A 70,754-nucleotide genomic window follows, 5' to 3' on the forward strand; every position below is an offset into this window, starting at 1 on the left:
TTTCTATAACTAATCTAATGATACTCATTCTATATCACGAATGTTAATATCTTTCATATAAATTTAGTCAAAGTTTAAACCGTTTAACTTCTCGTAAAACGAGAACTGCATTTATTTTAGGACGAAGGGATTTTAGGATGGAGGGAGTAGACTGCAAAGTCTACGGCCCGTGGCCAAATGAACGGCGTCCCGACGAAAATTCTGATCGGAAAGGCATCAACGGCGTCGACAAGCAAGGTGAGATCAACAGTCCGATCCCTGTCGACGACGACGATGGCAGGGCAAATCAGGCACCGCACCGTATCATGATCGTGATGGTATCAAGATGCAGACAACGCGCACGCGCGTGAACAAGTTCCACGGAAGGATCTGTGCGCGTGCTTCTTGCAGATCAGGCACCCATGTGGCTAGTGAATAATACAAGTTCATGCGATCTTGATGTGATCAGTGGTACATATAGCAACTTATAAGGATGACTTGTTTTATCTTCTAAGTAGTAAAGTATTTTGGTAACCACTATTATGTCGAGAAATTAGACAAATTTAAGATTATTAAATTCAAAACATAAATCACGACGTACTGGCCTATGTATTGTAACACATTCACCAATGTGTTCCCAAGAAATTTTATAGTAACATAAAACTATGTGTTGCAGGGTGCGTTATAACACAAAAAACTTGTTTTACAAAAATATGTTACTAAAAACAATTATAGTAACACAAAATTAATGTTACAAGAAAAATGTTACAAATGTGGTACTATGTTGTAACACATTAATGGAATATATTGAAGGACCAAAAACGGCGACAAGAGGAGGTGAATGAGAACCGTAAAATTTCTCTCGAAATATTTGGTCGCTGTCCCAAAATCACCGCTATGCACAAGCGAGTTCCTGAACTAAAATATCCTAAGCCAACCAGTGACGAGAGTGCCTAGAAAATTTTCTCGGAACGGTAGAAAGGCAACGCAAAAGACTTCGGAACACGATTCGGAGCTCAATCGACTAAACCACAGGCGAAAGAAGAAATCATGGCTAGAAAAGATTAGACAGAAAATCGCCTGAAAATTTGTTCATCAAAGAACTGCAGCCACCGATCTCCTTCGGGATGCACCGGTGAACTGGCGCCTCTCCTCTGCGCCTGCGCCGTACCTAGCTCACTGGAGCCCACGAGCGATGGCCCAAATCCGTGAAACGCACGGCACAGAGAGAAAACACAGGAGCGAGCGCTGGAAGACTCCTGGGCACCGGACACCTCGCCTGGGAACCCGACGCAGAAAGGAAAAAAGGGCGGTGACCGGCCGAGTAAAACGAGAGACCGAGCACGCGGGCGAGGGTCTGCACGCGCCTGGTACTGGGCGAGCGCTGGAGCCGCTCGACCAGGTTCTGCTCTCGGTCATGTTTAGATTGCAAAAAATTTCAAACCGATGAATAGTAGCACTTTCGTCTTATTTGGTAAATATTATCCAATCGTGGACCAATTAAGTTCAAAAGATTCATCTCGTGAGTTCCAACTAAACTGTGTAATTAGTTATTTTTTTTATCTACATTTAATGCTCCATGCAAGCGGCTAAAAATTGATGTGATGGAGAAAGTGAAAAAACTTGGAATTTAGAGATGATCTAAACAAGGCCCTGTATCGACACGGCAAGGACCGGTGGGGGTCAGTGCAGGAGACCGACGAAGCCACGACGAGCACAGGCACGCACGAATAGAGAACGGAGCGAATAGAGAACGGAGGGAGGGAAACGAACACCCAGGCGCTGACAGCAGCTGCACCGGTGTCCTAGCGGCTGCTCGACCGGTGATTCAACGGAGGACTCAGTGCCGTGCTGGATGCGGTTGCAGGGGCTGCTGCTCTGCGCTGCATCACGCTGCACCGGAAGCCACGGGTCCCAACAATGATGCACGAACAGAGACAACGAACAGCAAGCACCAGAAAAGGGCGATGAGCGGAGAGCACGAACAGCAGGCTACCTTCAACCAGAAACGACTGGATCTCCACCGAAACAAAAGGAAATGGTCTCAAACTTTGCACAGCTCAAATTCACCTAGCTACGAACTGATTCTCCAAAAATCATTGCCTGAAAAGGTCCCAAACTCCGGGAAATCGAGATCAAAGCCAAGAACAAAAATGAGAAAAACTGCAGTACACTGATCACGAAAATCACAGATAAAAGCGACGAATCCTAGACGGCATGACGAGGATTCGGGCCTCCTTTCCCATTCCAAATATCAGAGAATACACCATAAAAAATTCAGATTTTGACCTCAATCAACAACACTAGGGAAGGGAGATAACCTAGGAAGAAAAGGGGAAATGAGAGTGAGAGAGATGTAATATGATATGGGGAGCCATCTTTTATTTATGAGATATTACATGATCCTCAGAATGCTTCTAGCTATTTTGAACCAAATCACTTAGACATGAGGGCGTAATGGTTCAACACTTTTTCTGTCGATCGGACGACCACACTTCCTGCACAGATTTGCTTCACCTTAAATGCAACCTCTGTGATTCCGCCACATGTCGTCCCGTTCATCCTCGGAACCTTCGTCCGGGTTTTGAGGACAAACCCACGAAACCATCCACCCGGTGGTTTTGAGGCTCAACCCACCAACCTGTCCACGCCTGGTTTTGAGGCCCAAACCAGCAAACCGTCCTCCGTTGATTTTGAAGCCGAAACCACCAAACCCCTCCGATGTCGACGTGTGTACGACCTCCGCCAAGTTTAATGCCTTCACCTTCCTTCTTGACTTGACCGACGCCATCTACATCTTTCCATGTAGATGCATGTCTGGCCTCCGCCCGCCTCCGCCAAGTGCCACGATGCTATCGTCCTCCCCTTGACTTGGTCGATGCCGTCTTCATCACTCATGTACTCTTGCACTTGTCGATGTCCCCAAGTGTCAGCCACCATGGCTGGTCACCCGGCCTCCTGGTCCCTCGGTCCAAGCCTCACGTCCGTTCTTCACCGCTTTCAGTCCATCGGCACGGCACGTCTCTACTTTACCTTCGACCACCGCCTCCGAGCTCCACACCTGCGCACCACAAGCCAAAAGACATGTTGCACAACCTAACTCACGCCATGGTTAGTTCATCGACTCAACCCAAGACACGAATCACGTTGACAATCACTCATCACAAATCCAAACCACAAGGACACATATTAACCTTGTGTTCGCACATATAAAATGTGTGATAAATATATCCCTACAGTAACACAAAATAATGTTACAATTAAAGTGTTACAAAGAAAGACGTACATATAGACTTTCCAACTCAACCCTGAGCAACAAGGACGTCGCACTATATATCATCCTAGCTAATGGGCAATCACATCATGGTCCTCATATGACACTAGAGCAGAAAGATGTAGCCAATTTAAAAAGGCCATTTAGATGTTGGAGCCCATTTTCAAATTGTCGCGCTGAGCTCAAGAAATTGTGGACGGAGCAAGATCGTGAGATAATCAAGTACTATGGGAAAGACAAATCAATAACATAAAACTATGTAAAATTGAACGGGAGAATAGTAGAATTATTTGGATGTTTTTTGACGAACCAACTTTCTCGAACCTACAATTATATAGTGTGATCTAAAATTTCATCTTCTTGGTCGATAATTATGCTTATTTTGGGCTATGCGAAAAGAATAAGCCATCTTGTCTTTTTTCGGTCACAATCCCATATCCAACACTTACCATCGTCTAACAGCAACCCTGCCTTGAATTCAAATGATATATTGTTCAACAACATGCTGTTTTAATCCACCAATCAACCGATCTAACTTGGCAACAATCAACAGATATGGCAGACAAAGAATATAGATAAATCAAATAAGGATCAGGGAAAAAATGTCTCATGATCCATATTTAATTGTAATTGAGCCGAACCCAAAAGAAGCTAGGTAGCTCAGTATGCTTGAGAATAATATTTTTGGACTTTTAAAAATGCTTTTACAAAAGAATGAGGTGATTGGAAATCGCGTCTCCAGTGTGTGTCTTGAGGTCATATCCACAATAGCACGAACCATCCATTACATATAGCATATGAATTAACAGAGACTAAATAAACAGCCATGTATGCTCTCCAACTCCATGACCATGTATCTGTCATACTTTAGCTTTGGAACAAGGTGACTAGGGTTGCCACAAAACATTAACCTGCAATGACAGAAAAAAAAATATTCCAATAATTTGCTATACTATAATTAGAAAAACAATAACAAAGCATCTAAAACTAATTCAATTCAATTTATGTTGTGCCTATTCACCAAAAGTGAACAAGAGTGGACATAAAGCGGACTCAAGTGGATTCTTTTCATCTCTTAGCATGGGGAAAATATATTAGGTAGCTTATAATGTTGAATAATGTTCAAGTAACCAGCCATATTTCCATTATCTTGTTCTAAGTACTTCCGTATGACCATAATTCAATGTTTTTTAGCATGTAAATAAGAATAAAACATATATATTAGGATGATCCACCTTTTTTAACTTGAGTACACAAAAGAATTTTCTATTAGGACCATCTGCTAGACTGCTATATTTCGGACAGCCAAACAATATAACCACTATGATGGTAAAGCAATTAAGCCATTGCCTAAGAGAAGGGGCACTGTAAAAATATTATCAATATTAGCCTATAATATTTATAGAAGAACTAAAAATTTCAAGTCCTACACAACAATGCTCGAGAGAAGAAGTACAAATTAGTCTGAATACTTCCCAGTTTTAGTATTTAGGAAAACAAAAATTAGATTCTGGGACTAAAGAGCACGAGCAAATTTTGTTTTCTGAATTTTAAAGGATATTGAAAATTAATCTCACTAGGATTTACAGAAAGTGGCTTCAGCAAGTAAATAGTTCAGCAACACGAGGAAAATTGCCTAGTCAGAATAAATTAGTTCCCTAGTACAACAATATTGATTATTGGCCACACTAAAGTAATCCCTGTGGTAGGCAGAAAATAGTACTCTATAGCAGTAAGTACTAGATAATGAACAAAGCAAATAGAAGCAATAAAGCCATATATTGATATCATGCAACAGTAAGGTAAAGGAGATGGACTTTTCTGAATTTGCCGCAACACACCTCTATTATCTTACATAATAATGCACGGGAGAGGAACTACAAATTAATCTAAAAAAATATTTGCAGGTTTTAGTATGTAGAAAAAACTTCAGCTCTTGCTAATTGGGCAGTGCTCCTGCAACATGTCCAAAATAGGTTATCTTCGCAAATTTAGGTATGTGCATTTGGATCTCTGAATTTAGTTCACTGAAAATAGACGTATATTGACTTCAACAACTAGACATACTAGAGCTCTCAATTTATTGGTAATGATAAAGTAACCAAGATGGACTAATGGAAATCTAGGATAACCAAATAGTTTGTTTTGATTCATCACAAAAACAAACCTTTGGTTGAACTCCAAGGAAATTGCAGAATACGCCCTAGAAAAACTCCATGTACTCTAGTTGTCCTGTCGCGGGCAGTGAAGAATCTAAACTCTTGAAGCTTGTTAGCGAGCAAATTCAATTCTTTCAGATCCAAGGCAAAATTACTTTTTTCCTTCTCTCTGGATTTCAGGGGCCTGTATATAGTATATTGGATATCATATGACTGATGACTAATAAAAAAACAAATTTCAGAAACAATATGTCAATTATCTTATTGTAAGTATAAGGCAAATACATGTTTTGGTAACAAGGGAAAATAAAATCAATTAGGATGAAAAAATAGAAAGCAATAAATCGTTACACTACCATTGACAGAAATTCTTCATGGATTGTGGTAAAATTACATGGCTCCTGTTGGGAACAAAAAATAGAATATCTAATTTTGGAATAAAGTCGGCAAGCAAGTACTACTAGATTTGGTAGGAGTTGTGTGTATACGTAAACAAACACAAGGCCAACGCTCTTGAATTACGTTAATTAATAGATTAATACTCACTGTGTAGGAGTCGAAGATTTTAAATCAATAACTCTTGTCTAAGCTAACGGGTAAAAGGGCAGTAGCAATAGAGGTAAGCTCCGATCATCACCAAAATAAAAATAAAAAAGGCTATGTATTTTCATGGCATTCAGATCTAAGATAAATATTTTTAGGGTTCGTCGTATGTCTAAAAGAACAAAGCGTTGACATCTTTTTGGCGTGACGTTTGTTTTGGTTCGCCCTGCAAGAACGAAAGATCAATCCCTCTCCTCCGTAGTCCTCACCCTGACCCTCACCGACGCGGCGGTGCGCGCGCTTCGTCGGTCTGCCTGTGCGTGCGATCCCACCCTCACTTCACCCCGTGCCCGGCTCCCGTCGCTCCTCCGCGATAGCGCTTCCTGCTACCCATATCCCCTCGCTCCCCACGCTCGCCCGGTCGCCTGCCGGCGCGCCCTCTCGCTCGCCCGGCACTGCGCTGCCGTGCTCGCGCCGCAACCGCAGCATCCACAGCGGTCGCGCCCATCACACCCATGAAGGCCGTGCCGCTGGGATCCACGACAACCGCGCCGCCACCACAGGGTCGGGCAGCCGCCGGAATCCACAACCGGTGCGACTGCCCGGCCCATCCGCGATCTACGTCGCCGTCGTCCATCACCGACCCGGCCAAGACGCCGCCGCCGCTGGAATCTTCGCTCGCCTCCCCCGCGGTGCCCCCTGTAAACCTTGGTTTGCGTCCCGACAGGTGCATCCCTCGCATAATCAAATCACCACCTGCCATCAAGTCGCCATCTGCCTTGGTTGGTGATTTCAAACTGTTTCAAACTGCTTCTGTTATCTAAAAGGTCTTTGCCTGCTTTTGTTCTGAAATTACTTTTATATTAACAGGTCTTTGCCATGTCTCTGTCATGTCATAGATTTATCAACGGTTTGGTTTAGCTCTCACATGCACATATCAATTATGCGACAGATTGTTTGCATCATTATTATGTAGATATAGTGCCAGCTTGACATGTATGCAGGCAAAGTTAAGATCTACCTTTTATGTTCCATTTTCAAGGATATACTAATTTAGAGCAAGGGTCAGTGGATGGTTCAGATGTCAGTGGATGGTTCAGATCTGAATAAATTATTGCTGAGTTGGCCCTAAGATAGTTGGTTTTTCTTTTTGCCTGAAGTGACAAAATTGTTTACTTTCCCAGGTGATGCTTGGTCTATTAGTCTTCCATGGCACAGATGGATCATCCTGCAGAGTAAGATGAGGTCTGATCTTCAGAAGCCAACTTCATACAAATTGAGACTATTTGTATGCAGCTCTTTCATTAGTTCTTCATTTCTTTGTGATACCACTACCTCTGTTTTGCCAGATGATGACACTGCTACTGCTGCTTTCTGATCAAATTGGGGTTTGACAGTCATTTTTGGAGCTCCTTTTACTTTTTATTTCATCGGCTAGATTTGTATTCTAACCAACTTCGTGAGCTGTGATGATTTAATGTTATTGATTGGAAAAAAAGATTTTTTTTATGGCCTTGGAGCAATCTGGTTGGTCTTTGCATGAATAGGGATAGTATACAAGGTTTTTTTAGCTGTAAATGCTTGATGATTAAGGATATAAGCTGCACTAGATTAGAATGTCAATATGTGGTTCTCTAGAACATCTCATGGAATAAGTGGCTTGGGATATTTGTTTGATTTATTTAGCTTCTCTAGAACTTCTTGTGTAATCTGAAATTGGAATTGATTGTGGCTCGTATGCTGGCAGGAACAACAGAAAGATCATTGTTCTTAGCCTCACCATCTCAAAGGCCCTCATTTGATTTTGTCCTAGCCTGTGTGGTCGACCGAGGCTGGTTGGCTCCTCTCACCCACATCGTCACCATGGGATTTTGGCATGTCCACTATGTGAACTCAATAGATGATCACTAATGGAGTCAGGCTTGTATTGGTAATTCTCATCCTTGTAGCTCTGCTGCTTATGCTCTTGTCCAGGTCGTTTTGGCAGTCTTCAGCAGCGATGGTCACCATGGTCTGCTGCAAATGCATCCTTGTGCAGCTATGTGGTTATGCCCAGCCAACTGTAAGTTTCATTATTTTCTTCTCTGTGCTTTCTGATTCATGCTTTCCTCTATTTCAACAAAGGTTGCATATGGTTTATGATTCAAATTTGAATTGGGGGCAGATACTGAATGGCTCGATTACTATACTGATTTTTCGATTATGGTCCTCTCTGCAATTGGATTAGTGATGATGTAAAAAAGTTAAAAACCAACAATGTCTCTCCGACACGTTTTTTTTGTACAAAACATAGTGCTTTTTTATTATCTGAGAAAACAAAAAAACAGCGGTGCATTGCCTATTTGTTAATTATCTGAGTCACCATCACCTATTGTTAATTACCTATTAAATGATGGTGACTTTGCATTGGCACCTCATGGAACTATCTCAATCTCATGTTTGTTTCGGAGGAGATTTCAACTCTGCGATAGAGGCAACCACATCTTGACAGGAGAAGACTAGAGGAACTCGGCAAGCTCATTGAACTGAAAGGTATAGCCTTCAATTTTAGATAGCAGTTATTGGCGCTTGAATTTCCAACGATATTGTTTTTGATAATGATCCTGCACCCCATACAGGTTAATCACTACCTAACAAGTTGCTAGCTTGGTGTTGGAAACTAGATTAATTTGATGGCCAGAATTATTTTCAACCTTTTGATTTTGGGACATTGCCAAGGGTTGTCAGGCCGTGCAATTTGTTGGGCATGCCAAAATAAAGTTTGATACATTTGATAATAGCTGCTTGAGCTCTGAATTTTATTTTCAACACTGAAATAGGTTCATTCATCAGTCACGTTAACTTAACAGTAGAAGATAATTGTGATGTATGACCTGTCAGTACCATGTTTATTTGACAAACTCTTGCAGCCTTCGAAATCTAAAACTATGGTGCACCTGTTATGATCAACCAGAGGATCACAAATATATGTAAAATGCACAATTTGCATGCAGATACTTTGGGCTGTGTTTTTTTAAACAACTGTGTTTCTCGATGATCCCTCACACCAGCTATAAGCCACGCTGTTGTCCATCAACTATAAATTTAGTGCTCATCTTCAGTCGCAGCTTCTCTCGCGGCCGACAAAAGATTGTGCCCACCATCACTTTCTCTTGTAAGGTGGCGTGCGTATGATTTATTTCGCATGGTCCAAGTGGGTGATGGTGTTGCCTTTCTTGATTTGAAAATTTTGTAACTTCTGTATTACATTTTGCTCAGGTTCAGAGCTATGTAAATGTATGGTTTTGTGTACTGGAAATGACCAGACAGCAGACATACATATAAAGAAATAATTCTTTTTCAAGCTGAGCAATGCCTACCCGACTTCAGAACTACTAATATCATCTTATAAAGCTGAGCAATGCCTACCCAACTTCATTGCCTTTGAGTATAGTTTATATTACTGAATGTGGTAATATGATTATCTTTTACAAGAGACTGCATCACCCATGTCTGGCATCGTGGGCTGGCTGTACAAGCTTGAAGTATCGGATTTGTCACTGCCTTAAAAATCTGCTGGTGCCTTCTGCTGTTCTGCTTTATCAGAGCAAGAGGATGATCCACAGGCTCACTGTATTTTAGGAGGGATTCAGCACTATTACTGTACATTTGGTCGATTACCATACAGCTTGACTCAGATTGGTACGCTCTCCAAGAAAGATGATGTCTTCACTATGCTTTCAAGAATAAAATCAACACTTGAGATTGGTAACTATTGCTGTGTTTGATATTTTCAGACTGCTACTATTGTTAAGAGAGTGCATGAAAAAAACATTGGCTAAACTCGTTGATAAACAAGGTCTTAGAAGAGGTTTCTGCTACTTTTGGCTAGCTATCAGTATAGGGATTAGCACTACTATTAAATCACTCAATTCTGAAGTCGAAGTAGTAGCATGTGATATTTATAACTCTTTTGATTTTTCTTATCAGTGATTGCACATTTCCAGAAGCTTTTTATTTTTGTGTTTTTTTTGGAAGAGTTGTTGCTAAAAAACATAGCAGACAAGGATATACAGGGTGTTCTACGTGAAACTTATTTGTAATTATTGTTGCCTTTGGAAATGAGGGGAGATAGATATTAGTTTGGTTGCATGTTGTTTGTACTTGGCAGAGTAGAATGCTTATGTATTTCTGTGCTCATCTTATTGATTCGAAAAATTCTGGAAACCCGTTGCAATGCAAGGGCCACGAATACTTAATCAAGATTCATCAAACAACATAATATAGTGTTCAACCAAAAAAAACTAATATTGTGCTCTTCCTTTTTCCTTTTCTTTTTTCCTTCAAAGTTTTCCTTTTTTCTAAATTTAACTTCAGTTTTTACTATTAGTTTTTGAGAAGCTCATGACATCAAATGTCCAGGTTTACCAAGCACGACGAAGAGGCCTGTGATCCCTGTCCTCGTGCTTAAATTTGAATTGTGATGGCATTATTTTTTTACCATAAAGATGCGTGCAATTTTTGTCCTTGGGCTGAAGTTTGAATTATCATGATGGCATTATATATTTTTGTGTGTGTTTTAACGATACAACACACGTTCATACTTTTCTGTGTCACTATTTTTCCCGTTGTAACACACGGGCATTTAACGAGATTTAGGGAGGAAGAGACTGGGGTGGCGGCGGGTGGGGTGCTGTTGAAGCAGGGGGAGGGGCGTCGCCGCGACGGATCAGGCGCCAGAGGCGATCCAGCACCGAATGGGCGGCGCGTGAGGTGCTGGGTGGCACCTGAGGTGATCCTCATCGCCACCGCGCCTGCTAAAGCCGGGGGAGGGGCGTCGCCGCGACGGATCGAGCGACGGCGGCGATCCAGCGCTGAATGGGCTGCGGGTGAGGTGCCGGGTAACACCCGAGGTGATCCCTGTCGCCACCGCCCCTGCTAAAGTCGAGGGAGGGGCGTCGCTGCGTCGGACCTAGCGGCGGCGATCCAGCCCCGAATGGCCTCGCCAGGCAAGTGGGCGCAAACTCCGTGGCACTCGTGTCCGCCCGAAAACGCAACATTCTCATATCCTCCTCTCCAGCGTCGTCTCCCTCCCTCCTCTTCCTCCGTCGTCGCCGCCGTCGGGACAAGCAAGGTGCGATCTTGACGCCGGATTCCTCTACTTCCTAAAGGCATCGCCTTTACTCTGATATGTGGTTTTATGCGGTCACGAGTGTAACACCCTCGGTGTTATATTGTAATGTTTTTGCTAAAATACTGCATTAGCATCATACTTGTTGTACATGTGTGTAATTGGGAGTATAAATCAATATACGGCATTGAAACATTTATCCGAAATAAGAAATAAATGTTAAGTTTCATGTCACGTTATATTATTGGTGTCCTAAACGAATTTTTATTAAACAAAAAGGCTAATGAACGCATGCATGCAATTGGCTCTCCTTTTCATGTTGCACACAAAGCACGCAAATTTTGTCATCACGTTGTCTTGGACGGTGGCCGGCCAAACCACTGAGATGACCCACCCTTTGTTATCATGCACGTGTGAAGGACGAGTGCTGTACATGACGGTGCCTAACTCGTCACTATGCTGTAGTACGATGTCGGGGCTTCCATGCAAGTTCTCGTCACCACGGCCGCTTTAAGTTCTGAACGCGGTCGCCTCTGCAAAGTAGTCTAGCAGCACTCCACCACTTTCCAGTTAGCAATACTCACATCGCGCTCTTCTGCATCGAGCTAGTAGCAGCGCCGGCGAACTCCACCGCACTGCGTCCGAGCAAGAAAGCAGTGCAGCCTGAGGTGCGTGGTGCGTACTGTTATTGTTAGCTTGTTGACGTCACCATGACGTCACCCCTACGTCACATATGTTTTGTGGCCGCTTTCAGGTAGGAAAATAAAGCCCGAAATACATTGAAATACATCTTGGTCCGACCTGTCTGTTGCCTCGCTCGGCCCACTGCTGCGCTGCCGCCGCTGGCCTGCTTCCGCAGCCGCTGGGCCTGCTCGCGCCCGCGGCCTGCCTGCGTCCGGCCTGCTGGCCCGCTGCCGCTGCTAGCCCACTGCCGCACGCGCGCACTGCCCGAGCTGGGCCGCGCTGGCCGCTGGGCCACGCCCGCCGCTGCCGCTTGCTGGGCCGCGCTGGCCGCTGGGCCACGCCCGCCGCTGCCGCTTGCTGGACCGCGCTACCGCGCGCCTGCGCCCCGCCGCGCTGGCCACTGCTGGCCCACTGCCGCTGCTGCGCGCCACGCCCGCCCGCCTGCCAGCCCGCCCGCGCGCCGCGCCGCGCTCGGCCTGCCTACCGCTGCCGCGCTAGCTGCCCCCTGCTGGGCCGCGCGCTCGCTGCCGCGCTGGGCCGCGCCCGCGCTGGCACTGCTGGGCCGTGCTGCCGCTGTTGGGCCACAAGTTAAGATTCGGTTTCCTTGATTTCCAGTAAAATAGAAATGCTTATTTAATTTAGTTATGCGCTGAACTTTGATAAATGATAGTAAATTGTGTAGACGTCCTAAAATAGTGAAACCAAGTTTGTTAGGTTCACAAAAATACCATCTACTTATTAGTACAGTTAGATTACAGTTAGTTGTTATGATGATAGGTTCATAAATTTTAATTAGTAAGCTTAGCATTATATAGATTAATAATTGTAGGAATTATTGTGGCAAATCGGTAATAGTTTTAGCTTTGAAAATTTTACAGTAGGTTCACTAGGATATTCATGTACTTGCTGTAAATTTTGTAGCCTTAGAACGAGTTGTTAGATAGAGTAGCTATTACCTTTGCTTTATCGTATATAGCGTAAACTAGCATTAGGGGTAAGAATAGCCTGTAGTTGCTATAACAATAATGATACTTCATAATTGGTTATCGGTGACAATAGGTAGCCTAGTACCGTGGTCGATATCCATAGCTTAGTAGCTAAATCAATGTACTTTTAATTTGAGAGCTGCTGTTGTTATATTCCTAAGCATTGCATCATCATTTCATGCATGTAGATCACGAGCTGGTAGACTTCGTGCCCGTCGTCGAGCCGGAGTACGACGAGGTGATCGAGGAGTACGAGGAGGAGCTCTTCGCGCAGGAGGGAGCCCAGGAGCCTGTTGGTGCTGACTTTGCTGACCCGGCACCTGCTCAAGGCAAGCCCCGGTGCATAACCCCTATTTTTAAATGGTCACTGAATATATTATATGATCTGCATTTACGTTACAGGCATTTTATGGAAACTATATGCATAAATATATCCACCATGAGTCCTACTAGTACAGGTCGAGTAGTTGCTATGCTCAGGATGTCGGTAGCGTGAGTAACCTGCCGTTACTCGCAAATAGGTGATTAAACTATGATATCATGATGAAATAAGGGAAAGGAAAATGGTGGCCGGACAGGGATGTGGATTTGGTACTGGTGGGTGTGAGGGGTTGTGTCCTGCGGCCAACAGGACATGGCCCGGTTACACTTTTTCCCTGTCTGTGTCGATTAAGGACCGGCCGTTGCATATGACTCTAGGCAAGTCACAGACTATTGTCCCGAGCACATACTTGGGTATGGGCGCAGGGAAGACTTGCTGCTCTCTTGTCGCGGATCCGGCTCTTTCCGGACTGACTGATGGGAAGAGGAGGTGGTGGAGGTCCTTGCACCGCACTGAGTCCGGGATTCAGAGGCGGGGGCTTGGAGTCCAAGTTTGGACGGGGACCTGGACACCCGGGACAGGAGAGTGGTGGGTTAGTCCTGCTTGTGCCTGGGGTACAAGCGGGGCGTGTGTCTTCGGGGCACCCAGCTGGGTACATTGATTCGCGAATCGCCGGGTTATCCGGTACGGCTTGTCTGCGGTTTAGCACCGTAGTAAGAACTGTAAGTGGAAAAAGGAGAAGGAACAGTATCGATTGCTCAACTCTTGCTTGAAAGTAGAACAGGAGCTTATATAGATTGCCTAGATAAAAACTTAATACGGCTGATGATAATAATGTATCAATAAGGACTCACTATTAGTATTGCTTTTTGCTAAAAAGAGAACCAGCAAACCATAAAGCCTAGCATATTCCTTGGAGTCAGGAAAGTATTCCCACTGGTCGGATAAGTCTTGCGAGTACATTGTGTACTCAGGGTTTATTTACCCCTGTTGCAGGTGATGCTTGAGGAGTACCTTGTGTGGAGGATTTTTCTGGTGGGCTCAGACGAAATCCTCGTTATCTTATCGCTAGATGTTATCTTTTAATATTCCGCTGTTTATCATTCCGCACTCTGGTATTTGATATTGTAATAATGTACTTTTTAAGAACCTCTGATGTATGAAATGGACAAGTATTGTAACTCGTTTTCATTATTGGATCCTTGGGAAAAATGTGGATCTTTCGGGTTCTCCCTCGGGGTGTGCCCAACGGACACCGCTCGTTGTAGTTGCTTTCGGGGTGCTTAGTGTCTGGTGGAAGATGAGCGCCTCCGAAAGTACGCTATTTCGGGTGGTTCTGCCACAGTTGGTACCAGAGCCAATAATGGTCACGAGTTTCCTCACTCTTTTACAAGACTAAAAGTTTGACCAACAAAAGTTTGCGAAAAATAGGATGCGATTAAGTGAGTTATATAAGTATAATGCCCTAACTATATGGTGTATCTAGGATAGCGGCACTGGTTTTATCTAATCAGTTTTCTGCAGGTACACTGACTTACGTGACGTAAGAAATCGCTTAGTATACGGAAAGTGAGTGTGCGATGTGCCGAAAATGTTACGAACGCCGCTATATTCCGGCTTGAGTGAACGTATAGGTCGAAGCATGCATCATATAATAGCATCTTACTTGAACTAGGAATCCCCCTTCACGTATAATGAAAGTAGTAAATTGGTAGAACTAACTTAATGAATGCTTTAATAAATGTGCTGCCATCTCTTTAAATCCCTGGATCCTGATCAGGAAGGGTGTCCTAATGGATGGTTCGTCTCTCTTACAGATGAATCTAAGGTCCGGACGTGGGAGCACCAGTTCGGGAGCGGCCAACGAGGGCCATGGTGACAGTGCTCGGGCCTTTGAGCGTGACAACGAGGGAGCTCGGGAGGTTCCACCTTTGGTTCCTCATCCTTTCCGCCGCCACCACCGCCTCCGCCGCTGTCCGCCGCGGAGGTCATGGTGGAGTTGTTGGCTGCTCGTCAGGAGTCAGCCGCTGCTCGTCAGGAGACAGCTCGTGCCATGGAGATTATGGCATAGGCCATCGCGGGTCTCGCCCGTGGAGGCCCCGGAGGCAACGGTGGGAATGGGGGTGGTGCTCGCCGTCCTGAGGGACAGTCCTCTTACCAGGACTTCCTCAAGACCCACCCGCCCACGTTCACGCCGTCGGACGATCCGTTGGAGGCGGAGCACTGGCTTCGCACGCTGGAGCAGAAGTTTCGGCTGCTCGGAGTGGCCAACGAGCAGAAGGTGCACTTTGCAGTCCCAGCAGCTTTTGGGGTCCGCAGGTGCCTGGTGGGAGACTTTCCAGGCCGCGGAGCTGCCGGATCACCCGGCAACAGTGGCAGGAGTTCTCCACCGCCTTCCGCGAGTTCTTCATACCTGCTGGTGTTATCCACCAGAAGGTGACCGAGTTCATGGAGCTGCGTCAGGGGAGCAGGACGGTAATGGAGTATGTGACCCAGTTTAACCACTTGGCTCAGTATGCTGGTAGTCAGGTGGACACGGATGACAAGAAGAAGGATCGCTTCTTTCGCGGTCTCACTCCTGCTCTTCAGGAGAAACTGTACCTGGGGAACTATCAGACCTTTGGGGCACTGATGAACGCCGCCATTGCTCTTGAGGGTTTTCAGTGGGCATCTCAGGCGGATTGGAAGCGGAAGCGGGTGGCAGCTGGATCCTCCAGCCATCCTCATACTCAGAAGGTGCAAATTGTTAGGCGGGGGTCCCTATCAACCATCCGGTGGGACCTCCGTTCCGGTCACCCCAGCAGACATCACAGACTTCTGCTACTCAGTACAAGGCACCTCAGCAGCAGGTGCAGCCCCAGCAGACTCAGGGACAGTAGGTCCCACCTCGTCAGGGATTCGGGAACAAGCCTGGTGCTTGTTTCAAGTGTGGCAAGGATGGCCACTATGCCAGGGAGTGTCCTCAGCAGCAGACAGCTCAGTCGTCTCAGCCGTCTGCAAATTCCAGGCTTATTAAGAGGACTTTCATCAAGAGGAAGGTGCCCAGCAGATCTGGTCAGGTGCACTTCACGGATGCTCAGCAAGTTGTGCAGCAGGAGACAGTTATGGCTGGTATGTTTACCATCGAATCCCATCCAGCTTTGGTGTTGTTTGATTCTGGTGCATCGCATTCCTTTATGAGCATGGGGTTTGTAGAGCGGCACAACTTATCACTATTGGCTATACCGTATGCCTATAAGATCCGTACTGCGGGTTCTCAGATGTTCATCAATACCCGCACGGATACTGTAAGTTTGGTATTAGCCACCCACACTTACCGTCTACAGTTCATGATAATGCCTGGGCAAGGCATTGATGTTATTCTTGGAATGAACTGGTTGCGGGTGTATGGGGTAGTATTGGATATGAAGAGAAGAAGTGTAGAGTTACGGCTTCCGTCTTCTAAGGATAGGATGTCTCTCATCATACCCTCAGAACCAGGTCTTACCTGTTGCTGCCCATGCTGAAGCCGTTCCTGATCTTACCTCCATTCCAGTAGTATGTGAGTTCCCAGATGTTTTCCCTGAAGATCTTCCTGGATTGCCACCAGACCGTGAGGTAGAATTCTCCATTGAGCTTGAGCCTGGTACTGCTCCTATCTCCAGGCGTCCGTATCCGCATGGCTCCGAGAGAACTGGCAGAAATGAAGAAGCAACTGGAGGAGTTGATGGACAAGGGTTTCATCCGCCCAAGTTCTTCACCATGGGGTTGCCCAGCGATTTTCGTGAAGAAGAAGGATGGTACTCTGCGGATGTGTGTGGATTACCGCCCCCTCAATGCGGTAACAGTTAAGAACAAGTATCCCTTGCCCCGCATAGATACTTTGTTTGATCAGTTAGCTGGTGCCAAGGTGTTCTCGAAGATAGATCTCCGATCAGGCTACCATCAGATCAAGATCAGGCCACAAGATATACCAAGGACAGCTTTCTCTACTAGGTATGGGTTGTATGAGTACCTAGTGATGTCTTTCGGTCTCACCAATGCCCCGGCTTTCTTCATGTACCTGATGAACTCAGTCTTCATGCCGGAGTTGGATAAGTTTGTGGTAGTATTCATCGATGACATCTTAATCTATTCCAAGAATGATGAAGAGCATGCCTGTCACCTCCGGATAATACTGACTCGGCTAAGGGAGCACCAGTTGTATGCTAAATTCAGCAAGTGTGAGTTTTGGTTAGATCGAGTGCAGTTTTTGGGACATGTGTTGACACCCGAGGGCGTTTCTGTGGATCCCAGCAAGGTGCAAGATGTATTAGATTGGAAGTCTCCTAGGTCTGTACACCAGATCCGTCAGTTCCTTGGGCTAGCTGGATACTATCGGCGTTTCATCCCTGATTTCTCCAAGATAGCCCAGCCCATGACTAAGCTGCTCCAGAAAGAAGCTAAGTTTGTTTGGAGTCCAGCTTGTGAAGAAGCTTTTCAGTCCCTGAAGACTTTTCTGACCACTGCTCCTGTATTGGCTCAACCTGATATTGAGAGGCCCTTTGATGTTTACTGTGATGCCTCGAAGACGGGATTGGGGTGTGTGCTTATGCAAGAGGGGCGTGTGATAGCTTATGCTTCGCGCCAACTGAAGAAGCACGAGGTGAACTACCCTACCCATGATTTAGAGCTAGCTGCTGTAGTTCACTCTCTGAAGATTTGGAGGCATTATTTGTTGGGCAACAAAGTGCACATCTTCACTGACCACAAGAGCCTTAAGTATATTTTCACTCAGTCTGAGTTGAACATGAGGCAAAGGAGATGGATTAGAGTTGATCAAGGATTATAATTTGGAAGTCCACTATCATCCAGGAAAAGCCAATGTGGTAGCTGATGCCTTAAGTCGTAAGTCGCATCAGGTTGAGGAAATACCCTTGTCACTTCACCACACAGAGGTGCTAGCTCAGATTGCATTGACCTCAGAGTTGCTGGAGCAAATTATTCGGGAACAAAAGGAAGACCCCGAAGAGATTCCTCACATCAGGAAGTTGATGGCTGAAGGGCGTGGCCCTCACTTTAGCATTGATGAGCAGGGGGTCATGAGATACAAGGATAGACTGGTGGTTCCATCCAATGAGGAGCTGAAAAGAAAGATTTTGAATGAAGCTCATCATTCAAAGCTTGTCAATCCATCCTGGCAGCAATAAGATGTACCATGATCTGCGTCACTTGTACTGGTGGTCCAACATGAAGCAGGACATCACCCGACATGTTGCCGAGTGCGACACTTGTGGTAGAGTTAAGGCAGACCATATGCGTACTCTAGGATATCTACAGCCCTTGCCCATCCCTGTTTGGAAGTGGGAAGATATTTCTATGGATTTCATTGTGGGTTTACCCCGCACAACCAAAGGCTATAACTCTATCTGGGTTATTGTGGATCGTCTCACCAAGTCAGCTCATTTCCTCCCAGTGAATACTAAATATTCTACTAGACAGTATGCCGAGTTGTACTGGGACCGAATTGTGACTCTACATGGAGTTCCCCTCACTATCATCTCTGATAGGGGATCAGTTTTTGTCTCTCGCTTCTGGGAGCAACTCCAGGAGTGTCTTGGAACTAGTCTTCTCCGTAGTTCAGCCTATCACCCCCAGACTGATGGCCAAACCGAAAGGGTAAATCAAGTGCTCGAAGATATGTTAAGAGCTTGTGCCATTTCCTTCCCTGAGAAGTGGGATGCCTGCTTGAAGCTAGCAGAATTCTCTTACAATAATAGCTACCAAGAAAGCATCCGCATGGCGCCATTTGAAGCTCTGTATGGAAAGAAGTGCCGGACACCACTTAGTTGGGTTGAAGTGGGAGACCGTGGATACTTTGGGCCAAAATTCATCAAGGAGGCTCGTGAGCAAGTCGTTCTTATTCAGAGTCATTTGAAGGCAGCTCAGAGTCGACAGAAAGCCTATGCCGACAAGCGTAGAAGACCTTTGGAGTTTAAAGTTGGGGATCATGTGTACCTCAAGGTATCTCCTATGAGGGGAGTGCATCGGTTTGGTGTCCATGGCAAACTAGCTCCCCGTTATGTGGGCCCTTACAAAATCCTGAAGCAGGTGTAACCCAGTTGCTTACCGTCTACGACTTCCAGATATTCTCTCTGCAGTACATGATGTGTTCCTATGTATCACAACTGAAGAAATGTTTGCGGGTTCCTGATGAAGCTGTGAAAATTGAAGGACTTCCTCTCTAGCCAGATCTGTCTTATGTTGAGCACCCTGTAAAAATCCTGGATGAGAAAGAAAGAGTAACCAGGAACAGTGTGATAAAGTTTTACAAAGTGCAGTGGCAAAACCATTCCGAGGATGAAGCCACCTGGGAGCAAGAGAGTTACTTATTGAAGCATTATCCCCACCTCCTCTCTGGTTTTGATAGTTAGTTGCTGCGTCAAGATGTAATTCCTATTTATATTTTCTCACACTAGGCACATGAAATCTCGGGTCGAGATTTTGTTTTAGGGGGGTAGATTTGTAACACCCTCGGTGTTACATTGTACAGCTTTTTGCTAAGTTCTGCATGAGCATCATACTTGTTTATACATGTGTGTAATTGGAGTATAAATCAATATACGGCATTGAAACATTTATCCGAAACAAGAAATAAATGTTAAGTTTCATGTCACGTTATATTATTGGTGTCCTAAACGAATTTTTATTAAACAAAAATGCTAATGAACGCATGCATGCAATTGGCTCTCCTTTCATATTGCACACAAAGCCACGCAAGTTGTTGTCATGTTGTCTTGGACGGTGGCCGGCCAAACCACTGAGATGACCCACCCTTTGTTATCATGCACGTGTGAAGGACGAATGCAGTACATGGCGGTGCCTAACTCGTCACTATGCTGCAGTACGATGTTGGGGCTTCCATGCAGGTTCTCGTCACCACGGCCGCTTTATATTCCGAACGGCCTCTGCATATTTTTGCCAAGCATCACTCCACCGTTTTCCAATTAGCCATACGCACTGCGAGCGGATAGTTAGTTTTCTTTTGGAAGTCGGTAGTAGCAGCGCCGGCGAACTCCACCGCACTGCGTCCGAGCAAGAAAGCAGTGCAGCCTGAGGTGCGTGGTGCGTACTGTTTTGTTAGCTTGTTGACGTCACCATGACGTCACCCCTACGTCACATATGTTTTGTGGCCGCTTTCAGGTAGGAAAATAAAGCCCGAAATACATTGAAATACATCTTGGTCCGACCTATTTGCTGCCTCGCTCGGCCCACTGCTGCGCTGCCGCCGCTGGCCTGCTTCCGCAGCCGCTGGGCCTGCTCGCGCCCGCGGCCTGCCTGCGTCCGGCCTGCTGGCCCGCTGCCGCTGCTAGCCCGCTGCCGCACGCGCGCACTGCCCGAGCTGGGCCGCGCTGGCTGCTGGGCCACGCCCGCCGCTGCCGCTTGCTGGGCCGCGCTGGCCACTGGGCCGCGCTGGCCGCTGGGCCACGCCCGCGCTGGCACTGCTGGGCCGTGCTGCCGCTGTTGGGCCACAAGTTAAGATTCGGTTTCCTTGATTTCCAGTAAAATAGAAATGCTTATTTAATTTAGTTATGCGCTGAACTTTGATAAATGATAGTAAATTGTGTAGACGTCCTAAAATAGTGAAACTCAAGTTTGTTAGGTTCACAAAAATACCATCTACTTATTAGTACAGTTAGATTGCAAGTTAGCTATTATGATGATAGGTTCATAAATTTTAATTAGTAAGCTTAGCATTATATAGATTAATAATTGTAGGAATTATTGTGGCAAATCGGTAATAGTTTTAGCTTTGAAAATTTTACAGTAGGTTCACTAGGATATTATGTACTTGCTGTAAATTTTGTAGCCTTAGAACGAGTTGTTAGATAGAGTAGCTATTACCTTTGCTTTATCGTATATAGCGTAAACTAGCATTAGGGGTAAGAATAGCCGCAGTTGCTATAACAATAATGATACTTCAAATGGTTATCGGTGACAATAGGTAGCCTAGTACCGTGGTCGATATCCATAGCTTAGTAGCTAAATCAATGTACTTTTTATTTTGAGAGCTGCTGTTGTTATATTCCTAAGCATTGCATCATCATTTCATGCATGTAGATCACGAGCTGGTAGACTTCGTGCCCGTCGTCGAGCCGGAGTACGACGAGGTGATCGAGGAGTACGAGGAGGAGATCTTCGCGCAGGAGGAAGCCCAGGAGCCTGTTGGTGCTGACCTTGCTGACCCGGCACCTGCCCAAGGCAAGCCCCGGTGCATAACCCCTATTTTTAAATGATCACTGAATATATATCTATAATGTACATTTACGTTACAGGCATTTTATGGATACTACATGCATAAATATATCTACCTATGAGTCCTACTAGTACAGGTCGAGTAGCTGCTATGCTCAGGATATCGGTAGCGTGAGTAACCTGCCGTTACTCGCAAATAGGTGATAATATGATCACTCATGATAAAATGATGGAAAGGAAAATGGTGACCGGACAGGGATATGGTTTGGGTACTGGTGGGTGTAAGGGGTTGTGTCCTGCGGCCAACAGGGCATGACTTGGTTACACTTTTCCCTGTCTGTGTTAATTAAGGACCGGTCGTTGCAATGGACGCTAGGCAAGTCACAGATCTATTGTCCCGAGCGCATACTTGGGTATGGGCGTAGGGAAGGCTTGTTGCTCTCTTGTCGCGGATCCGGCTCTTTTCGGACCGACTGATGGGAAGAGGAGGTGGTGGAGGTCCTTGCACCGCACTGAGTCCGGGACTCAGGAGTGGGGGCTTGGAGTCCAAGTTTGGACGGGGACCTGGACACCCGGGACAGGAGAGTGATGGGTTAGGTCCTGCTTGTGCCTGGGGTACAAGCAGGGGCGTGTGTTTCGGGGCACCCAGCTGGGCACATTGGTTCGCGAATCGCCGCCGAGTCAGGTACGGCTTGTCTTAACTCTAGCATCGTAGTAAGAACTAGGAAGTTGAAAGGAGAAGAATGGAACTGATTGCTCAACTCTTGCTTGAAAGTAGAACAGGTGCTTATATAGACTGGCTAGATGATAACTTAATACGGCTTATAATAAGACATGAATAAGGACTCACTGTTAGTGCTATTTTGCTAAAGAAAACCAGCAAACCATAAAGCCTCTCATATTCCTTGGAGTCAGGAAATTATTCCCACTAGTCGGATAAGTCTTGCGAGTACATTGTGTACTCAGGGTTTATTTACCCCTGTTGCAGGTGATGCATGAGAAGTACCTTGTTTGGAGGATTCTTCTGGTGGGCTCAGACGGAATCCTCGTCCCTTATCGCTAGATGTTTAATTAAATTCCGCTGTTTATTATTCCGCACTCTGGTATTTGGTATTGTAATAATGTACTTTTTAAGAAACTCTGATGTATGAAATGGACAAGTATTGTAACTCGTTTTCATTATTGGATCCTTGGGAAAAATGTGGATCTTTCGGGTTCTCCCTCGGGGTGTGCCCGACGGACACCGCTCGCTGTAGCTCGCTTTCGGGGTGCTTAGTGTCTGGTGGAAGACGAGCGCCTCCGTAAGTACGCTATTTCGGGTGGTTCTGCCACAATGAGTTGCTTGTGATCTCTTCTCTGGGGGTGGTTTCCTAGCCAGTTACTGACTTACTGTTGCGGGCTAGAATTGGGTCACTGGGCTGTGGTTTTTGCCACCATGCTCTCTGTGACTGTGTTAATTTCACGAGCTTTGCTTTTTGGATTAAATGTCACTTTAACATCGGTATTTAATTTCACAGTATTGTTATCTTATCGTGCGATCCGTGTATTTTTACTATACAAAAGTTTAACTATGCCGTAGCAACGTACGGGCGCGCTACCATGTAATAGCATATAACAATAAAATAAACTGCTAGCCTCCAGAAACAGATTACCGCTTCGGCTGTTGGCTCAGCTTGCCGGAGTGTGTAGTTGTGTCGTTTGCCGTGGACAGTGGTTCGTTGCGGTGGCCGATGGAGCGGTCTCCCTAAGGGATGGGACGGCGGCTTCCTCCCCGTGGCGTCGACGACGCTGGCCCTGGCCGTATCTCCGCGGCACGTGGGGAAGGGGACCTCCTTTTTTCTGGTCAACTAGAGATCCGTACGTATAGGCAACTCCATATCTAGATCCTGTTTGGCAGGGCTTCTCCACCGGCTTCAGAAGCCATTTGGAGCCGTTTTCTACTAAACGGGGTAAAGTAAAATAGCTTCACTTGTGAAGTCCTAAAAACATACTCTCACAGTGATTTGAGGTGGGATGGAGCCAAAAAAAAGTGGCTTCTCCCGGCTCCTCCTCCAGGCCCCTAAAACATGCTCTCACAAGGAAGCCATTTTACCAAACGGTTTACCAAAACTGCTTCAGCTCCACCAGTGGAACTGTTCGTGGAGCTAAAGCAAAAAAAAATAGCTTCACTAGTGAAGTGAAGCCCTGCCAAACGGGGCCTAGTTTGTGCAGTAGATGGGCGTTTTTGGTGGGAATGTTGACAGGAAAAATCCAACTCAGGCGGGAAACTAACTCCGGTACATCAAAAACAATTCCAAGCTTTGTTTTGCGTGGGATAAGGGAAACATTGTTTCTATTTCTAGGTAATATAATAATTTAATTTATTTTATTAGTGTGAAAGATTTTTTATCATAGTATTTGGAGGAAAAACTGAAACTTAGATAGACTTTGGTGATAAGCTTATTACAACCACAAATGTATTAACCATGTCAAGAAAAATATATGTGTACAAAACCACGTCGAATAATTTTGTTTTATAATATATTAGCCACATCAACTAATTTTGTTCCACCTCCCAGCATCATTATTTGAAGCTCCTCACAAACCGTTCTTTTGTCAATCGCTGCTTGCAGGCCCACTAGGCCACCACCCGCCATCCATCATTGCCGGTGGCACCTCTAGCGACATGGGTTAAGACGGTGCGGGACAGGTAGGCGGCGTAGCAAGGTCCGAATGAAGATGGAGAAGACTACAAAGAGAGGGAGAGAGGCTACGTGAATGGAGAGGCAAGAGGGAGAGAGGGAAGTAAGAGGGACATTTTTGCCCACATGAAAATACATAATAGTTGTCAATATATATTCACATGGGCCCAAAGACACGGTATAAACATATAAGGTGATGTATTTCAAATTTCGTAAAATATTATAATGGCACCAACCCTATTAAGTAAGGATTAGTGGTGTGACTCAGAAACACCACTTTTGTAACGACATCGACATGAACATGATCTAATTGACCCTAGATTATTATGGCTGCTGCAAGGAGTTTGATATATAACGATATGGAGCGGTGGAACAAAATTAGTTGACATGGCTAATAATGTATTATTATAAAAAAAATTATTTGACGTGGCTTTTGTACATATAATTTTTTCTAGTGACGCGGTCAATACGTTTTTGGCTATAAAGCTTATATCACCAAAGTATATCTCAGTATTAGTTTTCCCTCAAAATACTATGATAATAAAATCTTTCCTACCTAAATTTTAGATATTAGGACTCGAAAACCATAACTCCCTTATCTCCCGCACAAAACAAAGGTTGGAACATCTTTTTGATGCACCAGAACAAAGGTTGGAACATCTTTTTGGATGCACCAGAATTAGTTTCCCTCTCGAATTGGATTTTCCCTCCCAAATTCCCACCCAAAAGACCCATCTACCGCACAAACCAGATGGAGTTGCCTACACAAACAGATCTCTGCTAGTTGACCAGAAAAAGTGTGTGTGTGTGTGTGTGGTGGGGGGGGGGGGTTCCTTCCCCACACGCTGTTGAGATACGGCCAGGGCCAGTCGTCGGCGTCGCCGTTGCTTCCTAATGGTACGTTCTTCATTGAGACTCAAGGTAATCAAGTACTAAGATCTCTATCTGTTAAATTCTGATATCATCAACTATGTATATTCCTATCTGGCGCCATTCACCATCGATCCGTCCGCTCATCTTAATCTTCGCTGTTGCCCGTCCAGACCAGAGTGACCGTGGAAAAGTCTTGATGCATGATTGTTGTAACTGGGCGGCTGGTGTTGTTCCATCTCTAGGTCTCGCCGACTCCTCTAATTTGAACATTGAGAGTTGACCCCACCTGTGCCACTGCTACCTCAGCTGCTCGTCGGTGCGGCTATAGGAAGGAGACGAGTCTCCATATAAACTCACGACCAGAGTGTGCTGTATGCAGCGTGACTCCTCGCCTCCTCTCTACCCGAGGGCCGTGAAAAAAAGAAACTAGGAAAGAAATGCCGATATTATCTTTTTGGGCCGCCTGGCCAGTTCTGTCTCTCTTCTCATTAATTTGCTAATGCCTAATGGACTATATGACCTGGGGTTTATATACCTAGGCTTGGCCCCCTTCTCCGCTTGGGCCCTCGGCGGTCGCACCTCGTGCCCTACCCCTAGGGCCGGCACTAGTGGAGCCGAGCACTCCAACAGCGGAGCGGACACCTCCAGCAGCAGAGCCGACCACGGTTAAGGCTTTGAAGGCTGTCAACCTCGACGAACCATGCGCCCAAGTCCACCTCGGACGTGTGGGCGGCGAGCAGGAGCAGCGGTGGTACCTGGACTCCGGCGCCAGCAACTACATGACGGGCTCCAAGGAAGCCTTCTCTGAGCTCGACGGCAACGTGACCGGCACGGTGAAGTTCGGTGACGGCTTAAGGGTGGCGATCCGAGGGTGCGGCACCATCATCTTCAGGTGCCAGAACAGTGAGCACCGCGCGCTGATGGATGTATATTACATCCTGCAGCTGCGTTGAAGCATCATCAGCATTAGCCAGCTGGATGAGCGCGTCAGTGAGGTACTGATCAAGGACGGTGTCCTCAGGATCAGGGACCGGGAGCAGCGACTTCTTGCCAAGGTGAAGAGGTCCCAGAACCGGCTGTACCTGCTCGACTTGAAGGTGGAGCAACCCATCTGCTTGGATGCACGGCACACGGAGGAGCCGTGGCTGTGGCATGCCCGGTTCGGCCATCTTAGCTTCGACGCGCTCGGTCGGCTGGAGAAGATGGTCCGAGGGCTGCCCCACATCAAGCACGCAGGCGAGCTGTGTGACAGCTGCCTGGCCAGGAAGCAGAGGAGGCTGTCGTTCCCAACGGCGGCCAAGTATCGCGCGGCGGACGCTCTCGAGCTCGTCCACGGCGATATCTGCGGGCCATTCACGCCAGCCACAAATGGTGGTCGATGGTACTTCCTCCTGCTCGTGGATGATTGCAGTCGCTATATGTGGCTGCAACTCCTGACGAGCAAGGACGAGACAGCGGAGGCGATCAAGAAGTTCAAGGCGCGCGTGGAGGCGGAGAGCAGCAAGAAGCTGCGCGTGCTGCGGACTGATCGCGGCGACGAATTCACTTTGGTGGAGTTCGCTGCGTACTACGCGGATCAGGGTGTGGTGCGACACCACACCGCGCCGTACTCGCCACAGCAGAATGGCATGGTGGAGCGGCGGAACCAGACGGTAGTTGGCATGGCTCGATCCATGATGAAGGCCAAAAGCATGCCGGCAAAGTTCTGGGGAGAGGCGGTGACCACGGCGGTGTTCATCTTCAGCCGCGCGCCCACAAAGGCCCTGAAGGGCGTGATGCCATTCGAAGCTTGGTATGGGCGCAAGCTAAGCGTGTCTTTCCTTCGGACATTCAGCTGCATCGGCCACGTCAGGAAGACGAAGCCGGTCCTCACCAAAATAGAGGACAGAAGCACACCGATGGTGCTCCTAGGTTACGTGGAAGCTACCAAGGCGTACCGGCTCTACGACCCACGCAGAGGCAAGGTGGTTATCTCGCGTGACGTCGTGTTCGACGAGAAGGCGGCCTGGGACTAGGACAGTCCGGGCACGGGGGAAGCTGGCGGCTTCACCAACACCTTCGTCGTCGAGCACTTGGTCATCCACGGTGGTGGAGACGCTGGAGAGGAGGTGCCGACCACTCCAGCAACAGAGCCGAGCACTCCGAGAGGGGTGCCGAGCACTCCAGGAGTGGTGCCGAGCGGTCCTGCAGTGGTGCCGACCCACGTAGAGTTTGTGAGCCTGCGACGCCGCGCACTCCGTGACTGTATTAAATTCATAAACTTTGCTATTTGATTAAATATCACTTTAACGTTGGTATTTAATTTTTACAGTATTGTTATCTTATCGTGCGATCCGTGTGCTTTTAGTATAAATTGTTAGTTATCCCGTAGCAACGCACGGACACGCTACCTAGTAATAATCTAAAAGAGAGTGTAGTACCAACGTGATCTCCATACTTGGGAGTAAGCCTTCTTTCTGTCGTTCTGTCTTTCGTTTATTATTCCTGTCTGGTGTACTAGTCGGCCACTATGTATACGTGGACTGTTCACCATTTATATATTCCATGGGTGTACAGGGGAAACAGTAAAAGGCAGGGAATCGGTCATCAATGGACTGTGGAAGAAAAGCCTTTATCGGTGTTAAATAATCTTCTGATAAAAGAAGTGGTATAGTTCCGGCTCATTCCTTCTCTACCAAATATCAGTTAGAAGACCCTGTGTTAAGTTCAATGTAAGTAAAAGTACCTTGGGCAAGTCTTTTACTACAAGAAGACTCAATGCGTAAAGTTCAGGGCTCGAAAGTCAAGTTGGGCCCTACCTTGCCCAGTTCCAATCGTGGTTGAGTGTGGTTAGGTGTCGCTTATGCTGAACAATAAACTAAAACTCGGGTCAAAATCTTATAATCGGGAAAAGGAGTAGTGTTCCTTCCTGTCAATCTCATGTGAGACCAACCCTGTTAGATTGCCATAGGTCTTATTTCTTCCAGGTTGTGGGCTAGGGTAGTTCAAGCCTTTCAATCTTAAACAATTTTGGAAATTCTTTAGTCAATCTAAAAAGAAAAGCAGGGAGTGCCCCATACAGAAATTGATTTCTTGCCTTACACCCGCGACTAAAAGGATTGTGTATCGCATACTTTAAATGAGTACCGATACAGGTAGGATTTGCGCCGCCCTAGCTATTTCTCCCAAGTAAACAAGTCAATCACTTATATGAATCTCCTTGACCCGACTAGACATCTTAACAAAAGTGAAAAAGCCCTCTGACCCACTCTTCCTTCCCGCAGCCTAGGGAGGCAGCGGCCTCGCTTCTTTCTGCACAAGAAATGAAGCTACCAACGTTGCGCTGTATTAGAAAGCAAATTCATACACATCCCTTATTTTTTATTCAGCTCCGTCGTCTCCGGCTTCATCTAGCCCTCGCGGAGGGCTTTTATTGAGATCCAGCTCTAGCCGAGGACTTTTATTGAGATCCAGCTCTAGCCGAGGGCTTTTATTGAGATCCAGCTCTAGCCGAGGACTTTTATTGAGATCCCAATCTCTTGCCAGCTCCGGCTCCTCATTGTGAACAGGATAGCCGCAGTCCGCGTTGTACGGCGGCGCGGCGGAGTTGAAGTAGCTGGAGTAATCCAGCAAGGAGTCAACGAGGAACTCGTCGCCGCCTTCACCGGCCTCGACGGAGCTGACGTTGGGCGTTCCGGTTGCGGAGGAGTAGTGCTCCTCGCCGGCGGCGGCCTTCTTGCTGCTGGCCTCTTCGCCCCCTTTGTGGTGCACCTTGCACACGACCCATTCATCCTGAACATAGAGCAAGTTAATTAAGGAGAAAAAATAAAGGAAAAATGAGTTGCTAGCGCTTGACAAAACTGCAAGAGGCACGATTTTTCAACACGACCGAGAAGAAGTTGTGTTGTTGAGGTAGCAACAGAACTGAACCACACGTTACTACCATGGATTTAAATAGCGGGCTATAGCAACGCTATAGCGCCGCTATAGCCTCTGGAGAGAGCTCCCGCTACGTTATTTCTATTTTTCCGCTACGTCATTTATAACCACTATATTATGCTTTAACGTCGCTAAATTGATTAGCTGTGACTTTAAAATAGCGCTGCTATTTCAACTTTAGCTTTTAGAGTGATAATCTACTTATTATATATTTATCTTTTGCTGTTAAGTTGATCTTTTAGAAAATTGAACACTTGAGTCTCATAAATTATGCTATAATGCCATATTAAATAATATTCCCTAGACTCCTAAAGCCTTGAAAACATATTTGTGTTCAGTAATTTTCATGATTCTTGTGTTTTTATGAAATAATTACTTGATTTTTTTAGTTTTCTTAAAAACCACTATCTGTCGTAGCTTCGCTATTTACAATAGCCCGCTATTTTAAACCTTGGTTACTACCTTGGGATTGAAGCGTAGGTTGGAGTCGTTGGTGTGCCTGGACTTGCCCTCGAGGCGGAACTCGTGCATCACCCAGTTGGTCTTGGTGCCCCGCGGAGCCCTGCCCATGTAGAACACCAGCGTCTTCTTCATCCCCACCAGCTCACGCCCAGGCTGCTTGAAGATCTCCCTGTCCTTGCCCGTGGCCTTCCAGTAGCCCTCCTTGGTGGCGCGGTTCGTGCGCGTGCCCGTCAGGTATTTCATGTCCTTGTGGCAGAAGAAGTACCACTCCTTCTCCCCCATCTTCGCCTTGCCTAATAAGTGTCAACAATTCAATATAAATGGGGAAAAACATAGAAACATTACATATTGCTCAAATCATCTATCTACATCTACATCTAAAGAGAAATAACAAATGAAATCAGTAATACATGTATGAAGCTTACTTGGGAGATCCCATGGCTCGCACTTGTTGAGGTCCACTTCGCCGATCACGTGCGGCGCGAAGCTAGGGTTCAAGAACTTCTGCAGGAGATAGCTGGTGATGACCTCTTCGTCTGTGGGATGAAACCTGAAGCCAGGAGGCAGGAACAGGTCGACTCCATGCTCTGATTTCACACTACGCTCCACCATGGCCGATCTATTGCTTGAAGAACTACGGACCACTGCTGCTTGACTAGGAACAGCAGAGGAAAAATGCAGCAGCAGCTGCAGCAGAGAGAGAGCTAAGCTTTCTAGAGGAGGAGGAAGCTTGTGGGCACAAAAAGGTGGGGAGGGAATCAATAGAAAGGGAGAAATAGAGAGGAGGAAGCCAGGTTTTATAGTGCTGTGGTGACTAGGCACGAAGCCAACGGTGGGGCTAGGGGGCTCTAGCCCCCCTACCCATCCTGCGCATGTGGAGCCCCCTTAAGTCCTCTCTTAAAATTTTATGTATATATGTATTAGGTAGGAGGGGCTAAAGTTAAGAGAGATAAAAAAGCCTCCATTCTTTTGTTTCAACCCCTCCTAAATTTTTTTCTGGCTTCGTCACTGGTGGTGACCGAGACCTGATCCTTGCTCTGGAACTGGAAGAGGCCTGCCTAGGATGAGGATGGAAAGTCTTCACACGGTTTTGATTAATTAGGACAAATAAATAAATACACCTAATTAGTCTATGATTTGACAATGTTTTGCTACAATAAACATGTGCTAATGACGGATTAATTAGGCTTAAAAAATTCGTCTCGTCGAGTACTGACGGATTATGTAATTTGTTTTTTTATTAGTATCCGAACATCTCATGCGACATCCTCTCGACACACCTCCTAAATTTTAGTAGCCGGATCAAACACCCCCTTAACCGGGACGTCCAGTGGATGAACATGAACAAGTCCTATCATCTAAGATTTCAATTTCCTTGGAGAGAGAGAGAGAGGCCGATCGAGGGAGAAAAAGGCACTGCACGTAGTACGTACTACGTAGGTACCTCAATAGTCCTCAGTGCTCAATATCTCCGGATCCGCCGAGAGAGATGGCCCAGCAGCTGATAGCGGCGGCTGATGATAAGTCAAGTCAAACGTGATGTGTCGTCCTCAGGAATTGCCTACGTGTGTTCTGTAGAGAATGTGCCTCAATAGTCCTCGGTCTGACACAAGAAGACTAATGGGAAGCCGTAAATGATCGTGGATTATTTACTGCTAGCTAGTTTGGTGTAAGATAAAAATACTGTTCTGACAGAAAATTTACAAGCGAACAGGCTGTAAGACGTTCGCTCGATCGTTTGATTTTTCCACTCCAATCATGCACGTACACCTAGCTATATATCTTGCCGGGTGCTGAAAGCGGCCGACAAGAGGGCCGTGACACAACACGCTCGATCGTTTAATTTTCGACTCCAATCATGCACGTACACCTAGCTATATATCTTGCCGGGTGCTGAAAGCGGCCGGCAAGGCCCTCCTGTTTGGTTCTCAGCTCCTCCTAAAATTCATGTCACATTGAATGTTTAAATACTAATAAGAAGCATTAAATATATATTAATTACAAAACCAATTACATAGATGGAGATTAATTTGCGAGACGAATCTATTAAGCCTAATTAGTCCACGATTTGACAATATGATGCTACAGTGAACATGTGCTAATGATGGATTAATTAGGCTTAATAGATTCGTTTCGTGAATTAGCCTCCATCTATGTAATTAGTTTTATAATTAGTTCATGTTTAGTCCTCCTAATTAGCATCCGAATATTCGATGTGACATGAATTTTAGGAGCGACTAAAGAACCAAACACCCTCTAATCTCCGTTTTTTACCTGTTCTATGTACGTATGTAAGCAGGAGTATGTATACGTAATCTAGCTGCTGAATGAGAAAATGAGACGTTGCAGATCTCGACCTCCCACGGACAGCGACGGTCTGTTCACCGGACCAGACGGTTGCAGAATTTGCGACGAGACTTGCATTGCCATGATCGACTTTGACTCATCTCGCTCTCGCCCTGTGTAGCTGGACCAGCAGTCCAGCATGCATGTACGGCACCACTATATCTATAATACAATAATATATAATATGCTTGTAACATTAAAAATTCCGTGGGACGAAATAAACTCGGCCAAGAGGTACAGAAAGTTTAATATGGATCGAGTATCTTATTTGACTGTGATGTGACTGTAGTACTGTACGTGTCCTCTTGATCACGAACGAAGATCATGGACAATGAAATGGAACACATGTCATACCGTAAAAGAAGCGACGGATAAGCTGCCAAGGCCGGCCGGGACCAATCAAGGGTGAATGTTCACGCTGCTTTATTCAGCGATGCTAACCTGGCTGGCATTGGAACTATATATAGGAGTATATAATAGGGTAAAGTACACTTTTTAACCCTCAACTCGTGTCGAAGTTCGATTTTCAACCTTTAACTATAAAAACCGGTTAAGAAGCATCCTCCAATTATCAAAACCGGACAAATTTGGTCCTCGGCTGCTTTCAAAAAGCGGTTTTCTATTTTCAGGAGGCGCCGAAATTTTATATTATTTTTTTGAGCATCTTAACGTCATCAAATGAAAAAACTCAAAACTACAAAGTTGTAGATCTCATTGAGAGCTACAACTTTGGTATAGAAAGTATTTTCATTTAACTCCATACAAATAATATATTAGTGCTCTAATGCGGCAATTATCTCGCGTGACGTCGTGTTCGACGAGAAGGCGGCCTGGGACTAGGACAGTCCGGGCACGGGGGAAGCTGGCGGCTTCACCAACACCTTCGTCGTCGAGCACTTGGTCATCCACGGTGGTGGAGACGCTGGAGAGGAGGTGCCGACCACTCCAGCAACAGAGCCGAGCACTCCGAGAGGGGTGCCGAGCACTCCAGGAGTGGTGCCGAGCGGTCCTGCAGTGGTGCCGACCCACGTAGAGTTTGTGAGCCTGCGACGCCGCGCACTCCGTGACTGTATTAAATTCATAAACTTTGCTATTTGATTAAATATCACTTTAACGTTGGTATTTAATTTTTACAGTATTGTTATCTTATCGTGCGATCCGTGTGCTTTTAGTATAAATTGTTAGTTATCCCGTAGCAACGCACGGACACGCTACCTAGTAATAATCTAAAAGAGAGTGTAGTACCAACGTGATCTCCATACTTGGGAGTAAGCCTTCTTTCTGTCGTTCTGTCTTTCGTTTATTATTCCTGTCTGGTGTACTAGTCGGCCACTATGTATACGTGGACTGTTCACCATTTATATATTCCATGGGTGTACAGGGGAAACAGTAAAAGGCAGGGAATCGGTCATCAATGGACTGTGGAAGAAAAGCCTTTATCGGTGTTAAATAATCTTCTGATAAAAGAAGTGGTATAGTTCCGGCTCATTCCTTCTCTACCAAATATCAGTTAGAAGACCCTGTGTTAAGTTCAATGTAAGTAAAAGTACCTTGGGCAAGTCTTTTACTACAAGAAGACTCAATGCGTAAAGTTCAGGGCTCGAAAGTCAAGTTGGGCCCTACCTTGCCCAGTTCCAATCGTGGTTGAGTGTGGTTAGGTGTCGCTTATGCTGAACAATAAACTAAAACTCGGGTCAAAATCTTATAATCGGGAAAAGGAGTAGTGTTCCTTCCTGTCAATCTCATGTGAGACCAACCCTGTTAGATTGCCATAGGTCTTATTTCTTCCAGGTTGTGGGCTAGGGTAGTTCAAGCCTTTCAATCTTAAACAATTTTGGAAATTCTTTAGTCAATCTAAAAAGAAAAGCAGGGAGTGCCCCATACAGAAATTGATTTCTTGCCTTACACCCGCGACTAAAAGGATTGTGTATCGCATACTTTAAATGAGTACCGATACAGGTAGGATTTGCGCCGCCCTAGCTATTTCTCCCAAGTAAACAAGTCAATCACTTATATGAATCTCCTTGACCCGACTAGACATCTTAACAAAAGTGAAAAAGCCCTCTGACCCACTCTTCCTTCCCGCAGCCTAGGGAGGCAGCGGCCTCGCTTCTTTCTGCACAAGAAATGAAGCTACCAACGTTGCGCTGTATTAGAAAGCAAATTCATACACATCCCTTATTTTTTATTCAGCTCCGTCGTCTCCGGCTTCATCTAGCCCTCGCGGAGGGCTTTTATTGAGATCCAGCTCTAGCCGAGGACTTTTATTGAGATCCAGCTCTAGCCGAGGGCTTTTATTGAGATCCAGCTCTAGCCGAGGACTTTTATTGAGATCCCAATCTCTTGCCAGCTCCGGCTCCTCATTGTGAACAGGATAGCCGCAGTCCGCGTTGTACGGCGGCGCGGCGGAGTTGAAGTAGCTGGAGTAATCCAGCAAGGAGTCAACGAGGAACTCGTCGCCGCCTTCACCGGCCTCGACGGAGCTGACGTTGGGCGTTCCGGTTGCGGAGGAGTAGTGCTCCTCGCCGGCGGCGGCCTTCTTGCTGCTGGCCTCTTCGCCCCCTTTGTGGTGCACCTTGCACACGACCCATTCATCCTGAACATAGAGCAAGTTAATTAAGGAGAAAAAATAAAGGAAAAATGAGTTGCTAGCGCTTGACAAAACTGCAAGAGGCACGATTTTTCAACACGACCGAGAAGAAGTTGTGTTGTTGAGGTAGCAACAGAACTGAACCACACGTTACTACCATGGATTTAAATAGCGGGCTATAGCAACGCTATAGCGCCGCTATAGCCTCTGGAGAGAGCTCCCGCTACGTTATTTCTATTTTTCCGCTACGTCATTTATAACCACTATATTATGCTTTAACGTCGCTAAATTGATTAGCTGTGACTTTAAAATAGCGCTGCTATTTCAACTTTAGCTTTTAGAGTGATAATCTACTTATTATATATTTATCTTTTGCTGTTAAGTTGATCTTTTAGAAAATTGAACACTTGAGTCTCATAAATTATGCTATAATGCCATATTAAATAATATTCCCTAGACTCCTAAAGCCTTGAAAACATATTTGTGTTCAGTAATTTTCATGATTCTTGTGTTTTTATGAAATAATTACTTGATTTTTTTAGTTTTCTTAAAAACCACTATCTGTCGTAGCTTCGCTATTTACAATAGCCCGCTATTTTAAACCTTGGTTACTACCTTGGGATTGAAGCGTAGGTTGGAGTCGTTGGTGTGCCTGGACTTGCCCTCGAGGCGGAACTCGTGCATCACCCAGTTGGTCTTGGTGCCCCGCGGAGCCCTGCCCATGTAGAACACCAGCGTCTTCTTCATCCCCACCAGCTCACGCCCAGGCTGCTTGAAGATCTCCCTGTCCTTGCCCGTGGCCTTCCAGTAGCCCTCCTTGGTGGCGCGGTTCGTGCGCGTGCCCGTCAGGTATTTCATGTCCTTGTGGCAGAAGAAGTACCACTCCTTCTCCCCCATCTTCGCCTTGCCTAATAAGTGTCAACAATTCAATATAAATGGGGAAAAACATAGAAACATTACATATTGCTCAAATCATCTATCTACATCTACATCTAAAGAGAAATAACAAATGAAATCAGTAATACATGTATGAAGCTTACTTGGGAGATCCCATGGCTCGCACTTGTTGAGGTCCACTTCGCCGATCACGTGCGGCGCGAAGCTAGGGTTCAAGAACTTCTGCAGGAGATAGCTGGTGATGACCTCTTCGTCTGTGGGATGAAACCTGAAGCCAGGAGGCAGGAACAGGTCGACTCCATGCTCTGATTTCACACTACGCTCCACCATGGCCGATCTATTGCTTGAAGAACTACGGACCACTGCTGCTTGACTAGGAACAGCAGAGGAAAAATGCAGCAGCAGCTGCAGCAGAGAGAGAGCTAAGCTTTCTAGAGGAGGAGGAAGCTTGTGGGCACAAAAAGGTGGGGAGGGAATCAATAGAAAGGGAGAAATAGAGAGGAGGAAGCCAGGTTTTATAGTGCTGTGGTGACTAGGCACGAAGCCAACGGTGGGGCTAGGGGGCTCTAGCCCCCCTACCCATCCTGCGCATGTGGAGCCCCCTTAAGTCCTCTCTTAAAATTTTATGTATATATGTATTAGGTAGGAGGGGCTAAAGTTAAGAGAGATAAAAAAGCCTCCATTCTTTTGTTTCAACCCCTCCTAAATTTTTTTCTGGCTTCGTCACTGGTGGTGACCGAGACCTGATCCTTGCTCTGGAACTGGAAGAGGCCTGCCTAGGATGAGGATGGAAAGTCTTCACACGGTTTTGATTAATTAGGACAAATAAATAAATACACCTAATTAGTCTATGATTTGACAATGTTTTGCTACAATAAACATGTGCTAATGACGGATTAATTAGGCTTAAAAAATTCGTCTCGTCGAGTACTGACGGATTATGTAATTTGTTTTTTTATTAGTATCCGAACATCTCATGCGACATCCTCTCGACACACCTCCTAAATTTTAGTAGCCGGATCAAACACCCCCTTAACCGGGACGTCCAGTGGATGAACATGAACAAGTCCTATCATCTAAGATTTCAATTTCCTTGGAGAGAGAGAGAGAGGCCGATCGAGGGAGAAAAAGGCACTGCACGTAGTACGTACTACGTAGGTACCTCAATAGTCCTCAGTGCTCAATATCTCCGGATCCGCCGAGAGAGATGGCCCAGCAGCTGATAGCGGCGGCTGATGATAAGTCAAGTCAAACGTGATGTGTCGTCCTCAGGAATTGCCTACGTGTGTTCTGTAGAGAATGTGCCTCAATAGTCCTCGGTCTGACACAAGAAGACTAATGGGAAGCCGTAAATGATCGTGGATTATTTACTGCTAGCTAGTTTGGTGTAAGATAAAAATACTGTTCTGACAGAAAATTTACAAGCGAACAGGCTGTAAGACGTTCGCTCGATCGTTTGATTTTTCCACTCCAATCATGCACGTACACCTAGCTATATATCTTGCCGGGTGCTGAAAGCGGCCGACAAGAGGGCCGTGACACAACACGCTCGATCGTTTAATTTTCGACTCCAATCATGCACGTACACCTAGCTATATATCTTGCCGGGTGCTGAAAGCGGCCGGCAAGGCCCTCCTGTTTGGTTCTCAGCTCCTCCTAAAATTCATGTCACATTGAATGTTTAAATACTAATAAGAAGCATTAAATATATATTAATTACAAAACCAATTACATAGATGGAGATTAATTTGCGAGACGAATCTATTAAGCCTAATTAGTCCACGATTTGACAATATGATGCTACAGTGAACATGTGCTAATGATGGATTAATTAGGCTTAATAGATTCGTTTCGTGAATTAGCCTCCATCTATGTAATTAGTTTTATAATTAGTTCATGTTTAGTCCTCCTAATTAGCATCCGAATATTCGATGTGACATGAATTTTAGGAGCGACTAAAGAACCAAACACCCTCTAATCTCCGTTTTTTACCTGTTCTATGTACGTATGTAAGCAGGAGTATGTATACGTAATCTAGCTGCTGAATGAGAAAATGAGACGTTGCAGATCTCGACCTCCCACGGACAGCGACGGTCTGTTCACCGGACCAGACGGTTGCAGAATTTGCGACGAGACTTGCATTGCCATGATCGACTTTGACTCATCTCGCTCTCGCCCTGTGTAGCTGGACCAGCAGTCCAGCATGCATGTACGGCACCACTATATCTATAATACAATAATATATAATATGCTTGTAACATTAAAAATTCCGTGGGACGAAATAAACTCGGCCAAGAGGTACAGAAAGTTTAATATGGATCGAGTATCTTATTTGACTGTGATGTGACTGTAGTACTGTACGTGTCCTCTTGATCACGAACGAAGATCATGGACAATGAAATGGAACACATGTCATACCGTAAAAGAAGCGACGGATAAGCTGCCAAGGCCGGCCGGGACCAATCAAGGGTGAATGTTCACGCTGCTTTATTCAGCGATGCTAACCTGGCTGGCATTGGAACTATATATAGGAGTATATAATAGGGTAAAGTACACTTTTTAACCCTCAACTCGTGTCGAAGTTCGATTTTCAACCTTTAACTATAAAAACCGGTTAAGAAGCATCCTCCAATTATCAAAACCGGACAAATTTGGTCCTCGGCTGCTTTCAAAAAGCGGTTTTCTATTTTCAGGAGGCGCCGAAATTTTATATTATTTTTTTGAGCATCTTAACGTCATCAAATGAAAAAACTCAAAACTACAAAGTTGTAGATCTCATTGAGAGCTACAACTTTGGTATAGAAAGTATTTTCATTTAACTCCATACAAATAATATATTAGTGCTCTAATGCGGCAAGCGTCAGTAGACGATTATTATGGTGCTGAAATTTTATATTATTTTTTCGAGCATCTTACTGTCCTCAAATGAAAAAAAATTAAAACTATAAAGTTGTAGATCTCATCGAGGTCTATAATTTACATATAAAAATTATCTTCATCCGATGTCGTATTAAAGGGTTATGATTTTTCGAAATTTAAGTCTCGTCACGTCGCAGTGCGTTACTAGAGATAGTCGAACACATCCGATGGGTGGCGGGCGTGGGCGTTTACGACGATTCGTGCCCACCGGCATCAAGTCGACCGGGAAGAGCGAGGCTCCCGGTCCATGTCCCTCCTGTCACCACTCACCATCTGCTGCCAGCTCACACCCGAGCTGAGCTCCGTCCAAACTGGGACCACGGTACCACAGTCCACAGTAGGAGTACGTCGGTGTTTGGAGGTGGTATATGACCCAATTCCTGTTTGCTTTTTAGTTTTAGTCAGGATTTATCAGTCAGTCAACAGTGTTTTTTTTCACAATAACCCTGCATCAGTCAAGCTTATCAGTGCAGAAACCGATCAGCGAACAGGCTGAATATCCGGACATGCACGGCGACGATGGAAAACTGGCAAGGATTCCTGAGCCCGTGTTTAGTTGGGGGAAAATTGGAAATTTGGCTACTGTAGCACTTTCGTTTTTATTTGACAATTAGTGTTCAATCATGGACTAATTAGGCTCAAAACGTTCGTCTCGCAATTTCCAACCAAACTGTGTAATTAGTTTTTTTTGTCTACATTTAATGCTCCATACACGTATCGTAAGATTCGATGTGATAGTTCTGTAACACTTTTTGGGAAAACTTTTCGCGAACTAAAGAGGCCTAAATCTCGGCTTGCCCACACAACAAGCGAAGTACTAGCAGACAGTCAATTAACTCTGCTGCTGGGTCCAATTTCCCACGGCGATCGTCGTCTGCGCTTTTTCCTCGGTCCTGACCGCTCACTGTCTGCCTGTCGTATCGGATACAGTTCAGTCTCCACCAACGAGTACTATTGAGAAAGAGAGACGCCTGCGACCTAATCCCTCCGTCCGGAAAACATGCCATTATAGCACGCTGTCACGTTCTATATTTTAACTTTAACCAATTATAGATAAAAAAATAATCAATATTTATGGTATTAAATAAATATTATTAATTTAATTACGAAATATATTTTCATAATAAATTGATTTGGAGTCCTAAATATAAATACTATTCACTATAAACTTAGTGATGCGTGAACTGCTTTTTTGGCACGTAGCTCAAAACTTCATGTTTTTTTTTTGGACAGAGGGAGTACTCTGTAGCCGTAGTAGAGTACTGCCTCACTCCACAGAAGAATGTAACCGTGGGAACCGTGCCGATCAAGCAAACTCATCTTTGACCAACTTTATAGTAAATAGTATTAGTATTTATGTCTCTAAGTAATTTTATTATGAAAATATTTTCTATAACTAATCTAATGATACTTATTCTATATCACGAATGTTAGTATCTTTCGTATAAATTTAGTCAAAGTTCAAACTGTTTGACTTCTCGTAAAACGAGAACCGCATTCATTTTAGGACGGAGGGAGTAGACTGCAAAGTCTGCTGCCCGTGGCCAAATGAACGGCGTCCCGACGAAAATTCTGATCGGAAAGGCATCAACGGCGTCGACAAGCCAGGTGAGATCAACAGTCCGATCCCTGTCGACGACGACGATGGCAGGGCAAATCAGGCACCGCACCGTATCGTGATCGTGATGGTATCAAGATGCAGACAACGCGCACGCGCGTGAACAAGTTCCACGGAAGGATCTGTGCGCGTGCTTCTTGCAGATCAGGCACCCATGTGGCTAGTGAATAATACAAGTTCATGCGATCTTGATGTGGTCAGTGGTACAAATAGCAACTTCTAAGCATGACTTGTTTTATCTTCTAATAAGTAGTAAAGTATTTTGGTAACCACTATTATGTTGAGAAATTAGACAAATTTAAGATTATTAAATTCAAAACATAAATCACGACGTACTGGCCTGTATAGCACTGCTACGTAACAAGGATATTGTAACACATTCACCGATGTGTTCCCAAGAAATTTTATAGTAACATAAAACTATGTGTTGCAGGGTGGGTTGTAACACAAAAAACTTGTTTTACAAAAATATGTTACTAAAAACAATTATAGTAACACAAAATTAATGTTACAAGAAAAATGTTACAAATGTGGTACTATGCTGTAACACATTAATGGAACATATTGAAGGACCGAAAACGGCGACCAGAGGGGGTGAATGGAAGCCGTAAAATTTCTCTCGAAATATTTGGCCGCTGTTCCAAAATCACCGCCAAGCACGAGCGAGTTCCCGAACTAAAATATACAAGCCTTTATCGGTGTTAAATAATCTTCTGATAAAAGAAGTGGTATAGTTCCGGCTCATTCCTTCTCTACCAAATATCAGTTAGAAGACCCTGTGTTAAGTTCAATGTAAGTAAAAGTACCTTGGGCAAGTCTTTTACTACAAGAAGACTCAATGCATAAAGTTCAGGGCTCGAAAGTCAAGTTGGGCCCTACCTTGCCCAGTTCCAATCGTGGTTGAGTGTGGTTAGGTGCCGCTTATGCTGAACAATCAACTAAAACTCGGGTCAAAATCTTATAATCGGGAAAAGGAGTAGTGTTCCTTCCGGTCAATCTCATGTGAGACCAACCCTGTTAGATTGCCATAGGTCTTATTTCTTCCGGGTTGTGGGCTAGGGTAGTTCAAGCCTTTCAATCTTAAACAATTTTGGAAATTCTTTAGTCAATCTAAAAAGAAAAGCGGGGAGTGCCCCATACAGAAATTGATTTCTTGCCTTACACCCGCGACTAAAAGGATTGTGTATCGCATACTTTAAATGAGTACCGATACAGGTAGGATTTGCGCCGCCCTAGCTATTTCTCCCAAGTAAACAAGTCAATCACTTATATGAATCTCCTTGACCCGACTAGACATCTTAACAAAAGTGAAAAGCCCTCTGACCCACTCTTCCTTCCCACAGCCTAGGGAGGCAGCGGCCTCGCTTCTTTCTGCACAAGAAATGAAGCTACCAACGTTGCGCTGTATTAGAAAGCAAATTCATACACATCCCTTATTTTTTATTCAGCTCCGTCGTCTCCGGCTTCATCTAGCCCTCGCGGAGGGCTTTTATTGAGACCCAGCTCTAGCCGAGGACTTTTATTGAGATCCAGCTCTAGCCGAGGGCTTTTATTGAGATCTAGCTCTAGCCGAGGACTTTTATTGAGGTCCCAATCTCTCGCCGGCTCCGGACCCTCATTGTGAACAGGATAGCTGCAGTCCGCGTTGTACGGCGGCGCGGCGGAGTTGAAGTAGCTGGAGTAATCCAGCAAGGAGTCAACGAGGAACTCGTCGCTGCCTTCACCGGCCTCGACGGAGCTGACGTTGGGCGTTCCGGCGGCGGAGGAGTAGTGCTCCTCGCCGGCGGCGGCCTTCTTGCTGCTGGCCTCTTCGCCCCCTTTGTGGTGCACCTTGCACACGACCCATTCATCCTGAACATAGAGCAAGTTAATTAAGGAGAAAAAATAAAGGAAAAATGAGTTGCTAGCGCTTGACAAAACTGCAAGAGGCACGATTTTTCAACACGACCGAGAAGAAGTTGTGTTGTTGAGGTAGCAACAGAACTGAACCACACGTTACTACCATGGATTTAAATAGCGGGCTATAGCAACGCTATAGCGCCGCTATAGCCTCTGGAGAGAGCTCCCGCTACGCTATTTCTATTTTTCCGCTACGTCATTTATAACCACTATATTATGCTTTAACGTCGCTAAATTGATTAGCTGTGACTTTAAAATAGCGCTGCTATTTCAACTTTAGCTTTTAGAGTGATAATCTACTTATTATATATTTATCTTTTGCTGTTAAGTTGATCTTTTAGAAAATTGAACACTTGAGTCTCATAAATTGTGCTATAATGCCATATTAAATAATATTCCCTAGACTCCTAAAGCCTTGAAAACATATTTGTGTTCAGTAATTTTCATGATTCTTGTGTTTTTATGAAATAATTACTTGATTTTTTTTGTTTTCTTAAAAACCGCTATCTGTCGTAGCTTCGCTATTTACAATAGCCCGCTATTTTAAACCTCGGTTACTATCGGAGATTCAACGGAGGACTCAGTGCCGTGCTGGATGCGGTTGCAGGGGCTGCTGCTCTGCGCTGCACCGGAAGCCACGGGTCCCAACAATGATGCACGCACAGAGACAACGAACAGCAAGCACCAGAAAAAGGGCGATGAGCAGAGAGCACGAACAGCAGGCTACCTTCAACCAGAAACGACTGGATCTCCACCGAAACAAAAGGAAATGGACTCAAACTTTGCACAGCTCAAATTCACCTAGCTACGAACTGATTCTCCAAAAATCATTACCTGAAAAAGTCCCAAACTCCGGGAAATCGAGATCGAAGCCAAGAACAAAAATGAGAAAAACTGCAGTACACTGATCACGAAAATCACAGATAAAAGTGACGAATCCTAGAGGGCACGACGAGTATTCGGGCCTCCTTTCCCATTCCAAGTCTCAGAGAATACCCCACAAAATATTCAGATTTGGACCTCAATCAACAACACTAGGGTAGGGAGAAAACCTTGGAAGAAAAGGGAAAATGAGAGTGGGAGAGATGTGAGATGGTTTGGGCAGTCATCTCTTATTTATGGGCTATTACACAATTCCCAGAATATTTCTAGCTATTTTGAGCCGAACCATTTGACGCGAGGGCGTAATGGTCCAACTATTTTTCTGTCGATCGGACGGCCACGCTTCCTGCACAGATTTGCTTCACCTTGATGCAACCTCTGTGATTCCGCTACGTGCCGCCCCGTTCATCCTCGGAACCTTCGTCCGGGTTTTGAGGACAAACCCGCGAAACCGTCCACCCGGTGATTTTGAGGCTCAAACCAGCAAACCGTCCTCCATTGGTTTTGAAGTCGAAACCACCAAACCCCTATGATGTCGACGTGTGTACAACCTCCGCCAAGCTTGACGCCTTCGCCTTCCTTCTTGACTTGACCGATGCCATCTACGTCTCCCATGTAGATGCGTGTTCGGCCTCCGCCAAGTGCCACAACGCCATCGTCCTCCCCTTGACTTGGTCGATGTCCCCAAGTGTCGGCCACTGCGACTGGTCACCCGACCTCCTGGTCCCTCAGTCCAAGCCTCACGTCCGTCCTTCACCGCTTTCAGTCCATCGGCATGGTACGTTTCTACTTTACCTTCACCTCGCCGTCGACCACCGCCTCCGAGCTCCACACCTGCGCACCACAAGCCAAGAGACATGTTGCACAACCTAACTCACGCCATGGTTAGTTTACCGACTCAACCCAAGACACGAATCACGTTGTCAATCACTCATCACAAATCTAAACCACAGGGGCACATATCAATCTTGTGTTCGCACATATAAAATATGTGACAAATATATCCCTACAGTAACACAAAATAATATTACAATTAAAGTGTTACCAAGAAAGACGTACATGTAGACCTTCCAACTCGACCCTGAGCAGCAAGGACGTCGCACTATATATATCATCCTAGCTAATGGGCAATCACATCATGGTCCTCATATGACACTAGAGCAGAAAGATGTAGCCAATTTAAAAAGGCCATTTAGATGTTGGAGCCCATTTTCAAATTGTCGGGCTGAGTTCAAGAAATTGTGGACGGAGCAAGATCGTGAGATAATCAAGTACTATGGGAAAGACAAATCAAAAACAGAAAACTTTGTAAAATTGAACGGGAGAATAGTAGAATTATTTGGATGTTGTTGGACGAACCAACTTTCTCGAACCTACAATTATATAGTGTGATCTAAAATTTCATCTTCTTGGTCGATAATTATGCTTATTTTGGGCTATGCGAAAAGAATAAGCCATCTTATCTTTTTTCGGTCACAATCCCATATCCAACACTTACCATTGTCTAACAGCAACTCTGCCTTGAATTCAAATGATATATTGTTCAACAACATGCTGTTTTAATCCACCAATCAACCAATCTAACTTGGCAACAATCAACAGATATGGCAGACAAAGAATATAGATAAATCAAATAAGAATCAGGGAAAAATTGTCTCATGATCCATATTTAATTGTAATTGAGCCGAACCCAAAAGAAGCTAGGTAGCTCAGTATGCTTGAGAATAATATTTTTGGACATTTAAAAATGCTTTTACAAAAGAATGAGGTGATTGGAAATCGCGTCTCCAGTGTGTGTCTTGAGGCATATCCACAATAGCACGAACCATCCATTACATATAGCATATGAATTAACAGAGACTAAAAAAACAGCCATGTATGCTCTCCAACTCCATGACCATGTATCTGTCATACTTTAGCTTTGGAACAAGGTGACTAGGGTTGCCACAAAACATTAACCTGCAATGACAGAAAAAAAATATTCCAATAATTTGCTATACTATAATTAGGAAAAACAATAACAAGGCATCTAAAACTAATTCAATTCAATTTATGTTGTGCCTATTCACCAAAAGTGAACAAGAGTGAACATAAAGTGGACTCAAGTGGATTCTTTTCATCTCTTAGCATGGGGAAAATATATTAGGTAGCTTATAATGTTGAATAATGTTCAAGTAACCAGCCATATTTCCATTATCTTGTTCTAAGTACTTCCTTATGACCATAATTCAATGTTTTTTAGCATGTAAATAAGAATAAAACATATATACTAGGATGATCCGCCTTTTTTAACTTGAGCACACAAAAGAATTTTCTATTAGGACCATCTGCTAGACTGCTATATTTCGGACAGCCAAACAATATAACCACTATGATGGTAAAGCAATTAAGCCATTGTCTAAGAGAAGGGGCACTGTAAAAATATTATCAATATTATTCTATAATATTTATAGAAGAACTAAAAATTTCAAGTCCTACACAACAATGCTCGAGAGAAGAAGTAGAAATTAATCTGAATACTTCCCAGTTTTAATATTTAGGAAAACAAAAATTAGATTTTGGGACTAAAGAGCACGAACAAATTTTGTTTTCTGAATTTTAAAGGATATTGAAAATTAATCTCACTAGGATTTACAGCAAGCTGGCTTCAGCAAGTAAATAGTTCAGCAACACGAGGAAAATTGCCTAGTCAGAATAAATTAGTTCCCTAGTACAACAATATTGATTATTGGCCACACTAAAGTAATCCCTGTGGTAAGCAGAAAATAGTACTCTATAGCAGTAAGTACTAGATAATGAACAAAGCAAATAGAAGCAATAAAGCCATATATTGATATCATGCAACAGTAAGGTAAAGGAGATGGACTTTTCTGAATTTGCCGCAACACACCTCTATTATCTTACACAATAATGCACGGGAGAGGAACTACAAATTAATCTAAAAAATTATTTGCAGGTTTTAGTACGTAGAAAAAACTTCAGCTCTTGCTAATTGGGCAGTGCTCCTGCAACATGTCCAAAATAGGTATGTGCATTTGGATCTGTAAACTTGTGATAGGATTACGGATCTTACTAGGCTTGTTGCGTAGGGTGTAGGGGTGAGAGATCGGTGGATGAAGCTTAGGGAAGCGAGGACGACGAACGGGCGCCGTGATCACGGCGCAGGAAAGACAGGGGTGCGGCTAGGGCTCCCCAGGGAAGCCGGCAACAAATTAGGTTGCCGCTGCTTATTTTTCAATCATCCCAGATTACAAGTATTTATCCTTCTCTATAGATGTTATAATTACGGAACTATATTTATCTCTAAGAAAATACCAAATAAGTAATAAATTGGGCCTCTAAGCCCCATAACAGAGCCGGCCCCCTAGCCACTATTGGGCATGCGCCTGGCATATGGGATGTCGGTCATAACATCTCTCCCCGCCTGTGCAAACAGCTCGTCCTCGAGCTGGAAGTCGGGGTAGACGCCGCGAAGATACTGGAGTGGCTCCCATGTCGCGTCCTCCGCTGGCAGGCCACGCCATTTGACAAGCACGTGCCATATATCTCGCCGAAGTTGTGCACGAAGGGCGCGCTCCAGAGCTGGCAGCAGCCGCCCATCCGATGTCGGCGGCAGAGGAGCAGGCACCGCTGGGGGGTCACCTTTGTGGGGCTTCAGCAGCCCCACATGGAAGACATCATGCAGACGGGCGCCCTCCGGAAGCTGGAGGCGGTACGCCACCTGGCCGATGCGCTCCAGCACTTGGAACGGACCGGCGTACAGAGGGCCAAGCTTCCCTTTGGCGCAGGGCTCGAGGGACTGGGCAGTGCGGTGGAGCAGGCGCAACCATACCCAATTCCGACGGCAAACTCCCGGTTGCGGTGGGATGCGTTGTAGTATTTCTTGGACAGCTGATGTGCTTGGAGAAGCCTTTCCCGAATCTCCATGGGCACCTCATCGTGATCTCGAAGAAGGCCATCCACCGTGTCCGTTCTGACCGACCCGGCCGTGTAGGACAAGATGGCCAGGGGTGGCCGGCTGACACACCGAAGATACATTGCGATGACCTTGTTGACCACCTCAGACTGACCGTCTGTCTGCGGGTGGAAGGTCGTGCTCATGCGGAGCGTGACACCAGCCATCTTTAAGAGGTCACGCCACACATGACCAGTGAAAACCGGGTCCCTGTCGTTGACGATGGAAGAAGGGAACCCATGCAAATGAACAATGCTGTCGAAGAATGCACGTGCAACCGAGGCGGCGGAGTAGGGATGGCCAAGGGCGATGAAGTGCACGTACTTGGAGAATCTATCGACCACCGTGAGAATGACGAATTTGCCACCGACCTTGGGCAGGCCCTCAATAAAATCCATCGAGATGTTCGCCCAAACTTGGGACGGAACATCGAGGGGCTACAGTAATCTGACGGGCTGCAGGGACTCTGTCTTGTTCCGCTGACACACGACGCACGCCCGCACGAAGTCTTTAACAAGAGCGCGGTTGCCCGGGATGTAGAAGTCCGAGCAGGCGATGGAGCGTCTTCTAGACTCCCTCGTGGCCCGATGAGTGAGCCAGGAGGAACACCTGGTGGCGCAGGTCATCATAAGCTGGCACGAATATGCGAGCACCATGGAGCAGGAGACCATCATCGACGCGCTAGGGTACGGCCAGCGCGCCTTCCTGGAGGCGCTGAAGGAGGAGCTGAGCGTCCCCGGCTACTGCTGTAGCCATGGGGATGTTGTCGAGGAAGGGGAATGTCGACGTGAACAGCAAGTGCACAGCCGCCCCTGGAGCAGCGTTGTCCTCGACGTCGTGGTGGAACAGAGCATCCGCCACAGTGTTAAGCCATCCGGGGAAATATTCCATGGCGAAGTCGAACCCAAATAGCTTACTGATCCATTGGTGCTGCGGCACGGTGGAGAGGCGTTGGTCCAGCAAGAACTTGAGGCTGTAATGATCCGTGCGGACCAAAAAGTGACGCCCCCACAGGTATGGCCACCAGTGGCGTACGGCCTAGACGAGCCTGATCAGCTCACGTTCATAAGCCGTGAGCTTGAGATGACGTGTAGCGAACGACTGGCTGAAGAAGGCGAGCGGTCCGGCATCCTAGTGGAGAACCACGCCGAACCCAGCGCTGGACGCATCACAGTCCACCGTGAACTGCTTTGTGAAGTCAGGCATCTGGAGTATGGGGCATGTAGACAGAGCCCGCTTGAGCGCCTGGAACGCCATGTCCGCCTCATCGGACCAAGCGAACGCATCCTTGCGAAGGAGGTGTGTCAGCGGGGCTGCGATGACACTGAAGTCGCGGATGTACTTCCGATAGTAGCCAGCAAGGCCTAGGAAGCCGCACAGGCCACGAGCGGACCGTGGGGTCGGCCACGATGCCACAGCGGCCACCTTGTTGGCGTCCATGGCGACACCGCCTGCTGAAATCACATGGCCAAGGTAGGCCACCGAGGAGGCCCCAAATGAGCATTTGGAGCGCTTGAGGTGGAGCCTGTGCCCCCATAATGCGTCGAGGACGATGTGGATGTGCTGCAAGTGCTCTGCCCACGAAGAGCTAAAAATGAGGATGTCGTCGAAGAACACCAACACGAACCTATGGAGGAAGGGGCGAAGCACTTCGTTCATCAGGGCTTGGAGGTTGCCGGAGCATTGGAGAGGCTGAATGGCATCACTAGAAACGCGAAGTGCCCGTGGTGTGTGCGGAACGCCATTTTGGCGACGTCATTAGGATGCATCCGCACCTGATGGTATCCTGAGCGCAAGTCGAGCTTGGTGAAAAACATGGCGCCATGCAGTTCGTCGAAGATCTCATCAACCATCGGGATCAGGAACTTGTCTTTAGATGCCTTGGCATTGAGAGCGCGGTAGTCGATGTAGAGACGCTAGGAGTTATCTGCCTTGTGCACCAACAGCACAGGGGAAGAGAACAGGGATGTGCTCAGTCTGATGATGCCTTGGGCAAGCATGGATGCACACTGTCATTCTAGCTCGTCCTTCTATAGTTGTGGGTAGCGGTAGGGATGAACCGCGACCGGTGTTGTGCCCAGAAACAGGTGGATGCGGTGATCATATGGCCATGCTGGTGGCAGCCCCTACGGCTCATCGAAGACTGGCCCGAACTAGTGGAGGAGGTGGTCCAGCAGGGGTTGTGATGGGGCAGCTGTGACCACCCACGTGGCTAGCTCCCGAATGTCATCGCGGGGAGAGCCAATGCCCTTCCACAGCATACGCCGGCCACCGTGGGTGAATGCCATGCATAGATCCTTGAAGTCCTAGAGAATAGGACTCAAGGTGCGAAGGTACTCAACGCCGAGGATGAGATCGAACCCCCCAAGGTTGATGCCATGGCAGCAGATGGTAAACTCCTCCCCACCAATGGCGAGAGCAATGTCACGGCGACCCCTTCGTAGGGCACACGGTCCCCATTAGCCACCAGCACCCGCATGGAAGGATGTGGTGAGGTGGAGAGGCATAGGCGGCGCATGAGGTCGGCGTTGATGAAGTTGTGCGTCGAGCCTGAGTCGAGGAGCACCACGACACGATGGCCATAAACATGGACCGGAAGGAGCATGGCATTGTCAGTCCGGATGCCGACGATGGCATGCAGAGAGATGGTGGGCTAGGCTGCGGGGTCCTGGACGGTGGTAGGAACAACCTCCTAAGGTGCAGCATCCTCATGGAAGGCTGCTATCATAGCCACCTCCACGGGAACCTTGTCGTCGAGAAAATCCATGGACTTCAGATAAAAGAGCCATGGACACACATGGCCACGCACATACGGCTCGTCACAGTTATAGCAGAGACCCTGACGGCAACGCTCCAATTACTCGACTGGATACAGGAGGTGGAAAGGCCGAGCAGGGGCTGCCGCCCTGCTGTTGCTAGAACAGCAGCCGTGTGGTTAGCTGCTAGAGGTAGCGCCGGGGGTCGGGGGGCACTAAAAGACCTGGCCACTGGGGTGGCCGAGCGCCACGCTGTCCTATGGCTAGCATGGTGGTGTTAGCCTGACGCTCGAATGCACTGGCCAGATGCATGGCCGTTTGAAGGTCCTGGGGCTACCGAAGCTCAACGTCGACTTTGATATGCTCCGGGAGGCCGCCCACAAACAACTCAGCCTTCTGCGGGGCCGACAGATTGCGGGCATGGTAGAGCATGGTGTTGAAGTGAGCTGAGTAGTCCTGCACCATGGAGGATGAATGGAAGGCGGGCGAGTTCGGACAGTTGGGTGTTACGAACCGCCGCCCGAACTACAGATTGCATAGCTCCTTGAAATGGTCCTAGGTGAGCATGCCCTCGTCCTGCTCTAGGGCGTAATACCATGTCTGGGCCGCACCAGTCAGATGATAGGACATGAGCCAGGTGCGATCTAAGGCGAGGGTACGCTGCCCTCAGAAAAATTTCTCATAGTGATTGAGCCAATTCAGGGGGGTCCTCGAAGCCATCGTAGGTCATAAACTCGAGCTTGTAGAAACGTGGAGGGTGAGCACCCTGAGGGGCACCATGCATGCCCTAGACGAAGGGCTCTAAAACACTGCCTATGGACAGGGAGGCACTCACACCTAGGTGCCCAGGTTCATAGAAGAGGGGGCCATCGGAACCCCCATAGAAAAAGCCATCGGCCTGGGGTCCCCCGTGGAAGACCACAGCGGCGGTAGCGGGAGGTGGCACTACTGATGTCGTAGCCAGAGAGGTCGCCATGGTGTACACCGGGCTAGTCATCAAGGCTAAAGCCCACGACGGAATCGGCGAAGGGGAAGGCGGCATTCGTAGGAGATGGATGGGAACGCCCGTCGTGCTAGAGTGGGGCATCCCATACGGCAGCACCGCTGGCAAGGTGGTCGTAGCCAGTTGCAGCGGCAGTGGTGGCACACCGGCTAGGTAGGACTGGATGGCAGCCACCGAGTGAGCCAGCTCCTCGATGGTGGCAGCCACCTGATCCGACATCAGCTGTGCAGTAGGCGTCATCTAGGCAGCAGGCGCGGAGGCAGGTGGCAGCGGCAAGGTGGTGACCACCGTGGCAGCGGTGGTGATCGGCGATGGAGGTGGTAGGGTGGTGGTGAGATTAGGGCCTGACATCTCTAATACTAGGTTGATAGGATTACGGATCCTACCAGGCTTGTTGCGTAGGGTGTACGGGTGAGTGTAACACCCTCGGTGTTACGTTGTACAATTTTTGCTTAAACGCTGCATGAGCATCAACTTGTGTGTAAATGCGTGTAATATAGAGTATAAATAAATATTCGGAGCTTCAAACGTTCAGTTGAAACATGAAACGAAGGTTATATTTCGGGTCTCGTATTATCACTTAGGATTCTAAATGAATTTTTATCGGACGGAAAAGCTACGAAATGCATCGGCGGAACGTAGTAAAGTGGGTAGCCCGAACTTCGTAGGCGACGATGAAATATGTGCGGTCAAGGACGAGGTTCGCTAGCTAGTATATCAAGTAGGTCAGAATTGGAATTCGACGCGAAATAATTCGAGGTTTAGCCATTCCGCGTAAGTCTGTAAATGGGTCGACGAAGCCATGTTCGACAATTTTTGTAGAGCGATCGGCTTAAGAAGTGGTGAGATGTCGTGGCTTAGGTCAATAGCTCTACGTACCCTCTTGAGTATAGAAGAAGTGGTTTGGCGTTTGGACCATCAGGTAGGATTTTTCAACCGCTTTAAAAAGCGTGCAAGTCACATATTTTTGAACAAAGCCAGCGCTGGCCGCGGCCACTGCCCCTGCGTGGCCTGGCGGCTCTGCTCTGGCCAGCCAGCGTGCACTATCATGCCAGCCGCGTCGCCACCGTCGCTCCGGTGCAGCCATGTCCGTGTGCGTGGCTCCCTACGCTGTTGGCCACGGCTTCCTACCGTCACTGCCACCGGGTCATCATCGTTGTGCGCGCCTGGCTCACAACATGCGCACACATTCACGCACTGGGGCCCGGTGGGCCTAGATGCTCTGCCCTCCATCACATCCGCCTGTGCCACTGCTCGCCATCGAGTCTGCCGTCGTGTTTGGCCGTTCGAACTGGTGCCGCCACTCGCCCGAGCACACTCACGCGCACCGCCTGCATAGCCACTGTTCTCGTTGACATTGCGACTGCGCACGCATGGGTTGGCCCCGCTGGCCCTTGTCTTCATGGTTGCGCGCGTGTACATGCCATGCCTGCCCGTCGCATCGTCTAGAAAGTCACCGGCCGACCACGCCGCGCCAAGGCCTGACTCCAGGAGCCTATCCCCTTTTGCATTACCCACGTTCGGAGGACAAGTGGGAGGATAGCGTTGGGCCTAACTTGCCCGGGGCGGTAGTATGTTGTCGGGCACCGATTTAAGCTTTCGTCGCCACCGTTGTCATCTCTAAGCTGAGTGTTGTCGCCCTCAAATTGGCCATGTACCGTCCATCCCTTTCCAATTCACCGTGCGCTCAAATAGATAGAGTCGCTAGCTTCCGATTGGAGTTAGTTCGACGGCTTCCGTCCTTCGGTGAGGTAATGGGGAGAGTTTTCCCCTTGGCGGTCCGCCATGGCCGGCGAGACGAGTTCTCGGCCTGGGGCACTGCTCCTTGCTCTTTTATTTCAATTGAGCACGGCTGTTGCCTCTCCTTGACTCATCTGTCTCGCCCGTGCAGTGGTCCCGTCGACGGTGCTGTAGGTCGCCGGGAACGTCTTCTCCACGGCCAGTGTGAACCAGAAATACCTCGCGCGCGTGGCCAGACCGTTGTCATTGCTCGCGACTTCGCCTAGCCTATCCGTCACATCGCTGGTGAGGTCCTCTTGCTTCTAGAGTAGCTGGTTGACTCAATTAGGGACGAGGCTCGCCGGAGCACGAGGGTGGCCATCGGTGAATTGGCTTTGATGCCGCTCCTATGGTCAGCTCAGTTGGGCGCAGCAGCTATTCAATTAGGGCTTCATGGTGGTTACTTTTAGGCTACTGATGGTCACCGAGTAGTAGTAGAGGCGTTCGGGTAGATGGTTTTGCCGGCGTCGAGCTACCGCGGCCAGACCCCGCCGCGGCACGTGGCCACGCCTGCGTGGTGCGCTGTTCTGTGCATTTGTTACCTCAATCGGTCGCGCATGGTACGTAGATGCTCATGGGGGTGCTGGTGTGTGCTGGAGAGGTCGGTGCTTGCCGGCGTTTGGCCGGCGAGGCCGCGGCCCTGTTAGTCCAGCCAAGGACTTCGTAAAACATGAATTCGAATAGAAGTAGGGTCCTAGATGCAAACTCTGTGACTCGGTGAAATAGTATTCTAGTGGGTTGTGCGAATAAGGTAGAGAACAGGGGCTTTTTCGCTAATGAGTCAGCCGCGCGTGGCTCCACTGTGGGCCACCTGAGATGGGCCGCGTAGCGCGCCGCTAAGGTGAGCCGCGCCGGTCGCCGCGTCTGCGTGTGGGTGGGACGCCGGGGTGGGCCGAGCCGTCGCTCGCGGGCCACACGGTAGAAATTCATGTTTCCTTTATCCAGTGAATAACAAACTTTATTCAATATAATTTCTAGCTGAACTTTGTTAAATTGTAGTAAATTGTGTAGTTGCCCAAAAATAGGGAGACCAATTTTGTTAGGTTTGCAAAAATACCATCTACTTGTTAGTACAGTTAGATTACAGTTAGCTGGGACAATGGTAGGTTCATAAATTCAACCTAGAAAGCTTAATATTATGTGGATTAATAATTGCACGAATTTTCGTGGTAGATTGGTGATAGATATGGCTATGAAAATTTTACAGTAGGCTTACTAGATTATTATGTACTTGCTATAAATTTTGTAGCTCTAGAGTAGGTTGATAAGTAGAGTATCTATTATCCTTGCTTTATCGTATATAGCGTAACTCAGCATTAGGAGTAAGGATACTATAGTTGCTATAATAAAGAATGCCATACTTCATACTTGTTATTGGTAGCAATAGATAACATAGTACCATGGTCGGTAGCACTAGCGTAGTAGTTAGACAGATGTACTTTTATTTTAAGAGTTGTTGTTGCTATATTACTAAGTATTGCATCATCATTTCATGCATGTAGATCACGAGTTGGTAGAGTTCGTGCCCGTCGACAAATAGGAGTACGGCGAAGTCATTGAGGAGTACGAGGAGGAGATCCTCGTGCAGGAGGGAGCCCCGGAGCCGTTTGGTGCTGACCTTACTGACTCAGTGAAATAGTATTCTAGTGGGTTGTGCGAATAAGGTAGAGAACGGGGGCTTTTTCGCTAATGAGCCAGCCACGCGCGGCTCCACTGTGGGCCGCCTGAGATGGGCCGTGTCGCACACCGCTGAGGTGGGCCACGTCGGTCGCCGCGTCTCGTGCGGGCGGGACGACGGGGTGGGCCGAGCCGTCGCTCGCGGGCCGCTCGGTAGAAATTCATGTTTCCTTTATCCAGTAAATTACAAATGTTATTCAATATAATTTCTAGCTGAACTTTGATAAATTGTAGTAAATTGTGTAGTTGCCCAAAAATAGGGAGACCAATTTTGTTAGGTTCGCAAAAATACCATCTACTTGTTAGTACAGTTAGATTACAGTTAGCTGGGATGATGGTAGGTTCATAAATTCAAACAGAAAGCTTAATATATGTGGATTAATAATTATAGGAATTTTCGTGGTAGATTGGTGATAGATATGGCTATAAAAATTTTACAGTAGGCTCATGTGCTTGCTGTAAATTTTGTAGCTCTAGAGTAGGTTGATAAGTAGAGTATCTATTATCCTTGCTTTATCGTATATAGCGTAACTCAGCATTAGGAGTAAGGATATCTGTAGTTGCTATAATAAAGAATGTCATACTTCATACTTGTTATTGGTAGCAATAGATAACTTAGTATCGTGGTCGATAGCACTAGCGTAGTAGTTAGACAGATGTACTTTTATTTTAAGAGTTGTTGTTGCTATATTACTAAGTATTGCATCATCATTTTATGCATGTAGATCACGAGTTGGTAGAGTTCATGCCCGTCGACGAACAGGAGTACGACGAAGTCATTGAGGAGTACGAGGAGGAGATCCTCGTGCAGGAGGGAGCCCCGGAGCTGTTTGGTGCTGACCTCACTGACCCGTCACCTGCCCAAGGCAAGCCCCGGTGCATAACCCATATTTTAATGATCACTGAATATATATATATATATATATATATATATATATATATATATATATATATATATATATATATATATATGTGTGTGTGTGTGTGTGTGTGTGTGTGTGTGTGTGTGTGTGTGTGTGTGTGATGTGCATTTAAGTTACATGCATTTTATGGAAACTACATGCATAAATATATTCACCCATGAGTTCTACTAGTATAGGTCGAGTAGTGCTATGCTCAGGAATGCGGTAGCGTGAGTAACCTGCCGTTACTCGCAAATAGGTGATAATTATGATCACTCATGATAAATGATGGAAAGAAAAAATGGCGACCGGGCAGGGATATGGTTTGGGTACTGGTGGGTGTAAGGGGTTGTGTCCTGCGGCCAACAGGGCATAGCTCGGTTACACTTTTTCTCTGTCTGTGTCAATTAAGGACTGGTCGTTGCATAAGGCATCGTGGGCAAGTCACAGATTTATTATCGCGAGCACATAGTTGGGTATGGGCGCAGTGAAGACTCGTTGTTCTCTTGTCGTGGATCCGGCTCTTTCCGGACCGACTGATTGGAGGCGGGGATGATGGAGGTCCTTGCACCGCACTGAGTCCAGGACTCAGGAGTGGGGGCTTGGAGTCCAAGTTTGGACGGGGACCTGGACACCTAGGATAGGAGGGTGATGGGTTAGTCATGCTTGTGCCTGGGGTGCAAGCGGGGCGTGTGTTTTCGGGGTACCCAGCTAGGGGCATTGATTCGCGAATCGTCGGGCGATCTGGTACGGCTTGTTTCGTGTCAACCACCGTAGTAAGAACTGAAAAATGAAAGGTGATGAAATAGAACTGAATGCTCAACTCTTGCTTGAAAGTAGAACAAGTGCTTATATAGACTGGATAGATAATAACTTAATACGGCTGATGATAATAACATAAATAAGGACTCACTATTAGTATCGCTTTCTGCTAAAAGAAAACCAGCAAACCATAAAGCTCATCATATTCCTTGGAGTCGGGAAATTATTCCCACTAGTCGGATAAGTCTTGCGAGTACATTTTGTACTCAGGGTTTATTTACCCCTATTGCAGGTGATGCTTGAGGAGCACCGTTGTGTGGAGGATTCTTCTGGTGGGCTCAGACGGGTCCTCGTTCTTATCGCTAGATGTTTATTTTAAATTCCGTTGTTTATCATTCCGCACTCTGACATTCGGTATTGTAATTATGTACTTTTAAGAAACTCTGATGTATGAAATGGACAAGTATTGTAACTCATTCTCATTATTGGATCCTTGGAAAAAATGTGGATGTTTCGGGTTCTCCCTTGGGGTGTACCCGACGGATACCGCCCGCTGTAGCTTGCTTTCGGGGTGCTTAGTGTCTGGTGGAAGACGAGCACCTCCGTAAGCGTGTTATTTCGGACGGTTCTGCCACAGTGAGATATCGGTGGACGAAGCTTAGGGATGCGAGGACGACGAACGGGCGCCGTGATCACGGCGCAGGAAAGACAGGGGTGCGGCTAGGGCTCCCCAGGGAAGTCGGCAGCAAATTAGGTTGTTGCAGCTTATTTTCCAATCATCACAGTATTTATCCTTCCCTATAGATGCTATAATTAATGAGCTATATCTATCTCTAAGAAAATACTAAATAAGCGATAAATTAGGCCTCTAAGCCCCATAACAGAGCCGGCCCCCTAGCCACTATTAGGCCTACGCCTGGCATAGGGGATGCCGGTCATAACAACTTGATCTCTGAATTTAGTTCACTGAAAATAGACGTATATTGACTTCAACAACTAGACATACTAGAGCTCTCAATTTATTGGTAATGATAAAGTAACCAAGTTGGACTAATGGAAATCTAGGTTAACCAAATAGTTTGTTTTGATTCATCACAGAAACAAACCTTTGGTTGAACTCCAAGGAAATTGCAGAATACGCCCAAGAAAAACTCCATGTACTCTAGTTGTCCTGTCGCGGGCAGTGAAGAATCTAAACTCTTGAAGCTTGTTAGCGAGCAAATTCAATTCTTTCAGATCCAAGGCAAAATTACTTTTTTCCTTCTCTCTGGATTTCAGGGGCCTGTATATAGTATATTGGATATCATATGACTGGTGACTAATAAAAAAACAAATTCCAGAAACAATATGTCAATTATCTTATTGTAAGTATAAGGCAAATACATGTTTTGGTAACAAGGGAAAATAAAATCAATTAGGATGAAAAAATAGAAAGCAATAAATCGTTACACTACCATTGACAGAAATTCTTCATGGATTGTGGTAAAATTACATGGCTCCTGTTGGGAACAAAAAATAGAATATCTAATTTTGGAATAAAGTCGGCAAGCAAGTACTAGATTTGGTAGGAGTTGTGTGTATACGTAAACAAACACAAGGCCAACGCTCATCTGACAGGGCCGATGCCATTATAATTTCTCTAAAATTTGAAATACGCCACTTTATACTCCCACCATATATTAATATTTGGACTCATGTGCGCACACACCGACAACTTTGAATTTTTGTATAGACAAAAATATCTCTCTTACTTTCGTCTTTCACACTCACTGACATATGGGGCCCACTTGATGGCCCTCCGTGCAGTGTTGTCCCCTCCCTAATTGTAGTCTTTCTCCATCACCGGCATCTTCTTCCTTTTTCCAGCAACCTCTTTTTCTGCCCCCTATGCCTCTCGTGCAAGACGCACCTTGCCATCGCCCACGTGCACACCCTGGCCTCTGATGCTCGAGCAACGCGCTACTGCCATGCACATAGGGATGGCAAGAAGCATGGCTTGGGGAAGCTGGAGGAGGCGTAGGAGATGCTTTCTAGGTTGGCGTTCAGGATGAAGTGGCCGCGACCTAGCCATGCGCCTCATTGACCCTGTGGCCTCGCTACGGCATGCCGCGCTCGCCACCCATGACCACTACCGAGCACGAGCACCATGCATGTACATGTACATGCCATCGGGTGCTCACTAGCCCGCCACCATGGCTTCGCCAGCACATCGACACGTGCTGGTCACCGGCCTGCCAACCATCACCGTCGCTAGACCCATGCATCATGATATATTGCGCCTTTTTGTCAATCGCTGCTTGCAGGCCCACTAGGCCACCACCCGCCATCCATCATTGCCTCCTCCTCCTCTGGTACCCATTGCAGGTGGCACCTCTAGGCTCTAGCGACATGGATTAAGACGGTGCGGGACAGGTAGCAAGGTCCTAATGAAGATGGAGAAGACTACAAAGAGAGGGAGAGAGGCTACGTGAGTGGAGAGGCAAGAGGGAGAGAGGAAAGTAAGAGGGACATTTTTGCCCACATGAAAATACATAATAGTTGTCAATATATATTCACATGGGCCCAAAGACACGGTATAAACATATAAGGTGATGTATTTCAAATTTCGTAAAATATTATAATGGCACCAACCCTATTAAGTAAGGATTAGTGGTGTGACTCAGAAACACCACTTTTGTAACGACATCGACATGAACATGATCTAATTGACCCTAGATTATTGTGGCTGCTGCAAGGAGTTTGATATATAACGATATGGAGCGGTGGAACAAAATTAGTTGACATGGCTAATAATGTATTATTATAAAAAAACTATTTGACGTGGCTTTTGTACATATAATTTTTTCTAGTGACGTGGTCAATACGTTTTTGGCTATAAAGCTTATATCACCAAAGTATATCTCAGTATTAGTTTTCCCTCAAAATACTATGATAATAAAATCTTTCCTACCTAAATTTTAGATATTAGGACTCAAAAACCATAACTCCCGCACAAAACAAAGGTTGGAATATCTTTTTGGATGCACCAGAATTAGGGTCTGTTTGGCAGGGCTCTGGCTCCTCTGAAAATGGTTCCGGCTCTGACTCCTCTGAAGGAGCAGCTCCTCTGGAGGAGCTGAAGCCGTTCTAGAAAACGTTTGGCAAAACGGCTCCTTCGCACTAGACGACGTGAACCCACAGCAAGGAGCCGCGTGAAACTCGTTTTTTAGGCTTCTCCCACGCAGGCAAAAAAATAGCTCCGGCTCTTGATCGGCTCCCCATGCAGAACCCTTTCTAAAACAGGCGTTTGACACAGCTTCTGCAAGAGCCGGAGCTGAAGCCTGTGTGGAGCCCTGCCAAAGAGGCTCTCAGTCTCCATCCCGAATTGGATTTTCCCTCCCAAAGGACCCATCTACCGCACAAACCAGATGGAGTTGCCTACACAAACAGATCCCAAAGGACCCATCTACCGCACAAACCAGATGTGGGGGGGGGGGGGGGGGGGGGGGGGGGCGGAGTTCCTTCCCCACACGCTGTTGAGATACGGCCAGGGCCAGTCGTCGGCGTCGCCGTTGCTTCCTAATGGTACGTTCTTCATTGAGACTCTAGGTAATCAAGTACTAAGATCTCGATCTGTTAAATTCTGATATCATCAACTATGTATATTCCTATCTGGCGCCATTCACCATCGATCCGTCCGCTCATCTTAATCTTCGCTGTTGCCCGTCCAGACCAGTGACCGTGGAAAAGTCTTGATGCATGATTGTTGTAACTGGGCGTCTGGTGTTGTTCCATCTCTAGGTCTCGTCGACTCCTCTAATTTGAACATTGAGAGTTGACCCCACCTGTGCCACTGCTACCTCCGCTGCTCGTCGGTGCGGCTATAGGAAGGAGACGAGTCTCCATATGAATTTTGGCAAGTTGAAACCGTTCCTTCTATACGCTACTCCAGTCTCGAGACTTTGATCATTTAACTGACAGCTTAACTGATAAATTTAGATGAAAAATGCTATATTCAGTTACCCTTTGCATACTTAATTATTCTGACAAGAATCGTTTTGGCAGAACAGGGGCTTCGTCTTACAGTTGCTGATTGCCTAACTAGAAGAACGTCAGTGTTAGTGTTTATTAGATACAGCTTCTACCTAAATTAGTTTATACCTGTATGCAAGGTCACATCATCAATTCACTCTGTATGGAAGATTGGCAATTCCTTATGAATATTTCAGAAATGCTCTCATCGATTTCGATTTGTTTATCCGTTGCCCCCATTATTATCCTTAATTCCTTAAATTATACTGGCATACATCTTTTTCTATTTATTTCTGGTTGTGCACAAAAGACTTATTACCAATTCTAATATCCCCTACTAACAGCATAGGTTACATTCTGTTTACTTACATTCTATTTACTTAGCTAATTGTTAAGAATTTTGGCAGGTATTGTTCTCTTATGCAGCAATCTTCATGCTGCCAAGAGCGACAGTGGTGATAATCCAATATGCTTTACACAGGTATATTGCAATATTCCTGTCCACTCTATGTTTTGCTGTACACAATGCAAATCATTGGCATTTTCCAAGTGAGGATAACAGTAAACATTCATGATATTTTCCTTTTGAAGTGTGCACAATACTAAATGTTTTAGATGTTTAACTGTTTTAGTTTGCAAACTCTGAAACAATGGAGCAGCATGGATTCACAATGGACAATAGCTGATCAGAGCCTTTTCTTACCACTCCCTGATCTTTTCATGATTGACCATAGCCAGCTGATTGGTGAAACTGACAGCGAAATTCATATGGTTTCTGTAGGATAGGAGGTAAGATGGTATAGGCAATCTGCATATGTTTCTCTTTGCTATAGCACTTCTACTGCAGGTCTACATATTCAAGGATTTATTTCCATAGAATTTGAAAAACTATTTCATGGATTAAAATAATGCAGGCAGCCTCAGAAACTTGTGGATTTGTTGTTATCTTCGTTAATACTATATGGAAATTTCATGGGCCTCAAATATTCAAATGAACTTTAGGAACAGATGGACTTTCGTTCTGATGGACCAGCATTGGTGTCTACGCTCATCAACAATTGAGCAAGAACATCCCAAGGTGTTGTCGAGTAGACGATGATCTTCTGATTGGGAAATAGGAGGCTGAGTCCGAGAAAAGGTCAGGAAATTTCTAACGGTCTTTACCACATGTCTGGAGATGAACCTAATAAGGGGGAGTTATATGTATACACGCGTGTGTCATATATAGAGCTGCAATTAGCACATCATGAACTACAACATCAAGACACCAGAAAAAATAGCTAGCAAGAACTGCCACTACATTTAGATGAGGGTGCTTGATTTGGTGACTTGTGTATATTTCTGCCATGTAATTATGCTTGATTTCCCATCACACTTATATTTGGGTTCTAAATATTGCGATACAGCTTACAATCTCAATTTTTCTTGCAACAATACGACGTTGCCTGTCATAACCATAGACACATGCGTGTCGCACGTGCATTTCCACTAGTTTACAATAAACACATGATTGCTAACACTTGTTTTGCAGCAAAAGGAGGTGCAAAGAAATATAAACATTTGAATGTAATGCATGTTGAAGAACTACATGCCAATGAGGTTGAGCAGCATGATGATGAGAACCAGAACACATCAGGTACGTATGTAGTTAGATCATTCTCATTTGTGTTGACTGCACTTTCAAGAAACTTAAAATTACTATCAAACTTTTTTAAAGAGATTATGTCAAATAAATGTAGGTTGGGTCCACAATGATATTCATTACTGCATAATATCCCACTAAGGCTATTGTGGCCGATGCATCTCTTTTGAGCGCTAATCCAAAAGCACATGCCGGTGGAGTTAAGATATGAAATCAATTCTACAAAGTGTGTATCATTCATCCTATTACAAAAGATGAGCTATAAGTGAGGCCCATGCTATCATTCAATAACATTGGCGATGTCCTTTCTAAAGGAGTACCAATTTCTTGGCCTTCGAAATTTGTATGTTCTCACTAGTTTTAACTTTATGTTAGCGAACATAGATAGAATAATACGTAATGTTACAACCTACTCTCTCTTTGCAGGTTGAAATGATTAATGGTTGAATTCCCATATTGACGTGTACAAGAATGGATGAAGGAGCAATGGAATTAAAGAATACTATATATTTCATTTTTTTGTTCTAGTAGTATGGACATCAATATTATGTGTTTTTCCACTCTAGAGCCATATCGTTATGTACATATATTATTGCTTGATCTAAACAAGTACTATGTTTGAAACCTTCATACGATTTGTGGATCTTGCTATGATAATTGAAACTTATGGTTTGTGTGATTCTGCAATGTATCATGTTTGTGTGATTCTATAATGTTTATACCACGTGTAACAAAAAAATATACATTTATTTCAAAATTTAAATGTGTTACAATAGGTAAAATAGGTGTCACGAACCATGTGTTGCTTTGTTCGACACTAACACTATGCACTCACCATAATTTGGAGGTGTTACTAGAACATAAAAAAAGTGTTACAACAGAGAATTATTGTAACAGTACATAAATGTTCTACTAGATAAGTAAATGTGTTACAAGCTATATACCTACCACACTATGGAAGTGTTACTAAAGCTAAAATAAGTGTTACAATAAAGAATTATTGTAACACAAGACAATGTTTCAATAGATAACTAAATGTGTTACAATAGATTAGTCAGAAAAATGTGTTGCTAAGAGAACTAGTAACACTTTTTTCAGCATATAGTAACATAAGTTGGTGTTACTATATTCCAGTGTTGTAGTAGTGTAGCTCTAACATACTTAGTAGTTGAACCAAACAACATGAATAGCACCAACGTGTTGTAAAAAAAACATGAATAGCACCAACGCGAGCAGCAACATGATCAGAACAGCTGGCATACCGAAATAACAGATCGGATCACTGCGTGTGTACCTCTCGTTTGTAGATGGAGACGGGTTGTGGCTAGTGGTGGTACAGTAGTTGATGAGTGGTGGAGGAAGAGCTCAATGCAGCTGGTGATGGACAGGACGGTATACGACACCGCCTAACTTGGATAGAAGATCACCCGTAGTGAAGGTTGAAAGCAGTCGCACAAAAGCGCTTCCTAAAAACCTTATTCTTCTCTCCCGGCAGGGACAAGTATTTCGGAGATCTGCCCTCTCGATCGCCAGTACGTGGACACGCTCGGGATTGAGAAGCTACAATGGCGGCGCAGCTATGGATGAAAACGGTACGGATATTTATTCGACCGTCCGTTCGACCGAACAAATATGAACACTTATCTGGATAGTTACTCGGATATCCATAACTTTTTCGGATATAGATAATAAAATGGATATCTTAGGCGGATATCAATTACGAATGTAATATCATCGATATCCGGCGGATATCGGATAATCCGGTTAAGTATCGGATATATCCGACCTGCATGTAACGGATATTATCCGAATATAGCTAGCCAACAAAGCAATGCGCCACCTGGTGCCATGCCCCTCATTTTATAGCTCCCTCTAGGGATGAAAACGGTACGGATATTTTTCGACTGTATTCAAAACCGAATCTGTTTAGAGGGGTTGAGATCTGTCCGTATCCGAGTCTGGATATCCAACATCCGATACCGTATCCGTATCCGAATACTCAAATCGCATATTTATGATGTCAATATCCAATCGTATCTTATCCGACATAGTTGACACTATCCGTATTCGAATCCGAATCCGAACAGAAATATGAAAACAAATATAATATCGGTGATATCCGTCCGTATCCGATCCGTTTTCATCCCTAGCTCCCTCTCTCCACGCTCCGCTCTTTGTAGCTGATGTGTGACTAAAGCTTTGCCTCACATAGTGAAGCGGTGAAGCATAGGCCCAAACGCCACAGCCCTCAGGCCATGGCCACTAGACAGCCCAATAACCTTCCTGTGAAACCCTCGGCACTTCGGCAACACAGACACGACGTCCGCACTCTGCACTCCGCACTCGCGCCGCCGGCCTGCTCCATCTATGCTGCTCCGCCGGCTGCCACCTTCGACCCTCCGCCCTCCGCTGCTCGGCTGGCTCCTGCTGCCCTGCTCCATCTCTGCCCCTCGCATTCGCAACTCGCAACCCGTACGCCCTCTCCGCTGCTCGCATCTTGGGTTAATCGGATCCGCGCCGGCAACCTGTGGTGTGTGTAACACCCCGGTGTTATGCCAGCATTTAGGCACTGCAAATCATGCATATCATGCATCATCAAGCATCCTAATCATACATGCCTAATCATATAAATAATAACTGAAACCTGCTTCGAAACATACGAAACATGCTCGTGAAATGTAAATGTTGCATACACTTGTTTAGAGCTGTTTTTGCCCTAATTATGCTTGCTAGGTTAGTAGAACTTGTTTGGCAATGATTGCAAATCATCTAGAATTATTTAGCACAATTTTTGGAGCAAAGTTTGTATTCAAATTATTGCCAAATTTTGCTTTAAAAATAATTCTCTAAAATTAGGGTTTTGAGTTAAAATTGACTTTAATTTTATAATTCAAAATCTAGATAGAATTGGACTTTGGTCATAAAAGAAAAGATGTAGAGGATTAAATTCTAAGCAACTTTCATTTTTGGGACATTTTCAAAAGATGTCATTTTCTTGCTCAAAATGATAATTAAAACTGGTATTTGAAAATTTCTTGAAAATATAATTTGAAAAAAAGGGTTTTCTCATTTCGCGGGCCGTCGCCTCGCTTCATGGCCCACGGCCGAAGCCGGCCCGGCCTGCAGCAGCGCCCGCCTCCCGCGCCAGCCTAGCACCGCATGCGTCTGGCCTGCCGACCGCGCTGCGCCGCGCCGTTTGCCCACGCCGCGTGGCGGCCATGCACCGGCGACGCTCGCCGCGCGGCAGCCACGGCCTGCGTCCGCTCCCACGCGCCCGCCTTCATTTGCCGAAGTCGCTGCGCTCGCCACTCCATTCTCCCGCGCTGCCTCTCTGCTCTACCCGCACGCGCTCTGCTCTCTCGCCAGCGCGTGCCACCACAGCCCCGCCGGTCGAATTCGCCGCCGGTGCTCCACCGCGGCCAGCAATCAAGCGTACCCAGCTCCGCCTCGCTCTCCGGCACCTGGTGCTCGCGGTTGTGACGCTTTTGAGCCAAGGTAGAGCCTTCTTTGCGCTTTGCCGCCGTCAGCCATGGCGCCGCCGTGCTCGACCGCCGTGGAATGCATCCTTCTTCCCCTCCTCCACCCTTCCTAGTTGCCTACTCACATTCGCCACCTCCTTGCGAACCCCGTGCGCTCGCCCGCTTGCCCTGACCCGGCCGGCAACGACCGTCGGCCCGCTGGCAGAGCCGCGCCGCCGTGGCGTCTCGACGCCGGTATGGCCCCTTCGCCTCGGCCGAGCTGGGCCAAGTGGCCGTGGGCTGAAGCCCCGAGCCAGGCCGCCTCTCCCCTTCGCTCAGTCTGAGCGGGCCAAGTGTGGCCGTGGGCCAGATGGTTCCCACGGGCCGGCCCAGTAGGAGTAGGAAGATTTCGTTTTCAATTTTCTTTTTTTTATTTGGAAAGAGAAATGATTTGGAAAATGTTTGTATACTCAAATTTGCTCCAAATCTGTTGAAATAAATTTTTCTAGGTTCCTTGTCACCAGATCTACATGAGAAAATTATTGCATGTTATTTTTGAGATACTTTTCTGTAGAGCTTTATTTAATCCTTGATATTGCTAATAACTTGAAAAATGTGTAGAAAAACCTATAAGCTTCAGAAAAATATGATTTCCAAGTTTGTTAATCTTCTTATGTAATGTACTTCCTAGGAAAAATATGTGTCATGCATGTGCTGTAGAAAAAGTATGAGGTGTAGTTCAAGTACCTTTAATGGCTGATTTTTGTTATTTTTGCTAGAGAGCAAAGATTGTATAAAACATGCATGTGATAATTTTTGTACAGTGATTATTTGCTGTGTAGAACATAGGAAAATATTCTACTCTATTGTTTGACACTTTTCACAGTACAAAGTATTTTCATGTTCATAATCATGCCATAGCTTGTTATTTTTGTGTAGGCTAATCCACTCATTCAAATACCATGAAATTCTGATGGTAGACTACTTAGGGTAGTACTGTGCTATGGTAATTTTCTAAGATTTTTCTAAGCAATAAAAATAGATGTTACTATTCAAACCTATTATTAATTAGGGTTTAATCAAGTGTTGCTTTATGTGTGATTAAGAAATTAGTAAAGCTTTGGTGTATCTTTGAAGCATTTAATAAGATGTGTTGACTTAGCATATTAGTAGTAGAAGAGAATGCAGTAGATGACATGTGCTTGTAGTATATGTTCTTGGATGATGTTGACTACCTTGCATTCAAGCATATCCATTGTATTCATCTCATCCGATGCACCGATTGCATAAGCACTTACGCACATTGCATCATACAGGATCGCAAACCGAGAACCCTAGTCGTCATACCCGAGGAGCCCGAGGAGCAGCTCGAGGTGCAGCCGCAGGAAGTGCCCGAAGCCGACGAGGAGGACGTTGAGGAACTTCCGGAGTGCCCTGATCACCGCCCGAGCTCCTTCGAGAGAGGCAAGCCCCGGAGCATTTCCTCCAGGTTTGCAATTATTAATTCAATGCTTTACTTTAATTGATGCATTATGTTCAGGAGTTGTTTGCAACCGTTGCTGCATTATACCTTGTCTACCTTTGTTATACTATATCCTTGTTACCCTGGTATCCGCAGTCGAGTCAATGCTTAGCTGGCTTAGACCGGTAGAAGTCGGGTGATTTCCTATCACCTGCGAGCTATAGGTGGTTACCTGGATCTGCTTGGATGACTATGAAGTCATGGTATAACTAAGTGTTAAATGAAGTTGAGACCGGACGGAGACTACAGAGTTTTGAATTGTAGTGATTTCCGTCTGTGTCGATTAAGAACCGACCGTTGTTGGGCCTAGAGTCATGTTGAACGCATGCCTTACATTTAGCTGGCCGGATAAAGTACCTTCCGACCGCGAAGCTGGGAGATTATTCGGGCCGAGTAGATTGCCCGCAGCGCACTGTGCCGGAGCAGGTGTGGTAGGACACTGGGGGCGAGATGATAAGACCAAAGTGCAGTCGGTCAGGCCCCCGGGTACATGTGGTTCCTAGCAAACTCGAGATTCCTGGATAGTTGACTCGGTGATCAATACCTCACTTTAGCGGGTGAGTGAGGTTTGTGTAAGGAATAAATCACCAGCTGGTTAGGAATCGATTCGAATCGCCATCGCTCCTGGATAGTGAGCACTTGACTTGAGTGACTTCATCGTAGTAATGTTGATGGAACACTTGGACAGTTATAATGAATATGACAATATGGAAGTTGTTAATGATCATTGGTTATCATTATTGGCTTAATCACATGTTTGCTCTAGTATAGGTGCAAATGTAGTCGACAGGTTAATAATAATTAACTTAACAATAATGCTTTTGGAAAGGTTCTTGAAATGCTAAAAATGATTCTTTTTGCAAATGAGTCAGCTACACTACTATAAAGCCTTCATAATCCTTGGTGTCACTTATTTTCGGTTATATCGGGTAAGTCTAGCTGAGTACCTTCTCGTACTCAGGGTTTTATTCCCACTTGTTGCAGATGGGCAGATGTATTACGGCTACTGTATCAACTGCCTTTATCCTGCGATGGGTGATGCTTAGGACCATGGGCATGGTCATTCCTTATGTCTCGTCTGATGCTTTTGTTGGAGATGATCATTAGCTGGCACTGTATTTGAACTCCATGTGAGTGTGTGTGTGTGGTTTTGAACAAATGGCTTCCGCTACTTTTATTCGAACTCGTTTTGTAATAACTATGTTTAAAGTTTGATGTATCTGAGATGTGAACTTTTATGTAATATGTGATGGTGACCGCTAAACTTATTACGATCTTGGCTAGGATGTGAGTTGGTTTGAAATCCTTTGTGATTTCACGGACTACCAGGTTATACGGGCTTAAGTTTGCTAAATCGTCTGCTCTGGCGGATGATTTTCTTACTTAATTTCGTATAATTGGTCGGTTCTATTACAGCTGGCATCTAGAGCATGGTTTAGCAGTGTTACTGTTCACAAGTGTATTTAAAACAAAAAGGCATTTGAAAAACGTAATTTCCAAACTATAAAGTGTGCCAGTGGTCATATCCTTTATGCCCAGTTAAGGACTTTAGGTGGCTTAATTAAGTACTGACTTGAGGTTCTTGCATCATATTTCTCTTTCGTCGCTCATACGGCATGCTATTGTATGAGTGCCACTTGTTTGAGTGGTAATGTATGGATCATTTGCCTCTACGCCTCGGTAAGTGTGAGTTGTGAGAGTATGATCGGATACACCGCCGATCTAGGGTGAATGCTTATATGATGCTGGAGTAATTACATGTTCTACGCATGTTTTACAAAGGTATCTCATGTGTGGGTATTCCGTCTATTAAGGCAATGCCGTCAATAGGACGATGGTTCGGGTAGTTACTACCGTTGTACACGTATCCGGGGATTCGTGTAGAGCGTGTAGATAAAATTTTACTGCTTTTATGCATTCATTGGGAATTAGGCTGAAATGAATCTTCTGCAGGTACATAACAACGCTATCGTGTAGAACGTATTAGTTACGTATTTGAGAGATCGTTTGTATGCCACCGAATTCGTCGCTAGAAATTAATTATTTCATAAGTTTGTGAGAACGTACGGCACGTACATACATCATATTACTTGTGCCTTTCATTCATGTCATGCATTCCTTCCCTTATAAATTGATTATCTCATTTTGATAAAAGTTGTATCACCTAAAATATGTTTCCACGGGGTAATAAAAGAACTTTTGCTACAGATGGCCCGCACGAAGCAGACCGCCCGTAAGTCCACCGGAGGAAGAGCACCTCGACGTCCGTTGGCCCTGAGGGAGCACCGCACCATGGACACCTTCTTGAGCGAGTTTGGCATGCCAACCTTGCTTTGGAGAGTGCTCCATGATGTGGGGTACCCAGAGGGTCAAGAGCCGGTGTACTCTTGGAATGAGAGCCTAGTTAGCAGAGGATGGACTTGCAGTGGTAGAGATCATGGTTCCTGCTCTCGGTGATGCTCAGATTGGGATGGTTGGCACTTGGAGTTTGAGGGTCGCACTCCTGCTGAGGGTGCAGAGGGAGCAGCTTCCGTGTCATCAGGGATATCATGAGCAGATTTCCCAGTGAGCTTGCAGCAGCTCTAGCTGGCACTTTTCCTAGGGATGATCCTCGTGATGCTATTTGGGTTTCAGCCTCAGGGAAGTGCCTTGGTCAGAGGTCCAGCTGAGGGACAGGCTAGCGACAATCAGGCTATGAGTGCTATATTCGCCGCCATCAGAGCGTATGAGGGTCTTGAGAGTACCTACTGGACTTTGACTGGCTTATGTGGTCAGGATAAGCTCAAGGGGAGAAAGCAGAAGAAGAGACAGGCACGTGCTATAGCTAGTTTGCAGGAGCAGTTGGCTAATATGAACTTACAGCGAGACCAGGTGGTTGAGAGAGGTGATAGAGCTATGCAGCGGGTGCATACGTGACTCAAGCCAACAACAATGCAGACCGCCAATGATTGGACAGTTGGTTCAGGAAAGGAATGAAGCCTGGGACGAGAGGGACCTTCTGCTACAGAGGGTCGATGAGCTAGAGGGGTACAATAGCAACCTGCACGAGGAGTTTCACGCGCTCTACAATGGGGTTGGCCCATATGCTCCACTAGACGGCCGCTGGCATGGACATCGACGACGACAACGAGGACGAGCCTGTAGTTTTCACCTGGGGGTGATGGTGACGTCTCCGATCCCGACGATGGCCCCAAGGAGTAGGCTAGTTGCCTTGCGCTAGTATCTAGGTCCTATCGCGATGACCCTTTCTTTTGTTGGCATGTAACCTAATGTATTTTGCTTCGAACTTATGAGACTTGGCATGTGGTTGGAACTTGATTAAGAATGCGATATCTGAACGCATTAAAAGTCCAGTGTATGTATGCTGGCAATTTGGTTGTATGGACGCGATGTTTGCTGTTGAAGTTATTTGATTAAGTGATGTTGTTTTAATTGGGATGCGATTGTTGTGCCTCTGTTTTATTGTATGAATTTATTCTCTCCAGTAAATTCAGTATGGCATAATTTTTCCTTCACTCGCAATTATTACAGCTTCACTCAATCATTACTTGTTGCTGAAATATGCAGATGACAAACACTCGCCGAACCATGTATGAGGCCGCTGAGACCGGTGCTAACGGTGCTAGGGACCGGTGGTGGTGGTGGAAACCACGGCAACAACAATGAGCCTCCCCATGAACCGCATTTGCCACCTCCTCCCCCGTTTACCCTAGAAATGTTCCTCGCACAGTTGCTCGGGAGTCAGCGCAACGCGGAACAATCCCAGAAGAACATGGAGGATTTATGCACCATCGCCAACAACGTTCAACGCGGTAACAATCAGGTGGTGGTGGCATTGGAGTGAACCAATATAGCAGCTTCAAAGATTTTATGGACACTAGGCCGCCAATATTCAAGGAAGCAACAGAGCCACTCGATGTTGAGGAATGGATCAACACTATGGAAGATAAATTCCGTGTGTTGAGGATGACTGAGGTATTGAAAACGGAGTATGCTGCACATCAGTTGCAAGGACCAGCAGGAATGTGGTGGAAGCACCATCGCACCACCTTCCCTCCAAATGCTCAGATTTCATGGAGAGATATCGCTGAGGCCTTCCGTGGAGTTTATATTCCACCCGGGCTGACCGAGATGAAGTTATGAGAGTTCTTGGCGTTGAATCAGGGCACCAAGACCGTGACGCAATATTTGCATGCCTTCAACAACTTGTGTCGTTATGCTCCTGACATGGTTGACACCGATGCTAAGAGAATAGCCAGTTTCAAGAGGGGACTCAATCCAAAAATGATGAAGCATGTGGGGTACCAACAACCACGTCAGATTCAATGACTTCATCAGCGACTGTCTGAAGCAGGAAAAGAACAACAACGCCAGCACCGCAGCCAAGACTCACAAGAGAGCACTAGAGGGTGGTCCTTCCCAAGCAAGAGCACCTGCGGGAGGTCGTCCTCCCTATCGTCCATCAGCACCTGATGTGAGGTTCAGGCCACCTCAGCAGAGAAGTCAGAATTTCCGTGGACCCCCAAAAGCCTTACAAGATGGCAGTACAGTCTAACAAGGTAGCCACAACCACGGTACAAGGCAGTTCCAAGGGAGCTGTGGGATCTACTGGGACAGTGAGGGGACCCTGCTATAACTGTGATCAACCCGGCCACTTCTCAAGATTTTGTCCTTATCCGCCCAAGAGGAAGCAGTAGACTTATAATGCTAGGGTGCATAGTACGACTGTGGATGAAATTCCTGAGGGAGAGCTCGTAACCGCTGGTAAGTTTCCTGTCAACGAAAACCCTGCAGTTGTTCTATTTGATTCTGGATCATCGCATTCTTTTATGAGTCAAGCATTTGCACAGAAACATGAACAACTATGCACAGAATTGGGTTATGGTTACCATATAAGTTCAGCAGGGGCTGATGTTTTGACCAACCGGATG

The 70,754-nt window shown here is 46.0% G+C and overlaps 4 protein-coding genes and 1 long non-coding RNA gene across 43 annotated transcripts; 2 read left to right on the forward strand and 3 right to left on the reverse strand.

Moving 5' to 3' along the window:
- The first annotated feature begins 6,156 nt into the window (after positions 1 to 6,156).
- LOC136476250 (uncharacterized) lies at positions 6,157 to 10,442 on the forward strand. Of its 29 annotated transcripts, none has more exons than XM_066474024.1 (6): positions 6,157 to 6,737; positions 7,140 to 7,190; positions 7,703 to 7,829; positions 7,930 to 8,017; positions 8,406 to 8,487; positions 9,430 to 9,617. In XM_066474024.1, exons 1-3 carry the CDS (start codon positions 6,471 to 6,473, stop codon positions 7,727 to 7,729), a joined length of 345 nt encoding a protein of 114 aa, XP_066330121.1. In that variant the 5' UTR covers positions 6,157 to 6,470; the 3' UTR covers positions 7,730 to 7,829; positions 7,930 to 8,017; positions 8,406 to 8,487; positions 9,430 to 9,617. The 29 variants fall into 29 exon arrangements, 8 of the variants coding, with proteins under 8 accessions (XP_066330121.1, XP_066330120.1, XP_066330116.1 ...); XM_066474023.1 differs by having other exon boundaries at positions 8,409 to 8,487; XR_010763489.1 differs by lacking the exon at positions 9,430 to 9,617 and adding exons at positions 7,305 to 7,343; positions 8,574 to 9,423 and having other exon boundaries at positions 6,157 to 6,782; positions 7,140 to 7,200; positions 7,703 to 8,487.
- A 17,523-nt stretch (positions 10,443 to 27,965) lies between these two features.
- Positions 27,966 to 29,932, reverse strand: LOC136471778 (NAC domain-containing protein 45-like). The gene is made up of 3 exons (XM_066469532.1): positions 29,631 to 29,932; positions 29,206 to 29,498; positions 27,966 to 28,596 (listed from the first exon to the last, which is right to left on the reverse strand). The coding sequence occupies exons 1-3, from the start codon at positions 29,815 to 29,817 to the stop codon at positions 28,186 to 28,188; spliced, it is 891 nt and encodes a 296-aa protein (XP_066325629.1). The 5' UTR covers positions 29,818 to 29,932; the 3' UTR covers positions 27,966 to 28,185.
- Positions 29,933 to 33,516: 3,584 nt separating this feature from the next.
- LOC136471779 (NAC domain-containing protein 45-like) lies at positions 33,517 to 35,483 on the reverse strand. The gene is made up of 3 exons (XM_066469533.1): positions 35,182 to 35,483; positions 34,757 to 35,049; positions 33,517 to 34,147 (listed from the first exon to the last, which is right to left on the reverse strand). The coding sequence occupies exons 1-3, from the start codon at positions 35,366 to 35,368 to the stop codon at positions 33,737 to 33,739; spliced, it is 891 nt and encodes a 296-aa protein (XP_066325630.1). The 5' UTR covers positions 35,369 to 35,483; the 3' UTR covers positions 33,517 to 33,736.
- An 11,959-nt stretch (positions 35,484 to 47,442) lies between these two features.
- On the reverse strand, positions 47,443 to 47,970 carry LOC136468951 (uncharacterized mitochondrial protein AtMg00860-like). Its single transcript, XM_066467338.1, has one exon. The coding sequence runs from the start codon at positions 47,968 to 47,970 to the stop codon at positions 47,443 to 47,445; it is 528 nt and encodes a 175-aa protein (XP_066323435.1).
- Positions 47,971 to 58,682: 10,712 nt separating this feature from the next.
- Positions 58,683 to 61,466, forward strand: LOC136471780 (uncharacterized). 11 transcript variants are annotated; one of them, XR_010762115.1, is made up of 8 exons: positions 58,683 to 58,754; positions 58,901 to 59,085; positions 59,609 to 59,682; positions 59,834 to 59,990; positions 60,204 to 60,339; positions 60,733 to 60,837; positions 60,941 to 61,186; positions 61,270 to 61,466. It is a non-coding gene; the product is annotated as an uncharacterized lncRNA (long non-coding RNA). The 11 variants fall into 11 exon arrangements; XR_010762112.1 differs by having other exon boundaries at positions 58,684 to 58,754; positions 58,971 to 59,286; XR_010762113.1 differs by adding an exon at positions 59,240 to 59,286 and having other exon boundaries at positions 58,684 to 58,754; positions 58,971 to 59,085; positions 59,609 to 59,990.
- Positions 61,467 to 70,754: the final 9,288 nt, after the last annotated feature.

The sequence above is a fragment of the Miscanthus floridulus genome, chromosome 8 (assembly GCF_019320115.1).
Source record: "Miscanthus floridulus cultivar M001 chromosome 8, ASM1932011v1, whole genome shotgun sequence".
Classification (NCBI taxonomy): domain Eukaryota; kingdom Viridiplantae; phylum Streptophyta; class Magnoliopsida; order Poales; family Poaceae; genus Miscanthus; species Miscanthus floridulus.

Excerpts from the sequence above, each read along its gene's own strand:
- LOC136476250 (XM_066474019.1), top strand. The coding sequence starts at position 6,471 with ATGAAGGCCGTGCCGCTGGGATCCACGACAACCGCGCCGCCACCACAG. Across the intron at positions 6,738-7,139 it reads TCAAGTCGCCATCTGCCTTG|GTGATGCTTGGTCTATTAGT; the intron begins GTTGGTGATTTC and ends TTACTTTCCCAG. Across the intron at positions 7,191-7,702 it reads CAGATGGATCATCCTGCAGA|GAACAACAGAAAGATCATTG; the intron begins GTAAGATGAGGT and ends GTATGCTGGCAG.
- LOC136471778 (XM_066469532.1), bottom strand. The coding sequence starts at position 29,817 with ATGGTGGAGCGTAGTGTGAAATCAGAGCATGGAGTCGACCTGTTCCTG. Across the intron at positions 29,499-29,630 it reads CGAGCCATGGGATCTCCCAA|GCAAGGCGAAGATGGGGGAG; the intron begins GTAAGCTTCATA and ends GACACTTATTAG. Across the intron at positions 28,597-29,205 it reads ACCTACGCTTCAATCCCAAG|GATGAATGGGTCGTGTGCAA; the intron begins GTAGTAACCAAG and ends CTCTATGTTCAG.
- LOC136471779 (XM_066469533.1), bottom strand. The coding sequence starts at position 35,368 with ATGGTGGAGCGTAGTGTGAAATCAGAGCATGGAGTCGACCTGTTCCTG. Across the intron at positions 35,050-35,181 it reads CGAGCCATGGGATCTCCCAA|GCAAGGCGAAGATGGGGGAG; the intron begins GTAAGCTTCATA and ends GACACTTATTAG. Across the intron at positions 34,148-34,756 it reads ACCTACGCTTCAATCCCAAG|GATGAATGGGTCGTGTGCAA; the intron begins GTAGTAACCAAG and ends CTCTATGTTCAG.
- LOC136468951 (XM_066467338.1), bottom strand. The coding sequence starts at position 47,970 with ATGAACGAAGTGCTTCGCCCCTTCCTCCATAGGTTCGTGTTGGTGTTC.